Source organism: Quercus lobata, chromosome 3, assembly GCF_001633185.2.
Source record: "Quercus lobata isolate SW786 chromosome 3, ValleyOak3.0 Primary Assembly, whole genome shotgun sequence".
Taxonomy (NCBI): Eukaryota; Viridiplantae; Streptophyta; class Magnoliopsida; order Fagales; family Fagaceae; genus Quercus; species Quercus lobata.
In genome coordinates, this window is record NC_044906.1 from 22707317 (window position 1) to 22779405 (window position 72089).

General features: G+C 37.0%; 3 protein-coding genes across 4 annotated transcripts; all 3 read left to right on the top strand.

Annotated features, from left to right (window-relative positions):
• The first annotated feature begins 17385 nt into the window (after window positions 1-17385).
• LOC115979167 (protein PHLOEM PROTEIN 2-LIKE A1-like) lies at window positions 17386-33692 on the top strand. Of its 2 annotated transcripts, none has more exons than XM_031101137.1 (4): window positions 17386-17590; window positions 17715-17957; window positions 21580-21698; window positions 33162-33692. In XM_031101137.1, exons 2-4 carry the CDS (start codon window positions 17730-17732, stop codon window positions 33529-33531), a joined length of 717 nt encoding a protein of 238 aa, XP_030956997.1. In that variant the 5' UTR covers window positions 17386-17590; window positions 17715-17729; the 3' UTR covers window positions 33532-33692. The 2 variants fall into 2 exon arrangements, with proteins under 2 accessions (XP_030956997.1, XP_030956996.1); XM_031101136.1 differs by having other exon boundaries at window positions 17387-17590; window positions 17719-17957.
• Window positions 33693-45832: 12140 nt separating this feature from the next.
• Window positions 45833-47709, top strand: LOC115980576 (disease resistance protein RPP13-like). Its single transcript, XM_031102812.1, has 2 exons — window positions 45833-47616; window positions 47658-47709. The coding sequence occupies exons 1-2, from the start codon at window positions 45833-45835 to the stop codon at window positions 47707-47709; spliced, it is 1836 nt and encodes a 611-aa protein (XP_030958672.1).
• Window positions 47710-48136: 427 nt separating this feature from the next.
• LOC115979471 (putative disease resistance protein At1g50180) lies at window positions 48137-48792 on the top strand. Its single transcript, XM_031101523.1, has 2 exons — window positions 48137-48496; window positions 48765-48792. Exons 1-2 carry the CDS (start codon window positions 48146-48148, stop codon window positions 48768-48770), a joined length of 357 nt encoding a protein of 118 aa, XP_030957383.1. The 5' UTR covers window positions 48137-48145; the 3' UTR covers window positions 48771-48792.
• Window positions 48793-72089: the final 23297 nt, after the last annotated feature.

Here is a 72089-nt window from a genome sequence, read left to right on the forward strand (position 1 = left end):
TTAATAATTAGATAATTGGGGGTACTTGGGAATTTAAAATTTTAAACCTTAAACGTCTCTATTTGAAGCTTTAGAATGTGTTAATTGAGTTGCAAAACTCTTGGTAATTATAAAACCTTAGCATCATTTCATTGTATAAGAAATATGGAATAGCGTAAGAAACTATTAAGATATATTTGTCCATTGTTGTTCAAATAATTTGTAGAGAAAACCTCAATATAAATTAAAATTATGAAAGAATACTCCTAATTGGTCTATACCTCATATAATCCTCTAATGGAGAACACGGACAATTAAATAAAGTTAAACACTAGAGACCACTTCAACTAACGTTTGGTCTTTGTACATGTAACACTGCTTGAGTTTAATTGAGAAATACTTCAAAGTGATATAATGTTCAAATAGTGTGTAAAACACCTTGAATGTTTAGACTCCCAAATTACAAATTACCAATTCAAGCTTATTATCAAACAATGTATGTGCGGAATATGAACGTAAGCTTAAAACAGAATTGATAAAACAATCTAAACCAAATAAAATTACAACCACAGCAGAAATTAAATGGCAAAGATTAAGGGAAGAGAGATGCAAACACAAAGGCAACACAGCAACGTGTTATCGAAGAGGAAACTAAAGTCCTCGTCATAAAATCTCTCCACCGCCCTCCAGGGGGTCAATAATCCATTAGAGAATGAAGTTAGGATATATAAACAGCAAAAGACCCTCCAAGCCTAATCTACCCAATGTACCTAAGCTCTCCAAGCTTCTTGTTCCAACGAGGTTATGCCGAACCTTTGTCTTCTCTAGCTTACCCGATCCCATTATAGCCCATAGCATCAACCAATATCAATTGGTCTCTTCCTAACTGCTTCCCAAGCACCAAATAGGCTCCTCATAGATATGGGTATGGTGAGAAAATGTTTTGGCTAATGTACCTCTCAAGGATGTAACAATGGAGAGGGTGAGAGTTGAGAAATTTGGAGAATCAAAGGATGAAGATTGTGGATGAGTCAATCTTGTTTTTCTCTAGGTTTCTCTCTCAAAATTCTCTTTGGAAGCTCTCTACAATACGTGGGTATAAGGAGTATTTATACTGGTGTGTATTTGGAATGCGGAAGGTTAGTTTTTCCTAAACAGAGTGGATTGGTGACTTGACCTTGTGACTTGACTGAGTTGCAAGTCTGAGTCGCGAGCTAACTGCATGGCCAGACTGGAAGTCTTATCCTATAGTGCTCCAGCTGACGTGACTCTTCAGCTCTTCTGCATGCTTCACACGTGTGCCTCCTTTGGCGACTTGCCAACTGTGGGCCAGTCGTGAGATCTAGTCGCGAGGCCTTTCTTGAGTGCACACTCTTAAGCTTTTCTTCACACTCTCTCACACACTACCCTTACATGATTTCCACCAAAATACAGGGTTTCTAAATGCTGAATTACAAGCAAATTTGGTACAGAATAAAGCCAACAAAATGGTTGATTAAATTCAACCTTACAGTGTTTATTTACCAATTGAGAGTTACTTTAAAGTCTTAACTAATCAAATACGTCTATTTGCCAAAAGAGTTTATAGGTGATTTTCATAGATAGATTCCTAAAATATGAGTGTTTATCTATCACTCTTACTATTGTTATATAAAATAAATTTAAATATATAATATGGGCCATATATAAGTCTCCTAAGAAACTCATTCATCAAATAACTCGTGATTGTCTTCTAACCGTGTAGGTGGAGTCATTCATCTATGGAAATTGGTTAGCTCTAATGCTCCAGTACATGCACTGGAGTCAACAAGATACAGACGTGTTTGATTTTTATCAAGTGTCCACATTGTGTCAACTCCAGTATGCTGGATCACTAGAGCTAACCCCTTCGAGAAATTATTTGATCCTCCCAAGTGGATGAGTGACGTGATCCTCCTAAGTTATGTGTACCAATAGAAAGAAGCCACATGTTTAAAAAGAAAAAAAAAAAAGAAAAAGAAAAAAAGAAAAGAAAGATGATTCAGCCTTTGGGACCACACATGCTGCAATGTGTAAATGAGTTGGAGTCTTTTAAAAACAAATACACTTCACTTTTCATACTTATTTACTTAGCCGCTTCACCAAAATTTCTAAAATCCAAAATTTTCCTAACCATTTAGGTCTCTTCTCTCTCTCTTCCCGCATCATTGAAGGAATTTTTCTTTGCATGAACAAGCTCTATGAGATTTTAAACTAACTTGGTTTTTGGGCCTAACTTGTTTTGGCTTTTTTCCCTCTTTTCCCATGGATGAGTAGTGAGGACACAATTACAAAGATTATGGTTGTAAACTATGACTGAAGTGGTTGCGGAATCCAAATCTCACCATTGCAACTAACCATGACTAATCATGTATGTTTCAAAGACTCATTTCACTCTTCAAAGCATCATTTTCTTGCTCTGTTTTGTCTTTATGTAGTGTATAATATAGTGCCTTTTACTTGTTTGATGAAAAGCCCAAGAGAAGAAAGTATTAAAAGAATGAAATTCTTTATTTATTTTCTTCTTTCTATTTAGTTTTTCTGAGCATGAGCCCTTGTAAAAAATAATAACAAGAATGTTGTATCTTCGTTGTCATTGTTGCTAAAAAGAAACCCATACTTTACCTTTGTAAATTTGAACATATAAATTCTAGAAGTATTTATTGTCGAGCAGTTTTTAATAACCAAAGAAAGATCAAATGAGGGTGGGAAATTAAGACAACAAAATTCAATTCAATTGATTTAAAATTCTCATTTTATGTTCCTAAATCAATGCCAAATTGTTCCCATAAAACAAACCTATTCCATTTAGTTATTCAAGGAGCTCTCTGGCTTTGATAGTGGTTCTAATGGCCAACTTGAAGTATGGTAGTGGATCTAAACCAGAGCATGTGCCATGTTTTAGCCACTGTTCAGACCAGAAGTCAAAATCATCTTGAACGATAAAGCTTGGCCAGTACACCCGCAGATCCTTCATAATACCCTTCACCTACAAACCAAATTCAACAACAACAACAACAAAAACAACAAAAAATAAAAAAATCAAATAAAAAAATCAAATAAGAACACTTTCTCAGACATAGAAGTTAATTTTCAACTAATTAACTAACCTTGCTCTTTGTCAGTTCAACTTTAGGATAGTATGTTACTATAGAATTACATTACACCAAAATAAATATATTACATCAAATATTAATATAACAAAATTAGTATAGTGGAATTAGACATAATATCAGATTTACAAATTAAAATTCGTTGTAATAATAACTTAAAAGTGGTAAATTATTACATTAATAATAATTAGTTGCAATGACTTATAATTTTTTGTTGCAATAGAGGCTTTAATACAAAATTGTATTAAGAATATATATATATATATATATATATTTATATTTTTGCAATAAGTTAAATTAATAAAATCATTGTAATAACTTAATACTAATTATTTTGCAATCTTTTACAATGAAAATTTCAAAGTGACAACTTATTGCAACAAATATATATATATATATATATATATATATATATATATACATTGCAATAAGTAAATATCAATTATTTTACAATCTATTGCAATGACAAACATGAAATTGTAATGAAGATATTATTACAATAATCTAATATCAATTATCTTACAATTTATTGTAATGAAAAATATTAAACAATTATTCATTACAATGAAAAATATTGTTGCAATAACTTAACCCAAATTATTTTTGTTAATTATTTGCAATCTATTGCAATAAAATTCGTGAAATAATAGCCTATTGCTACAAGATATTCAAAGCAGTAAATTGTTTATTGCAAGAACAAATATATTATTACATCAAAATTGTCATTAAAAGTTTATTGCAACAAAATTTTTTGTAGTACAAACCTATTACCTCAAATTTGATTGCAACATTTTGGTTAAACTATTGCAATGACTCTGGTGTTATTGCAATGATTTTTTTCGAAGTAATAAACAATTTTTTTTTTTAGTGTTGGGAGCCAAAAATGGCCATAGGCCATGCATAGTGAATTCTAAAGAAGGTTGTAAATAGCTACGCCTCACATTGCAAACAGAAATTGGCCATTGAAGGACAAGCTTATAGTAGTTAAACTTCTCTTCACTGTTTGAATTAGGGAAGCAAACTATAAATAGGAAAAACACAAATATTTTTGCAATCATTTTTACCTCACCGATGTTTTCTGCTACAAAGTTTTAAATATTGAGGTCTATATAGATATATCGGTATGGATCATGGTTGTCAAAATCCCGATTTGGATTCTACGATCCTATAATTTTACGATTCCACCACCACAGTTGTCAAATCGTCTACCACCATAGTTGTCAAATCGTCCTTTGCAACTTATAAGAATTCAAACGGCATTGAAGCACATGTGAACCTCTAATAGTTGAGGTACACCTTGTTTAAAGTTACACCTCAACTGCACATTTTGTTGAGATACGGTATTGAATTTACGATATAATTCATCTCTTAGGTGTCCATTGCGTCCAATGCGATCTCCTATATAGGAGGAAACCAAAATTGCCATTAGTAATTTAGGAAAACCTAACCACAGCAAATCCAAACCCCAAACCTTCAAAAGATAAAACCAAAAAGAATGAACTTTTAGCCAAAGAGAAAATAAAATCAAAACCAAAGAGAAAGAGAAAGAACTTTCAGCCATAGAGAAAATAAAATCAAAACCAAAGAGAAAGATAGAGAAAGAACTTTCAGCCATAGAGAAAATAAAATCAAACAGAACAAAGAGAGAATTAAAAATGAAAATTACAAGTGAACCCAACATCTAGACCAAGGACACATGTCATGTTTTTATGGTGCTACCTAAATAAATAAATAAAAAACATTCTCTTTGCCATACATGATACAACCTATCAACAACCAAATAAAAGACAAAGCAATAACATGAACATTCAACAACCAAACAAAAGCAACAACATGAACATCCAACCATGATCAGTAGCTAACTTTTTAAAATAAAAATAAATTCATACTTAATGCTGACTAAGCCGCATCTCTTAGAAGTTGTTGGACCTGAGAAGCTAAATCCAGGGTAAATCGAAAATAATCCTCTACACATTTTCCGCTGCAACTGCCGTGCTTTTCCCATTGAGCAGTCCAAAACTCCATGTCTTTGGTTTGGTAAAAACCAGGCCATTTCGAATGTAGTTCATTCTTTATAACACTGACCTACAAAAAAACAACATTATAATTAGTGAACACACAAAATTTAGTTAATTAAAGTACTGAGTAACTATAAATATACCTTACTATTTGTTAATACTTTAGTTGTACGACAATATTCTATCATTTGTCTAGTTGCATTGAACGGCTAGGGGCCATGTATTGTGAATGAACTTTGAAGATCACGGTTGAACTTCTTGGAGCACAATTGTTCGACATTGCACAGAGAGATTGGCCAAAGTATGGCAAGAGAGAAATAGCTGGGGGAAACTTTGTCATCATCCTTACCCTCTTTGTTAGTTGAAACTGAGAATGAGAGTGAGAGGAAGAACACAACGACTAGAAGGTATTTTATTTTCAACTTAGTGTGAATTTTGGCTGAGTATTTTCTTTGCGATGTTTAAGTGTTGCAATAAAATTTGAGGTAATAGATTTGTGTTACAAAAAACTTCGTTGCAATAAAATTTAAATATTTTAATGACAATTTTGATGTAATAATATATTGTTGTTGCAATAAACAATTTATTATTTCACAAATTTTATTGTAATAAATTCCAAATAATTGACAAAAATAATTTAGGTCAAGTTATTGCAACAATATATTTATTGTAATAGATAATTGTTTCATATTTTTCATTACAATAGATTGTAAAATAATTGGTATTAGATTATTGTAATAATATATTCGTTGCATGTTTGTCATTTCAATAGATTGTAAAATAATTGATATTTAGTTATTGCAGTGATATTATTGTTGCAATAAGTTGTCACTTTGAATTTTCTATTGTAATAAATTGCAAAATAATTGGTATCAAGTTATTACAACGATTTCTTCAATTTAAGTTATAGCAAAAAATTTCTTATTGCAATTTAGTATTAATTCCTCTATTGCAACTAAAAGTTATAAGTTATTGCAACTAATTATTATTAAAGTAATAATTTATCACTTTTAAGTTATTATTTTAATGACTTTTAATTTGTAGATGTGATATTATATTTAATATTACTATACTAATTTTGTTGTATTAACACTTGATATAATAGACTTATTTTGGTGTAGTGACACTCCATCATTTCTTCTAATCGTGCTACTAATATCATTTTTCTACTAAAATTTCAAAATAATTGCCAACATCATTATTTTTTATAAATTGTGTATGTGTGTTACATTTTTTTGTGTTTTTTTATTTTTAAATGCAAATACTTTGTTACAAATAATTACAAATGCCATTATGAGGAAGTCAAATATTTTAGATGAAAATTTGAAAATTATGTATTAATAATAACTATTCATTTATTTATTGTTGCAAGCCATTACCATCTATTTTGATGCATTTCATAAATTTCCTCAAAAAAAAAAAGAAAAAGAAAAAAAGTTAACAACTAATAAAAAGACAAAAGCAATATATATATATATATATATATTTATTTATTTATTTATTTATATAAAAGAGAAGTTGTAGGAAGACATCTCCCCGTGTTTCTCCTATTCTGCATAGGGTCGGCCCAACAAAATTTGGGGCCTAAGGCGAAAATTTTATATGAGGCATTTTTATATGTAAACATTAATTAAATAAAACTATATAATAATAATTAAATTAAGACTAATTTGATGTAAATACAGAAATTGATGAATAATACTAACTAAACTAAGGTTAATTTCATATAGAAGATTAAATATCATTGTTGAACCATAAATTTAAACAAAAAAGAACTAAAAAAAATTATTTTAAAAAAAAAGAAACTTACTTTAACTTGAATATATGACTATGCATAGTTAAGTAAAGTTGTAATATAAATTTTAATTTTGTATATACTTTTTAAGAGAAAGAGATAAATATATATTATTTGGTGTGTGGCTTAGTAGGAGCTTAGTTTACAAAAATTAAGCTGCCAAACTATTAGAGGAGATTATCATCATTTATGATTTATCACATTTGTAGCATTTATTTTGATACATTTTTGGGTTTCAATTGGTTTAAATTTTTATTGGTCTCTTATTTTGGAAGCCTTGTTAGAAATGAAAAAGAAAAATACTAAAGATGCTACAAAATGTTCACAATATAATATGATAATGACTGTAATTGATAAATTTCAAAAACTTAATTTTTTGTAATTGAATTAATTTTTTATGTGATTGGTGACAAGTCAATTAAACTTATAGTAAAATTTGTGGTATTTTTTACATCACTCTTAAAAAAAAGTACCAATATTTTAAAAAATGTTATAATTTTAAAAAACTTTTGGGCTTTTTACAGAAAAAAATGGAGTCTTTTTTGGGTAGAGAAATTTTATTTTGGTTGTGGGGCCTTAGGCCTAGGCCTTGGGCCGGCCCTGATTCTGCAGACCAGAAAGTTAAATCATCGCCTTCAAGTTAAGTTAAACTTGACTGACCTGACTCTTTGTTAGTGCAAGCCCAGAATTAGGACATGGTTCGAGCATGGTATGATTAGCCCAAAATGGCCAAAGTCCATTTAGCCAAAAAATTCAGCAGAAAAAAAAAAAAGGGGCCAAAGTCCATGTGTGGTAAATGGGCCACTGAAAAGAAGGAAATTGGGAAACAAGTAATTTCGGCCTAAAAAGTTTACTACTCAGAGGAGAGACATAGCAAGACACTCACTTTTTCTGACCTCAATGTATGAGAGATATGTATGGGGGGCTCCGCCTTTTATAAGAGCACTATCAGGCGTTCTAAAATAATACCATTTTGAAATATCAAAAAGTTATTTTTTCTATTTTGACATACCGCATACCAGGTATTCTATTTTTTTTACTACTTTACTTTTATATTCTTTTTATATTATTTCTTTCTTCTTTTTTAATTCTTTTTTTCCTTTCTTTTTTTGGTTCCCAAGTCCCAATGCACTCATAAAAGAGAGAGAACATTTGAGGCATTTGGTTTATAAAAATATCTCATTTTACTATTTCAAAACTACTTTATTTATTATACCATACAATTTTACAATACACTTTTTTTTTTTTTTTTTTTGGTTAAAAGGAAATATTATTAAACAACTAAGCCAAAATGGCTAAGTTAGAGGCAGCAAGCCTACACACACTTTCCCCATTAGTATCAAAATACACAAAATTTGATATTACATCATATGGGGGAATATCCCAAACTACAAAATGATCTTGCATCACTCCTCCTAACTTAGCCATAGCATCAGCAACTCTATTCACTTCCCTGAATGCGTGCTGCACCCTGTAGTGCTGAAACTTGCCCAAAAGCGACCTACAATCAGCCAGCAAGGAAGAATAAAATGCATTAAAGGGAGAGTAAGATTGCACCAGCTCAACTACCACCTTGGCATCTAATTCAATCACAAGCTTCTGCACTCCCATCTGGGCAGCCAGCAATAAACCATCCTGTATAGCCCAAAATTCTGTTGTAATGCTAGTTGTGAAGCCAATAGACCGAGCAAAGCCTCTCAACCATCTACCGTCACTATCTCTAATCACGCCCCCTCCTCCTGCCCTTCCCGGATTGCCAAAGGAAGCCCCATCAGTATTTAATTTACACGATCCTAAGGGAGGTTTTTCCCACCTGACATTGCAAATCACCATATTCTTCTGACACCTAGCCTTACCCACACAGTAGTAATATTCCAAGGCTTGATTTTTACTAACACTATGTAAGCTTCCATTGACAATGCTATTATTAAACACCATACCATTTCTATGTTTCCACAAATTCCAAATAGCAAAAGAAAAAACATAAGACCACGGCACAAAAGAGTAATGTAACATCTTACTTTGGCAATTAACTTTTAGCCATTCAAGCAAGTCCAAATCAGCAAAAGAACTAACCATATCATGGGGGACTCTAAGTTTAAACCAGAAATCTTTTGCCACCACACACTCTTTCAATAAATGACTAATAGTTTCCGGAAAATTGTTACATAAAGGGCAGCAACTCTCCCTTGTTATTCCCCTCATAGCCAAAACCGATCTAATATGCAGACTTTCATGCATACACAGCCAAAGAAAATTAATAATCCTTGGCAACATATCTATCTTCCATATCCACTGCCCTTAGAAATTAGTCTTCTCTTGTTGTGATCCATTCAGCCAAGCATAGGCAGAATTAGTAGTAAACTCTCCATCCTTAGTATGCTTCCACATAATCACATCTTCTCCTCTTCCAACCAGTTGCCTTGGAATAGCTTTAATCCTTTCTTTAATACAAACCGGCAACTCAAAGGATATAGCATCCCACTTCCACCCCTGCTCCGAATCAAGAAATAACTCTGACAACTTCATATCCATCTCCTTTGGAGTCAAAGGGCCTTCAATCAGTTCTCTCAATGAGCATCCCCTTATCCAACTATCCGCCCAAATCTTAATTCTTTCTCCATTCCCCACCCCCCAACAAATACCCTCAGCGAAGGTCTGAAACCCAGCTTTTATGGCTCTCCAATTTGGAGAACATGGCAACTTATCCGGGTCTCTAGCTCTCCTTCTATCCGTTGAACAATACTTCTTCAAAATAACCTTCGCCCATAGACTTTCTTTTTCCTGATTCAACCTCCAATTTAGCTTTGCTAATAATGCCAAGTTCTTGAATTTCGTAGCTTGAATTCCAAGTCCTCCCTCTTCCTTTGGCCTAATAATCTTACTCCACCCTACCAAATGAAGTCTTCTCTTTTCACTAGTTGAACCCCACAAGAAGTCCATATTAATTTTATCCAATTTGTCACAAAGATGAGCAGGAAGGGCAACGACTTGCATAACATAATTCAGAATAGTAGACATGGCTGATTTCACTAAAACCGATCTGCCTGCAAATGAAAGGAATCTAGTCTTCCAACCAGCCAGCTTGCTCATAACTCTCTCAACTATAAAGTTCATTCTATTTCTTGGAACCCCTTTATGTTTGATTGGGAATCCAAGATAATTGGGTAAAACTCCTCTTCTTGAAGCAAAATAGAGGAGTACTCTTCAATAAGTTGGTCTTCTAGCCTCATAAGAGATTCAGTAGGATTATTAGCCAAAGCCTTTTGTGTACCATTCAACCTGGCTAGCACCCTTTTTTTCTTCGCAAAAATATTACCAAAAACCTCAAAATTCCATTTCTTAGCCTTCCTAATAAAATCAGTAGTGGCCACTTTTAAATTAGCACCTTCCGGCCAGGCTTCTCTAATGATCCTATAGAAATCCGGATGAAGTAACCACATAGTCTAGAAACGGAAGGCCGCTCCAAACCATTAGTATTAGGTTTCCATAATTCTATCAAGACAGGATGATGATCTGAGAAGGTTCTAGGACGATGGGTTACCACCGCCTTAGGGTACAAAATTCTCCAAATTGGATTGGCAAAGCATCTATCCAGTCTTTCCAAAATCAAGTCCGAAATTTGCCTTTTATTAGTCTAGGTAAATTTAGGTCCAGCAAACCCAAGGTCTATAATTACATGAATCCAGACATTCTTTAAATTCGAGGGCCCTGTTTAAATTAATTTGGTTCCCCCCAAATTTATCCTCCTTACTTAGAATTTCATTAAAATCCCCAATCATTAACCAAGGAAGATTATGCAATTGCCCAACCTTATCTATATTAGACCACAAGATTCTCCTCTCAGCTAAACGAGGACTAGCATATATTGCTGTAAATAACCAAGAAAGGTTTGATGCACATACCTTTACCGTTGCATGTATTTCCTGTTTTGTAGCAGATAACAGATTAACTTCTGCATCTTCTTTTCTCCACAAAATCCATAATCCACCCGCGTACCCAATAGTTTCCGTGGTGATAAAGCCATAAAATGGAAGCGCTTCAATTATCTTCTCAGCTCTGCTACCCCCCACTCTAGTCTCTGTTATAACCATTATCGACGGTCAATGGTTCACAGCCATTTCAAACACCCTCCTCTTAAAATCCGGATTCAATGCACCTCTGCAATTCCACATTAGAATGTTCATCTTCACAAACTGACCCATCGGAATCTCGACACGACTAGGATTCATAGTTGCAGCTTCCACCATACTCCATCCCAGCCTCCTCAACAATTCCTTCGAGTGCTTCCACTCCGGTTTCCATATCAACATGTGCTTCAATATTCCCATCACCTCTTCCTTGCAACTTATCAACACATCGCACTCCTCCACCAGGATGAGAATCTGAATTAATTTCAACATTGGATGATTCCCCATTAATGCCGTAGCCATACCCCTCTGGTCCACTAACTTCCTTTCCTGAATCAACCATTTGGATTCGTCGAAGTGTGGCACCACCGATGGCCTTCTCTGCTTGCTCAAGGCTTCAGACTCCTCCTATGAAATTAACGGCACATCCGTTATGAAGTTCCACCATGGGTTGGCCGTTAAACCCCAAGCCGGATGATCCAGTGCTAATGTCCCTGTTCTGCGGCTTTTCGGAGTGATTGGGAATATGTTCTTCCACGCCGGGCCCCACTCCCCTTCGCACCACTCCAAGTCCTTCGTCGGAGATGCCCTTATTTGGAGAATGACTTCGTCTGGAACCTTCACTAGCCTACTCCGATGCCAGATCGCCCAGCCGCTCCTTCTCGGACTGCATGTCGGACTGCTTCGGCCCACATGGAACCCCTCCATTCTTTCTTTTCTGCAAATTTTTGGAAGACCCAGCTCTCTGTGAAGACGTAGAAGAAGATGGGTATTGTCTCTTCAATGACTTAGTGCCCTTACCTCCATTACTTCTATTGATTCTTGTACTTGAGCCCGAGACGCCCAACTGAAAATTCCCATCAGTTCGTGTCACCCCATCTCCCTAATTCGGACTTGACGCACTGAACCTCATCTCCAGATTCCCCATATCTTCAGTCGGTGCCATCCCTTGGCCAGGAACGCTCCTCACAGCACGAACATGCTCAGACTAAGTGGACTGAGTGGACAACACATTTTCTTTAATGGGAATGGCTGAACTACCCTCTATTATTTCACCTCTTTGGACGCTCATGCCCCTTGAATTGACATCATCTTTAACCTCATTTCCAAAGGACGATCTGGACCATCCATTTCTAACCAAACTCCTTTTCCTTGAAACCAACATCCACGGACCAAAGTTAGGATCTGACTTAACCTCCTCACTAACTTGGTTCGTGCTTTTCTCTGCTACAATATCATCTGACTTATCTTCCTCCTGAGACTTATTCGGACTCTTCTCTTCAGCACGCCCATTTTTTTCTTTTTCCTTAACCTGATACCAGCAGTTCTCCTTCTTGTGCCCAAGCCTCCCACAGTAAAAACAAAGAGAAGAAATACCTTCGTATTTTACCGGTTGCACCAATCTACCTAACCTGATGGAATTGATTAAGGGCTTGTCTAGGTCAATTTGTATACAGAGCCTTGCATAGCTACCTCGTGATCTAGTGGCCGTGTATGAATCAATACGAAGCACTGGGCCAATAGCACTACCTATTTCCTTCAAAACTTCCATATCATAAAATTCAATAGGTAATTCAGGAAATCTCACTCACATAGCAACAGACTTTAGATAATCATTTGAGGCTCTGAAGTAAGGTTCCCAAGGCTTGATGGCCAAGAAGTGCTCCCCAATAAACCAAGGACCTCCATGAAGCACTTTATCATAATCATCTGGACAATAAAACTTTATCAAGAAGTAATCCTTTCCAAGATTAACACAGTCCATCCTAGTTGCAGGTTTCCATAATGCATTGAGCTTGAAAGTGAGATAACTGAATCCAACAGTTCTACCAAACACTTTCACTATTAAAGCCTTTGACCATGGGGCCCTTATACGCGCCTTAGTCTCCTTAGACAGCTACACTTCTACCATTCCTTCAATGAGGGGTTCCACCTCTGTATCTGACTCCTCTCCATCATCCCAGACATTATCCAACTTAAAAGCTTGCTCATAGGCTCCAGGAATGTCTCCCACAAGCCTATCCTTATAACTGGTAGTATTCCTGGGTGGATTAATCTACTTATCTCCACTGCTTTCTTTGAATTTCTTAACACTGCGTCCCAGCTCATCTTCTTCCTCACTTGATCTTGGTGGTTCATTGCAGTACTCAGCTTCCATTCTCTCTCTTTTCTCTCTCTCACTAGGAGAAAAGTTGTGTAAAAGTCAATTTTACAATACACCTAACATCTCAAATATTATTTTTATATACAACACATTAAAATAATATAAATTACACAATAAAATAATATAAAAAACCTATCCTTCTTCTCTCTTTATCTCTATTACAGGCTTGCAGGTTACAACGCATATGATTGAGGAAGATATATAAGTTACTTGGGTCTCAGAAAGGTTGATGAGAGAATTGTAGTCCATAATTTTAGGAGCCAAAAACATAATAGCTAACTCAAGTCAACTACATGATCATTATCAATTGCCATGTAAAATTGTAATCAGGTTTACCCCATAGGGGCATAAATAATGTATTATCTACGCTCCGTTTGTTTCGATGGAAAACTTTGTGTAAAGATAGTTTTCAGTATTTTTCAGTGTTTGATAGCATAAAAAAAGATAAGTCAAAGAAAAATTATCTTTGGTCAACATAAAAAATATGGTTTATTTTGAGAGATTGTTTTCCATTAAATTTTTTTGGAAAACAACTCTATCTCATAGCAAGCTAAATAAAAGAAGTTAGGAGGTTGTTTTTCAACTTATTTAAAGTTGCTGCCAAACATTGAAAAATGAAATAGTTTTATAGAAAATGTTTTTTGGTGCTATTATTTTATTAAGATAAAATGTTTGAAATCAACTAACAAAATTCAAGCCATCAACATTTAGAATTGGAGCTTCTTGATGGAAACTATAGACACTACGTGGGCATTCACATTAAAAATCCAAAATCAACGATTGTTATTGGATCAAGACCTGTGCTTAAAAAAATGTAAACACAAGTCCAAGAGTGGTACAATTGTGGCGCCTCCAGGGGTTGTGTACTATTCCAATTATTCCCCAGCAATGCAAGCTTTTGAAGGTTGCAGCGTAAGGAATATGATGGTTGGTGGATTCTACTTTATCAGCTGGAGTATTGGCTGCTGATAGTATCGTTGTTCATTATGGTAATTCTAATGGAGAATAATCTTATTTAATGCATTCTGAAAATACTAATTGGGTACAACAACAATTGCCTAGTTTGCCTGGATGGTTGGAGCTGTTGAGTGAGCCTTCGTTGCCCAGCTCTCAAGGTATGATGTTTCTTTTTATTTTTTATTTTTAACAGAAATATTTTAGATATTGAATTGAACCTGCATTCATACTCAATAATTTTAGAGTCACAATATTTTTCGCAACTGTTAAAATGGCTAATTGCAAATGATTGACAATAAAATGATGTTTAATAAGTGCGCATGAGAATTGATAATAACAACTTAACAGTTGTGAAATTTGTTCTAAAAAAATGTTGTGAGCCTATATTAGGCTAAACTAGTATAGTTATACAAGACAAACGCCTAGTTACAACTTACAATACAAATGTTGTGAGGGTAGATCAATAACAAATGCCTTAAACTGTTCATATAGATAAAAGTAGTAATAGTTCCAAAAAATTTTATATTGTATTTATAAGATAGTACTAGTTTAGTTGCGCAGCTTTACACAGTTTGTGCCTTCATTAAAAATACCTAGTTATCTAATAATATGTATATATACACACACTTTTAACCAAAAAAAAAAAAAAATGCATCAAATAAATATATAGTTAATTACTACTAAATAAATTTATAATCAAAATTAAGTTAAGAAAAATAAAATTTCCATATAATTTTGTAGTATTTGATTTCTTAATAGTGTTATTTGTTATTCCTTCTACTTGTATTGTCTTGTTTAACCCAATTTATTGAGTAAATTAGCCATATTATATATTGATAAAGAGATGTTAAGGAACTTAAATACAAAAATTTAATAATAAGTAATTTTTTATCTAAAAAAGAGAGAATAATAGATTTAAAGTTAAAAAATTATTTAAGTAATATTTAAAATATTTAAATATATAAAAAATCTCATTTCAATTTTTGCCTTAAACCCCAAAATGTATAGAGCCACAATTGGCGGATTTAAGTTATAAAACAGGTTCTTCTCAAAAAATGAGAAAAAAAAAATTTAGAGAAACTTGAATACAAAAATTTAGTAATAAGTAATTTTGCATTTAAAAAAGCGAGAATAATAGATTTTAAGTAAAAAAAATATTTAAGTATATTAAAGGTCTCATTTTAATTTTTGCATTAAGCCTCAAAATGCACTGAGCTACACATGGGAGATTTAAGTTATAAAACATGTTTTGTTTTTGTTTTTGTTTTTTTGTTTTTTGTTTTTGTTTTGTTTTTGCGCAGCTGCTAAATTGACAAGTTGTCAATATCAATGGTACACAATAAAATTATTTATATATTGGTAATTAATAAAATAATATTAGTGATACACCCATAACAATTTATCATTCTAAGAAGTGGTGAAAAATGTGTATTTGGGTCTTTGCGGTATTACTCAAATATAAACCAAAGGAGGTAATAGATGTACCTGATGATAAGGCACATTCCTCCTCCTCCTTCCATGCCGATTGGGAAATTAATTCCATTAGGCATTACCTAACATCGAAAATAGTCATCCGGGCTTCAATTCTTGACTATCTATCAAGGCTTCAATTGCGCAGCCCACAATCTTGCAAAACGGTCTTCCTTTGCCCAATTCCATGGGCTCTTTCCTCCTGAACTTCTGCCCAATTCCTAGTTTATCTCTATGTTTGTTCATGTAAAAATAAAGAAATAATGAATGGGTATGACTCTCCTCCATTGAAATTAGAGTCCAACTCGAAAATTTATTGAGGCATGTAAGAGCCCAGCCCATTAAATTCATTCAGGAAGACCCAATCCTCGAACCAACAAAAGATTACAGATATGGAAGGCCTGTACCAGGCCCAAAAGACATGCCTTTTTCCTAGACATGGCAAACGGTGGCAAACGATTGGGTAAGGTTGTATTTTCACATAAAAATTAAAAATAAAAATAAAAATAAATGTCACATTTTTATGGAGAACGAATCAAATCAATCAAGGAATGAAATTGCATTTAATATCCTTGTTTGTTTGTTTGTTTGTTTTTTTTTTTTTTTTGTTCATTGAAAAAAAACAAACAAACCAAAAAAACATAAAACTTTAATATTCTTTCAATTTCAATAGTTTTGAGCATAACTAAAATTCTTTACAGTTATGATAACAAAATTTTCCATATTAATAACGCACAACCAGAATGCTTTTAATTACAAATTTACAACTTGAGAGAGAGATAAACTATAAGGAGCACAAAAAAAAAAAAAAAAAAAAATTAAGTTTACACACTTCAGATTCAAAGTTCACTAATGATATGGATTTTTGGATTTTTTCCATTACTTTAGTTTTGTTTTGTGCTAGTTAGACTTAGTGTTAGTAACTTAGTCTTAGTATTTAACTCTACTACTTAGTGTTAGACGTTTAGTAATGTAGATATGTAGTTGTAGATGCTTTTTTCTTTTTGTATTTTTTTTTCTTTTAATTAACTCCTTAAAAATAAATAAATAAATAAATGGGGGCATGACCACTGCCGCTGATGGCTACTAAATGGTTAGATAGTGCTGGTGTAGTCACTGTAGTGCTTTGTGCCTTTATGTCTATGCACCTAGAACCTTGACATGTAGTCTAAATATTTTTTAGGAAAAAAAAAAAATGAAAAAAAGGGGTTGGGTTGGATTGTCCTGCAAAAACAGGTGGGTCGAGGGTTGGCTTATTTTTATTCGGGTAGGAAAAAAAAAAAATTCTGTTTCGGGTTCGGGTTTTACTATGTCTGCTTTTCCCTACTATTTGCAAAAGCTTCATTAATAAACCCTCTTTGAGTGCCTTCTTTACCATACCTCTTTACAGGATTCGAGATCGAGTTGAAAAATACATGTTATTTTATGAACTTAAAATCAATCAATTTTGTGTCCCTTGTTTTGATGAGCTCAAGGAGAAATCCTTGTAGTTACTTTGGGCTCGGTATTTCAAGGCTGTTTGGTAGAGAAGTTTAAGTAATGTTGTTTGTATTTTTTTAAAATTCGTATGGGTGAAAAAGTGTGTAAAAATATGTGTAATAATATTTAAAAACTGAAAATATGTGTTTAAGATGTTCTACCAAACGAGACATGAGTCTCTAGACTCTCTTTATTTCTTTTGATTTAAAAAAGAAGAAGAAAGACTCTTTATTTCAATTGGAAGTTGGAACCGACCCCACATAGATGAGGATAGCATTGGATTCCTCTTGAAGTGTTATCTCAAGAACAAAAATCCCGTACAATAATAATATAGATGAGAATATTTAAAGAACGAAAAAGAAAGTAGACTTCAATCCACCAACAAGGCGTACAAATCGGTTATACTTATAGAGAAAGGACTCAACTCTAGACTTGTTGTCTAACGATCATGCATCAGATGCAATTGTGTATGTCTTTGTTTGATTTTTTCTTCGTTTCTTTCCTTCAAACTATCAAATAGTACATATGATAATTTGATCATGTTCTTCGTCCGTAATTATTGTTAGTATTATCACTCTTTTTTTTGGAAAGCCAGGACTGCATCTGATGGAGCAGGCAGCAGAGATCCAAGAAGTTGAACAAACAGTAGTTGTGAGTGAGGCAAACTCAGAGAAGGAAAAGGAAATGGAAATTACAGAAAGAAAAGGGATAACCAGGCCCCCACTTAATTTCATAGCCATTTTGAAAGATTCAGAGACACCAATCGACAAGTCTTCCCCGGAAAAGCTGTGTGATCAGCTCTATGCTGGAATTTTCTTGAAACGCAACAAACTGGCAAGTTTCTTATCAATTTCCCCAGTATCAATTCTTGTTTGAAATTGATGAAATGTTATATATTGGTTAATGGTCACAAATCCGAAAAAGGAATCAATAATAAGTATTATATATATATATATATATATATATATAAAATATTTCATTAATAAGTATTAACAAATTAATTAATAAAATGATCAAATTAGATAATTTGTAGAAATGAAAGTACCTAATTAATTAGATTTATTTAGAGAATATGAACTTAATTTACTCAGAATCTATTTAGCATTGTGTTGTTTTATTCAAAGAGACAACCAATTATAATTAATTTAAACTAATATAATTTAAAGATTATTTGTAACTCTGAAATTCAAAAAAAAAAAAAAAAAAGTATACTGAAAGGTTTGAATAAAAGTAGTATTTTATCTTTGGAGGTGCCAAAATAAACATAAATAACATTTTTTTTGATCATTCGATAATAAGAAGTTTACTTAAATATAACACTTCAACATCCTTTGGGTAGAGCTAGATAGTAGATAGCAAGGCAATAACTAAATCTTGAAGTACTAAACTCTTAATTTTGGATCCTAATCAAGCAAACAATCAAAGTTTCATACTAAACACATATGTATAATAAATTAATAATACATAAACCATTTGTTTTTATTCCCTAATTTTTTTATATAATGGATTTTCTTTTGTTTTGTTAGTAAAGAAAAAAAAAATTGTTTTAGTTCTTGTTGTAGATAGTGGCCAGCAGCCACAATTCACAAAATGTGGGCTAGTTGGTCACTTTAGTTTTCGGGTTTTGACTTTTGGGGCCAGCTTTCAATTCTAGTTGGTTGATTTTCAAATTTCAATTTTGCAAGAGACATGTATCAAATTTAGTTGGTTGAAAAAACAACACCACTAGAACCACCTTAAAATTACACAACTTTTGCTACAATAGTGAGTTGTAAGAAGTGGAGAAAAAGTGATGGATTCATATAGGTCCATCTTTCCATCACTCATAATTTGCTATGTGACGAGTTGTGGTAACATTTGTGTAATTTATTATTGTCCTAGCATTTTTTGTTGGAGAAATCCAGCGAGTTGTCCATTATTCTTTTTAAGTCCTTTTAGGTTAGGGGTGACAAAATCTGACACAACTCGCGAACCTGACACAACTAACCTGTTTATAAACAGGTTATGGGTTGAGGCTAAACAGGTTCAGGTCATATCCAGGTTGGCATGACCAACTCATTTAATAAACGGGTAGTGTTCGTGTTCAACATGTGAACTCGTTTAACCCGTTTGACCCATTTAGCTTATAAAGTTATTAGTTATTTTGATATTATTGCTTAATTAGTGATTCATTTTTATATGTTTATTACTATATTTATAGTTGTAATTGTATTTTTATTAGATATATGAGAATTGATAAAAATTATATAGGTTAGGTATAACTTATTAATCATAAATAGATTATTAAATGGGTCATTTTTATTAACCTTTATATAACTTGTTAATTAAATGAGTTAAACCTGTCAGGTCGGGTCGACCTGTTTAATAAATAGGTCATGTTTGGGTTGAGGTTTCTTGACACGTTTACTAAATAGGTTTGGTTTGGGTCAACTCATATAGTCGAATACTCATGGCTCGACACGACATAAACCTGACTCACAAACACGAATTGCCACAACTCAATTTTTTAGAGGCAATTATAATTTTGAGTAGGGATGGAATCAGGATTCAAACTTGGGGGGCAAAGTTCTTTGTTCAAGAATTTTAAAAAGTTGGAATATTAATACTAGAGGTTGATAATGATGCATTATTAGCATTAATTTTTTGTTTTTGTATTTATTTTGTATTTATTTATTTTAAATCAATAATAGATATTTATAATCAAGAGTTTAGTAAGTTAATTGACACATCTTGATATTTTCAAGGTCTGATTGAGGTTAGACCAATTCTTTATTCTATCCACATTATAAATTTTTTTTAAAAAAATCTATTTATTCTTTTCACATAATTCTATACCTAATAACTTCATAATGCTGTATATAAAAGTTTCAAAAAAAAAAAAAATACAAAAACTATAGTTAAAAGTTAAAATCCATTTCTAGTATTACATTAATAAAACAACTAAAATAATGGTTAATCAACATCATGCACTAATATTTAGCGAAAAAAAAGGGTGAGACAATTATTGGTGTCTTGGTTAAGGATTTTATTTATTTATTATTACTTGGTTAAGGTTGAGGTAGCATAAAGATGTGAGATCTTTTCCTTTAAAAAATTGCCATTTTGAAAAAGTAGTAAAAAAATGAAAAGAAAAAGAGATCTGTTAAACAATCACATGATAATGAACGGTAAATTTGAGTCTTCAACTATGTAAATAATAAAGCTTTTCCCATCACTACATTGATTTAGCTAAGGTACAAAGTTTATTACCAATAGACTAATCACACAGACGTTCTGGTGGCAGTTTAGGTGAGACACAAAATAGTAGATTGTTGTTTCACACATGTATTACATTTATGCATGCATGCCAAGTGTGTCTCAAAGTTAATAAAACATTAAAAATTAATAAAATTCTATCATTAAAAGAAAAAAAAAAAATTTCCATGGGTTGTGTTAAAGAGTAGCAGCTCTTTAAAAAAATAATTTTTTTTTTTCCTGGGTTGAGTTAAAGACATCAACTGATCCAAGTTGCTGGTGACACTAATTGGTGTGTGGATGGAGTGATTAGTAGTATAGGAGTTGTCTTTATGACTATGAGGTAGAGTCATTTGAAAGGAACAAAGAGCTCTCAAATGAGAGGGACAAAGTGCTCTCAAATGAGAGGTAGAAATTGGGTAAAAATTATTGAGTTTTGTGATTTGTTTTGCTAGGATTTATAATTGATTTGTTATATATATATATATATATATATATATATATTTTTTTTTTTTTACTTAGACCGTGTCCAAAGATTTTTTTTTATTATCTGAAGATGTGAATTGTTTTGTAGATTTTCCTTGTTGTCTGGATTTGTAAATTATCCAAATGTTTAGCCAAATATTTTTCTTGATATTCTTGGGATAACTAGACAAGAAATGATTTGATAATTTTTTTCATTTTTGGTTTCATGGGTTAGCTTATAAATTTTTTGGGAGAGTTGGGCCAAGTTATTAATTTTAGAGCCAAAAGTAAAATTTTTATGCGAATATATATACTAGGGAGGGGCCAAGGTAGTTCCATCCCTGATCTTAAGCCCAGATTATAAACATTTTTAGAGGTACACATTATTTTAAAAATATTTAATTGTGGGAGGGGCCATGGCCTCATGGTGTAGGAGTAGGTCCATCCCTGTGAACAACTGTATGGAGGGCTTATTGATGTATTTTTGTTTTGATAATTATAAACTTTTCTTTTAATTTTGATAATTATATACTGAAAAAGAATTTAATAAGATAGTGAATTTGTATGAAATGCCTATTCTTTTATTTGAAAAGAAAACTAATGTGACCAGTTTTTATTAGATAATATATATAAAGAGTTTTTAAACCAAATTTTTGTAGAATTTAAATTGATTATTAATTATCATATGGTTGCTAATGTTATTGTGTCTTTACATTGTCCTCATTGCTATTCAAGTTTTTTATTACTTCCATTGCAGAAGTTTTTTGTTGACAAGGGGTCAAACAAGAATGGTTTCGTGCTTTTTGCAAGACAACTCTCTATCCGTTTGGATGACACCGGCAAATATTGGATATGGACCGAAGAGAAAAATGCAAGGTAAAGTTAAATACTAGATGAAGAGCTTCATGTTATGTTTTAGGCTATTCAACATTCAATCAGTAAGCCAATGGCATGAGAAGCAATTGGGTCTAATTATGAGTTGTTTCTTCAAGGAGCATTTGATTATGTAGGAATCCTAAATAGTGGAAATAATAGTAATTTTGAGTAAACCTCTCTTACTCTAAAGCTGCATTAAAATAGGGTTATATTAATTCGAAAGTTATATAGGGAATAAATAGGGTCATTATCAATCACCCAATTAACTCACACAATGAGGAAGCAGGAATCATTTCACTCATCTCCATTTTTGACCAGATAGGCACATGTTACATGCTGCGTTTTGGGCCACGCTCACTCGCAACCTAATTGCCTATATGGCATACGGCCCCACTCTAACAGCCAAATATAAAGAATTATTTAAATTTTTTTCAAATATTATGATTATGAGATTAGAGAGATTGAGTATTAGTATTTGTAGAGTGTCCGAGGACTGAAGAGGATTGAATATGAAGTATCATACACGATCCCACCCGTTAAAGTGTATCCGGCCCGAGGACTTCATCGACCTGAGAATGGAAGGAGATGTGAGATAGCATTCTATGAGAACCCGATTAGAAGAGAAAGGACCATGGGAAGGGACCAAGACAGTGGGAGGGAGCTTCCTATAAACGTATACCTTCCATCTCCGCATTGAATGCACTGCAACAACCTAATCACCTGCATTAATGAGGAAATGACACTTGAATAGTAGTTTCATAGCTAGCAGCCCCTTCTACCACCTTCAGCAAAACTTTGATGGGACAAGTGTCCTGAGAAAAGCCCTGAGGCATACAGATAGAGGATTAAGATGCAAGGAGGAAGGGTATATAAGGGAGGGAAACCTCCCAGTTAAAGGGATGGACATTATTCTCTAAGAATTAGAAAAACAAGAAAGTGAATAGTGCATTGCCTAGAATAGAACTTGTATCAATCATATATAAGAACTAAACCTTGGACCTGCCCGAGGAAAGCATTGTTCTCAATTACTACGTGAATTGTCTTTCTCTGTTACCTTGGGCTCTTTGGCCTTAGACTTGAACTTAGCTCAAAATTACACTAGAACTGTTTTCCCATTCCGTATAGAAATTATATTGTTTGGGCTTGGTTTGAAGGACAAGGCACTACTATTCTTAGTGGGCTTGGGCCATCAATTTTCGAGTACTTACAATTGGCGCTATCTGTGGAGAGTTTATTTGTAGTTTTCCTAAGTTATGGCTAACCTTGAGCAGAATAGGGAAGAGTATGTGGGTTCTCAGTATGAGGATCACTTTGTTAGTTTGGAACAAAGGAGGGATAAGGAGTACAATCCCACACCCAGTGTTAGGGTGAAAACGCAACATACAAAGCTCACTAAGAGGAGTCATTCAAGAATTGGAAGCCATGTTTCATACAAGCAAGAAATGTGGAATTTAAGGCTGGAGATTGATCATTTGCACAAAAATTTGCGTTGGAAGGAACGTGATAGGAGAAATTCTACACCCCCATCAAGTGAAGGATTCGAGGAGAGAAGGGACTGATCCTATCGACGAAGATCTAGGACACCTTCTAGCAAATCTTTCTCTGCATCCTTGCGTTTGGATAAGTTAGAAAAGCATAGGAGGAAGCAGGGAAAAAGCTCATCCCCTCGGAATATGGGGAATGATACAATGAGCAAGGCCCTTTGCCAAATTTCAAAGTCACCCTTCGTAAGGAGAATTGACAGAACCAAGCTGCCTCATCACTTTACACAGCCTATGTTTACCATTTATAATGGGAGAACCGACCCTGTGGAGCATGTGAGCTATTTCAATTAGAGGATGGCTGTTCACTCCAGGAATGAGGCTCTTATGTGCAAGGTATTCCTTTCTAGCCTTAGGCCTGTTACTATGAGATGGTTCGATGGGTTGGAGGAAGGTTCAATAAGATCTTTTGAAGAGTTGACCCGAGCGTTTGGAGCAAGGTTTGTAACGTGTAGTAGAGTTCCTAGGACCTTGGATTCTCTATTATCCATGGTAATGAGGGAGGGGGAAACTCTTAAGACCTACTTGGATAGATATTGGGAAATGTTTAATGAAATAGATGGGAGTTTTGAAGATGTGGCCATAAATACTTTTAAGGTAGGGCTTCCAACAGGGCATGATTTGAGGAAATCATTGACAATGAAATTTGCTCATAGTATGCGTCAACTTATGGACCGCATCGATGAGCATAAACAGGTCGAGGAAGATCAGACCCAAGGCAAGGGCAAGGGCAAGGGCAAGGGCAAGGGCAAGGTTTTCCCTAAAAAGAGGGATCCTCAAGTAGGAGGATATCGACCTAGGAGGGATTTTTCAAACCAATCATCGGGGGTTGGCGCGTAGATGGTTAGCTCATTGATCAAGGAACCAGTTTATCAAATCCTCGAGAAGATTAAGAATGAGTCATACTTCAAATGGCCTAATAAGATGGGGGGAGACCTGTCCAAGAGAAGCCAAAGTCTCTACTGCCACTACCATCAAGAGAGGGGACATACAACTAAGGATTGCAAAACTTTACATGACCACTTGGGTCAATTGGTGAAGGTAGGGAAGTTGAAGCAGTTTCTGTATCAGCCCGTAGGGCAGATAGGACAGGCCAGGGCTAGGTATCAAAGAGATGGGGCTCCTCAGCCAGCCCTAGGTACTATTAACTTGATTTTTTCCACGCCTAAGGGTGATGCTGGTTTGTACTCAAGAGTTATGTCTGTAGCTTCAAGCCCAGAACTGGGACATTAAGCCCAGGTGTCTAAGAAGGCTAAACTGGAGTCATTACCAACCTTGGGTTTCTTAGAGGAGGACAAAGTGGGGACATTCCAACCCCATGATGATGCCCTAGTGGTGACTCTTCAAATCGGGGGGTATGATCTGAAAAGGGTCCTTGTGGACCATGGAAGTGGAGCTGAGATTATGTACTTAGATTTGTATAAGGGGTTAAATCTCAAACCTGAGGATCTGGAGAAGTATGATTCAACCCTAGTTGGATTTGATGGAAGAACAGTAATCCCCAGCGGAATGATTAGACTACTTGTGTAAGCTGGGGACAAGGAGGTGCAAGTTAACTTTATTGTGGTAGAAGTCTATTCCCCTTATACAACTATTTTAGCGAGGCCTTGGTTTCATGCTATGGGGGTAATATCATCCACCCTGCACTTAAAGTTCAAGTATCCCACGCAGGGATGAGTTGGAGAGTTAGTTGGAAGTCAGACAGTGGCTAGACAATGTTTGGTGGCTGCTACACTCACTGGATAAAGCTCCATTGGGGAGGGAGCAGGCTCCATAACAACTAAATGGTCTTGAGGTTGAACTTGGGACTGAGTCATAGGGGTTACTCTTTGAAGAGTTGGAAAGGGTTATTATCGATTTGGATGAAGATAGGTACTTTCAAGTCAGGGCTCAGTTGCCACTTGCGAAGAAAGAAAAACTGGTGGAGTTTTTGAAGAATAATGTGGATGTCTTTGTGTGGAGTACTTATGATGCACCAGGGATTGACCCCAAGTTTATATGTCATCGATTGAATGTATTTTAGTGCTGTACCAAGAAGGCAACTCCGACGCTTTTCAAAAGAGCACGTCGAGGCAGTAAAGGAAGAGGTTCTTAAGCAGGCTAAGGCAATCAAGGAAGTCTTTTACCCTGAGTGGTTGGCTAATACTGTAGTAGTGAAAAAGAAAAATGAGAAGTGTCACTTGTGTGTTGATTTCACGAATCTGAATAAAGTATGCCTTAAGGATCCTTTCCCTGTTCCTTGGATTGACCAATTAGTGGATGCGACGGTTGAACATCCTCGGATGAGTTTCTTGGATGCTTTTCAGGGGTATCATCAGATACCTCTAGTGTTGTCTGACCAGGATAAGACTGCTTTCCGAACTCGCACATGCAATTATCACTATTAGGTGATGCCTTTTGGTCTAAAGAATGCAGGGTTAACATATCAAAGAATGGTGACATAGATGTTCAAAGTGCAGATCGGGAGGAATATTGAGGCGTACAATAATGTTATGGTGGTGAAAAGAAAGCAGGCCTCAGAGCACTTAAAGGACCTAAAAGATGTATTCTTGGTGCTTAGGAGACATAAATTGCATCTAAATGCATCTAAGTGCTCCTTCGATGTTAGCTCCGGAAAATTCTTGGGCTACATGATTATACACCAGGGAATAGAGGTTAATCCTGATCAGATCAAGGCTATTGAAGATTTGCATCCTCCTCAGAACCCCAAGGAAGTGCAAAAGCTGACGAAGAAGGAGGAAGTATTATATGCTTACATAGCAGTCACAGATCACGTAGTAAGTTTGGTTTTGGTTAGAACAGAGAATAGAGTGCAGAAGTCTGTCTATTATGTTAGCAAATCCTTGCCGGAAGTGCAGAGACTCGCTACTTGCCCTTGGAAAAAGCAGTGTTGGCCACTATACATGCTACGAGGAAGCTTCCTCATTATTTCCAGGTGTATACTGTTGTGGTACTCACACAGCTCCTTTTGCAGGCTTACGGAAGTCTGATTATACGAGTAGGATTACTAAATGGGGGACCATGCTTGGAGCCTTCGTGTTAAATACTTGCCTTGTACTGTTGTAAAGGGGCAAGTTTTGGCAGACTTTGTTGCAAAGTTTACTGAGGATGTTGCAAGAGACGAGAGGCTAGGACCAAGTGTTTTGGTCGTTTCAACCTTTTCTCTTGCAACCTGGGAGGTATATACAGATGGAGCGGCAAACCAAAAAGGCTCTGGAGTGGGGATTGTATTGGTGACCCCCGAGAAGCTCTTAGAGGAGAAGTCCCTATGGTTGGGCTTCCCGGCTACAAACAATGAAGCTGAGTATGAAGTTTTATTGGTTGGGATGGCAATGGTTGGCAGGCTTGGAGGGGAAATTATAGAAATATATTCAAATTCATGTTTAGTGGTTGGGCAAGTCAATGGAGAATTTGAGGCCAGAGATTAACAAATGCAAGGGTATCTTGTCAAAGTTAGGCGTGCCCAATCTTGTTTTAAAAGTTTTGCCCTAAGGCAAATATCGAAAGGGCAGAACTCCAATGCAAATTCGTTGGCTATGTTGGCTACCTCTTCGGGATCAGGCCTACCTTGGGTCATTATTGTAGAGAATTTGGTAGCTCCTAGCCATGATGACCAATTTTTTGTTAGATGCATAGTATACAGGTCGAGCCAAGTTGGATGGACCCTTTTGTTTCATTCTTAAAGGAAGGGTTATTGCCTGAAGATAAAAGTGAGGCTGAGAAGATATGTAGGAAGGCCCCACGATATTGGCTTTCCGAGGAGCAAAAGTTGTATAAATGCTTCCACTCGGGACCGTATCTACTATGCGTTCAGTTGCATTAGGGGATTTGTGAAAGTCATATTGGGAGAAGGTCTTTATCTCATAGAGGGGTATTGGTGGCCAAGTATACAAAAAGTTGCCCAAGAGTATGTTCAGAAGTGCGATCAGTGTTAAAGATACACTCCAAATATCCATCAACTGGGAGGGGTTTTGAATCCACTCACTAGTCCTTGGCCATTTGCCTAGTGGGGCTTGGACATAGTGGGGCCCTTCCTAAGGGCTGCAGGAAACTGAAGATGGCTCATCGTCGGAACTGATTACTTTACGAAGTGGGTGGAGGCTGTACCTCTTTTTAACATTAGGGATGTGGATGTGAAGAGGTTCATTTAGAGGAACATTGTTACCAAATTCGGGATTCCTCATAAACTGATCTCGGACAATGGACTCCAGTTTGACAATAAGGCCTTCATAAGGTATTGTGGGGAGTTAGGTATCAGGAACAAGTATTTTACTCCAACCTATCCACAGGGAAACGGGCAGGCAGAAGCGGTTAATAAGGCCATAGTGTTTGGGTAGAAGAAAAGGTTAAATGACGTGAAAGGAAGATGGGTGGATGAGTTACCCTATGTATTATGGACATATCGCACCACACCCTGAAGATCAATAGTAGTGACTCCATTCTCAATGACCTACGGATCCGAAGTGGTCATACCCCTTGATGTAGGTTTCTCGAACTTGAGAACTGATCAGTTTAATATGGAAGAGAATGATCATTTGCTTTTGGCGAGTCTAGAACTAATTGACGAAAGAAGAGAAGTAGCTATGGTCAAAATGGCACATTATTAGCAAAAAATCTGGCAAGGGTATGATAAAAGAGTTAAGGCAAAGCCATTGACACTTGGAGATTTAGTCTTAAGGAAAGTAAGGGGAACGATGAAGAACCCATCATGGGGGAAGCTAGGTCTTAATTAGGAAGGCTCGTACAGGATAACTTTAGTAGCGGGCATTGTGGCTTATTACTTAGAAGACTTGGATGAAAATGTGATTCCACGTCCATGGAATGTAAATAATCTACGTAGGTATTATTATTAATAATACAAATTCTATTCGGATTTCATCTATTTATTGATTGGTGTTTTACTTACAAGTTGATCTTCATTGAATTTAATCTAGATACTAAGTATTAAACAGAACCTTGGTCTTGTTCGACTCCACGGGTCACATGCCTTAGCTAAATTAACCCTTATGTGAAAATTGGTTAAGTGTTAAACAGAATCTCAGTCTTGTTCAACTCTTTGGGTCACAGGCCTTGGATAAATTAACCTTTATATAAAAATTGGTTAGATGTTAAATAGAACCTTGGTCTTGTTTGACTCCTCAGGTCACAAGCCTTGGGTAAATTAACTCTTACGTGAAAATTGGTTAATTGTTAAACAGAACCTTGTTCTTGTTCAACTCCTAGGGTCACAGGCCTTAAGTAAATTAACTCTTAGGTGAACAAAGGTTAAGAGCCAGGTGAATCTTAGTCTTATTGGAACCCTCGGTTTGGGAGTCCAAGATAGTTTCAACGGCTAAGCAAACTTCAAATGAAGTTAAATCCCAAGCATTTTAAGTAAAAGTCTATCCGAGCTTGGTGGATATGTTGAAAGAGTTAAAATTGAATTTGAAGAAACTTAATGTATTTAGAGTTACATACTTGTATCAGAAGAGTATGAGAAAATACTTAATAAAGTAAGAGAGTAAAGATTATGTAAATAGGAGGGAAACAAAAGTGAAATATATTCGTTTAAGGTACAAATTACAAAAAGAGGGTATCAGCTAAACCTAACCCTTGTCAAAACTAATCTATACTCTGTGTTTGAAGAAGTCAAGCCATGACCTCCTTCTCTTTGTCTTTCTTCTTCTTCTTCAATTGTTGAACTTCAACAACCTTCTTTGATTCTAACTTCACTACGGGCCTGGGAGTTGGTTGTTCTTTGTCTTTCCTGGAGCTAGGCATAGTGGTTGAAGTTGTGGTAGACTTGGGCATTGAAGAAGTAGAGCTCAGTTTAGGAGGAGGAAGGGCAGTGCTTGGAGTAAGGCAAAGTGCAGGAGGATAGTATACCTTGTCAACTCCCCTCAAGTTGAAATCTGCCATAACTCCTGCAACGTTAAGGAATTCGCTCCAAACTTCTGCACAAAAAGTTCGAGCAACATCCTTGAGCTAAGCAGTCAAACTCTAGGTAGTCTTTATCATCCCAGCATCGTATGCAGCCTGCTTAGCCTTTGCCCTCTTAGCATCTTTGTCCTCGAGCTGTTTTTTCTGCTGCTTAGTCTTTTCCATGGCCAAGGCTAGTTGCGTTTCACACTTTTTCAAGGAGACTCGTAACTCCTCAGCCTGTTTTTCAAACCTTGCGAGGGCAGCTTCGGCGTTTTTGCACCATTTTTCAACTTCGGCTAAGTGAAAAAGGGTCTCTTTGAGCTTTTTCTCGAAGTTGGCAAGGGCTTTCTAGGAGTGGGTAAGCTTGCCTTTTGCCTCGTGGGACTTAGATAGGGCATGGTCCACTAACTCCTCAGCAATGAAGGACGCTTGCACTGCCTGTAAAGAAAAAAAAATAGTGCCAATGATTAATCAAGTAGATAATGGAAGATGGTAATAAGGCCAGAATTAGAGTCTAAGTTAAGACAACGTATAAAGTGGTGGTAAGGAAAGATGATGGAATCTAACCTTTGAAAGGTCCTTTTTCAGTGAGAGGAACACCTCATGTTTCCTCAACCCCTGAAGCTCTTGCATATCCTCTAAGAGTAGAATAGCCTTTTCCAGGCATTTAGAAACTAGCCTTGACCTTCCCTTCTAGGGATCCCTAAGGGATGCTTTAGAGGTCATAGGGTCTCTTGAGCTGAGTACAAAGGTAGGATTTCATATGGTCCGTTTTGGACATTGTTCCCCTTCGATGCCTTTGCCGATCCCAGAAGCAGCACCTTTCTTTTGATGAGTCCTTGTAGTTTTAGGCTCTTTGGTGGGCAGTTGTTTCGTAGGATGGGGGATCTCTCCTTCTTCGAAGCCCTCAGTTGTTTTTCCCTTTTCTTTTCGGTAGCCTCTGCAATGGTGGCCTGAGCCGGGGCAGGAGTTGGTGGCTAGGTACTATGGGCACCGCGAGGGAGTCACCCCCAGCATGGGCGGTAAGTAGTATCAATAGATTAGGAGTTTTTTCTTCCAGAACCATCACTTCCGGTATGTTTGATGCTTCCTGACTGGTATTAATTTGAGCGGTAACAAGGTAACAGTGAGTAAGAGCTGGGGAGTCTTTGGGATCTTCTTGATAGAAGACTTTGAAATCTTTGTCCAAATCCTCCTGAATAGGTTCAGGTGCGTGTTCTTCCTGCTTATCGTCAGAGGGAATAGGTTACTCTTGGGAGTAGAGCAACTTGGCCATAAGCAGAGTTGGTAATTAGGCGTCTTGGGTACCAGATGGAGGAGGCTTAGTCAAGAATCCGGGGATAGCTACGTCGATTAGGGCTAGCATCAGATCCTTTGCTTTAATCACGTGTTTGGGACTTGGAAACAGTTGGAGATGGGCTTGAATTCGAGGATCACGTGTACAACTCAAAGTTGCCCGTCTCGGTGGAGAAAAATCTCTGACTTGAGGATTCGGTTGAGGTCTGCAAAATTCACCAAAATTTTGTTCGGAGCAGTGTGGAACTCATCTGTAGAGGAATAAAGAAGCTATTAGTTACACAATTATTTATTGTAAGCAAAAACAACAAATTGTGGGAAGAGGGATGCCCTAAATTAGTCTAAAGACCTTAGGAACCCCACCTGGTTCCCTATCTTGGGTAGGGCAGTGCAACACATCATGCCATTCACCCGAGATGATGAGGAAATCTTCGTCTATACCCTCAAGAATTTAGCCTAACAGAAGGAACTCTACACTTAAAGTAATAGCCTGTCTCTTTTCCCTTTTGGCTATTATATACCCTATGTACGTCGTGCCACTTAAGGTTAGTTCCCATTTTTCGGTTTATCATATCCACACTACTGAGGACCCTAAAAAGATTAGGAGAGCATTGGGTTGGGGATAACCTAGAATTTATAAGGAAATCCCTAGTGACCCTACCCATAGGTATTTCCATCCCACTTTCTATGAAAGCGATCATAGGAATAACTACTGCCCCGGGTGGTTTATTAATGACCAACCACTCTCCTAATTTGCAATGCTGAAGTTCAACATTGTCGGGAATCCTAGATTTAGCCCTAAAGGTAGCCATACCTTCGGGGGTGTCAACTAGTCTAGCGAATCTACCCATGTGTTCCTATATGGTCAAAATTAAACGGGACAGAAAAAAAGCTTTCTTTATAGTATGGGATGAAGAACCAAACGCACCTACGAGCACTGGAATGGGTTTTCCTCGGATTGCTGCTTCAACGAAAAATGGTAGAGAGCAAGTAAATGGGAGAAAGTTGTTCCCATCCCCTCCTTATATAGGAGTAAAAAATGAGTAAATTTCCCACTCATAAATTACTGAAAATAAGGATCGTAGGATCACCATCGCACCCTAGAACGTGGGGGGACAAGTAGCCGCCTAGTGTAATAACTGCAAGGTTGTGGATACCAAAGCGTCAAGGACATGCAAAAGACAGATGAAGCAATGTCTTCATGTGGGAACACACTTGGCACGTACCACCCTTCCCGTTGTTACTAAAACCTTACTCTTAGAGCGATTCTTAATAGCAAGGTTTTAGCGGGCTAATGTAGGTTGTCCGAGGACCCAAGAGGATTGAATATGAAGTATCACACATGATCCCACCCGTTAAAGTGTATCCGGTCTAAGGGCTTCATCGACCCGAGAATGGAAGGAGATGCGAGAGATCGTTTTATGAGAACTCGATTAGAAGAGAAAGGACCATAGGAAGGGACCAAGACAGTGGGAAGGAGCTTCGTGTAAAGGTATACCTTCCCCCTCTACATTGAATGTACTGCAACAACCTTATTAGCTGCATTAATGAGGAAATGACACCTGCATAGTAGTTTCAAAGCTAGCAGCCCTTTCTACCACCTTTAGTAGAATTTTGATGGGACAAGTATCCTGAGAAAAGCCCTGAGGCATACAGATGGAGGGCTAGGATGCAAGGAGGAAGGGTATGTAAGAGAGGGAAACCTCCCAGTTAAAGGGATGGACATTATTCTCTAAGAATTAGAAAAACAAGAAAGTGAACAGTGCATTGCCTAGTATAGAACTTGTATCAATCATATATAAGAACTAAACCTCGGACCTGCCCAAGGAAAGCATTGTTCTCAATTACTATGTGAATTGTCTTTCTCTGTTACTTTGGGCTCTTCGGCCTTAGACTTGAACTTAGCTCAAAATTACACTAGATATGTTTTCCCACTCTCTATAGAAATTCTATTATTTGGGCTTGGTTTGAAGGACAAGGCATTACTGTTTTTAGTGCGCTTGGACCATCAATTTTCGAGTACTTACAGTATTAATCAGTAGCCTTTAAAGGCGTAAAACCCAAATATTGCTCCTCCATGGTAGTTAGCTTTGCTTGTGATGAGGGTATAAAGGATGTGATTTTTGGAAGGAGATTCAAAAATTGTTTTTGCTGCTCTTTTGGGGTTGGACGATCCACCACTGGCTGTATCAAATATCTTAACTGGAGTATCTCAAAGGCTTCAAGGTTTTCTAGGTTCGTCCAAGTTTCTCATGTGAAGTGACAAAGTAATAGGTTAGCACATATTTAATAGTGGTAATTTTGTATTTTGGATAGAGGAAAATCTAACGTTGATTGGGTTGGCTTTAGCTCAAAATGTACTGAATTTATCTTCTACTTAATAAAATTACAATCTTGCCATAAAAAAATAAAAAAATTATTGCTCCTCCATGATAGAATACAACACCAATGTAGTGCGATGTAGAAAAGTCATTGCTTTTAGTCTTTAGACCATCGTAAATTATTAAGATATTGTGCACATTGACTACGAGCACACTATTCCAAGGTAGATCTGTCAATAGAGTGGCCAATCATGTTTTTAGATTTTATATGAACAAACATTTAAGTTGGCTATGGGGTTATTTCTGGTGCTAATTCTTTTTTTTTTTCTTTTCCTTTTTTATTCATTAATGTTATGGGACTTTCTTTTCCACAATGGCACTATAATCTTACCTGATTTTTGCAGTGGAGAAGACATTGAAGTGGCTGAGCTGAAAAAGGCATATTGTTCGTGGCTAGAAATTTCAGGGAAAATTGAGACAATTGATCTCTCACCACAAACCCTGTACGAAATTGTATTCGTCATAAAGATCGAAGATCCCAGTGTATGGGATTTCATGGTGAGGCTTGTCATCGTTACCCCAAGTAAAAAATGGTTATCACGCTATGAAAATTTAAAAGGAAAGCCTTCCAATGAATGGTTTGAGATTCTGGTGGGTGAGTATAGAACGTCACCTGGTGACGTTGGACTCGTGGAACTCCGTATGGAGGAATATACTTCTAAGTTATCCAAGCGTGGAATTTCTGTGCAATGTGCTATCATTCGACCAAAATAGACACTTGGATGGTACACATTATGAATTATCCACGCATTTGGAAGTGAGAAATGTGTGAGACTATACGTGCGAATGTAACTTACAAATCTGTTTGTGTTTAAGAATACACAATTAGATACACTAGTTGGAAATCTTTGCAATCAGGAAAAACTTTGCCCAAAAATATGCTGGTCTCAAGTTTTGCATAAAAGTATAATTAAATTATGTTGGTTTGAAGCTAAAACAATAAACTTGGTTTCTATAGGATTCCAATTTTCACTATTTAGTATTTACATCAATAAGAATTAAGTAAGCAGGAAAAGCTCGAAGAGGATTCATAGAAATGAACATCAAAATAAACATTGAGATTTGCTTTTGTTAAATAATAGCATTGATATACCTTGTTCAATGTGCTTATATAGATGCAGAAGCAAAAGTATAAAATAGAGAACACAAGAACACGAAGGTTACGTGGTTTAACCTAACAGCCTACATCCACTTTAAGGGTTACATCTTTAATATATGAAAGTGTAGTGCAAATCATGTGTTATAATGAATCCTAATGAATCCTAACATGCCTTGAAGAAACCATGAAGATGACGACAAAGATGCCTTGAAAATGCATTGAGGAAGTCACGAAGAAAGCCTGAAGATGACATTGGAAGAGAGTAGAAGGATCTGGCACTATGGAGAAAGAACCATGCACAATGAAGGAGACATCCGAAAAATGCCAAAGAAAGGCTACGTCAATTACCAAGAAAGGCTTCTAAAGCCAGAGAATGGCTACATTGAAGGACTGAAAAAGATTGGCAAAGATGACATCTTGAGGAAGCATGGTTTACAAATCTTTGTACGTAGAACAAGGTAGTTAATACTGTACCGGTATCGGCTGTACTGGCCAGTATGTACCGTACCGGTATGTATACCGGTATTGAAACATCAACGTTTCGTATTGGTTTAAATACCAGTCGTACCGGCCACTAGCCATTTCGGGTAATATCGGCCGGTACAAACTTTTTTTTTTTAGTTTTGTAATTTTTGAATTTTTTGTTAGGGCAGAATGGTAACTTATTCGCATTAACTTATTAGTATTATTTGTTTTCTTAGTATGCAATGGTAACTTTTAAGCTTTCTATTTTATATATTGTGTTTTTTTTTTTTTAATTGGTTCTAAATTGAGGAAATGTTTTATGGTAAACTTTTATATTTATTATAATACACACACACACACACACACACACACACACACACACACACACACACACATATATATATATTTATAAATATAAAAAAATAGCAGTAAACCCGAAACGGTACATCGGTATTGACCGGTATCCGAAATATATCGTATCGCTGACCAAACCAGTATAGGCTCTGGTACGGTAATGACTCCCTTGACGTAGAAGGGTCCCAAAATAAAGGAGAAATGGACAATTTGAGTGATTTAAAAGTTTTAAATGAAGAAACAAAGTCCAAAATCGAAATCTATGTGAAAAGATGAATAAAATAGGCCTTACTAAAAATTTTCACTTTTGGTCAAAGTCAAAGTCAAAGTCAACGGTCAAACTAGTAAGGTCCACAAGTGAGATTTGGGTAATCCAGGCCGGGTCGGTTCAGGTTGGTATAGTTTGAAGATGTGGCATTGAATTAGCATTAGTGCTAGCATGGTGCTTAATGATGTGGACAGACCGAGAGGAGACACGTGTGAAAACTGATTGGGCTGACGTTTCGATGATGTACACTATGGCTAACATGGCAAGCATGGATGATGACGTGGAAAGGATGACGTTGTTAGGGGACATCATGATGACCTCAGCAAGGCAGCTAGGTACATAAGTGAATGGAGGTGCGTGAAGCACATGGATGAATGGGATTTTTGTAGATCGGTGAACGATCTACCTCCTGGAGGCAGTGGTGAGCATAAATGAAAGCCCATGGGCAACAGATTAGGCATAGTAGTGGTCTTGCGTTACGTTGCAAGCTTCTCATAGTTGCGACGACATGGAATTTTTCTTGTAGCAATGGCGTGATACTAGGGGAGTCGGATGTCGCCAAAGAAAAAGGTTGAGACTGCAGATGAAGGCCAAGGAAGACAATGTTGTAAGAAGGGCACGACTTGCACTGATCTGAGATTGGAAAGGCACCATTGATTTGGGAGCGAGCTTAATAGATAGATTTTTCTAGAGGCCAATAACAAAGTTTGGCTCTTATACCTTGTCAAATATTAGAGAGGTGCTATTTCTACAACATTTTTATAATAAATCATAGGTAGAAAGTTGTTATTGATTTTAATTTAAATTCAGAACTTAAATTACTTTTTTACCCATTTGTAACAACCAATAACAACCTGTCACTTAAGATTTGTTATGAAAATATTGTGGAAACAACATTTCTTGAAATATTAGCATTGATATACCATGTTGAACATACTAGTATAGATGTGAAAGTAGAAGCATAAAATATAGAACCCAAGAGCACGAGGGTTATGTGATTCAACCTAATGGCCTATGTTCATAGAGGAAATCCTTGAGGATTACATCTTTAATATATAAGAGTGTAGTACAAATCCTGTATTATAGTGAACCCTAACATGAGTATATATAGTAGACTAAACCCTAGATTAATAGACTTCTAGTACAAATAGGAGATGTGACTTGCACACATAGAAGTATTGGGCTTGGTCTTATGTTATTGGGCTAATATATCTCTAATAGTTTTGATAAGTAAAATAAACACATATTATTAACTGCAATATTTAAAAAAAATAAATAAATCAGGAAATAACAATAAAAAAGTAGTACTCATATAATAAAGTAACGAAATAAAATAAGATTTACAGTAAAAGGGTCACATATGGCATAACCTTGTTACTCATGAATTTAATTGAATGAACATATCACTGACTTTGCCAATGAAATTATGCTTTAAGCCAGATCATGTTAATACTACATGAAGACTTTAAAAAAAAAAATTGGTGTGCATCTAACTAAAAGTTTATTTAGTCCTCTCTAGTTTCTACCATACAGATACCAAAATTATTTTTACATCATAGATTATATGCCAAATATTTGTGGCTATATTCCTATAAATTATTTAGATTATTAGAAGGGACAAATGCTATCAGAATCTATGATTGCAATATCTCAATTGTTTGTAAATATTTGAACTTATGATCATCTTTATGCTCATGATGGTCCTACCACTTTCATGCATTTATGTAAAAAAAAAAAAAAACAATTGCGATTTGAAGGCATCACAAATAGTTTGGTCCTACTTGCTATAGCAAATATTGAAGTATTTATTTAATATTCAAGTAGACAATAGAACTATATAAAGAATAAAAAGGAGAGAAGAAAATAAAAGGTAGAAAATACCTTGAGTTTTGTCAAGAGCAAATGAAATGTAGATCCAATTTGGAGTTGAGAAATGAGGAATATATAAAACAATGGATGTTGATACTAGACTGTACATGTCTTAGTTTACAAGTTTACACAAGAGGGTTGAATTAAGACTTGAAAAATGAATAGAAATGTTCGTTTGATCAGTTGAGATTACGAAGAGACACAAGGGAGTGAAGAGAAGTGTTAAATGCTAAATGATAAGTTAGAAGTTGATTTAATTTTCTTTTAAAAAAATATTGGAAGTTATGAAAGAAGATGTCATATGGCAGAACCTCATACTTTCTCACATGAGGTCTGTACTTTTATATAACATGACCATTTCAACATGTTATAGAATTGGGCATGAAATTGGGTGTTCCACCTATTGGAAAAATAGTATGTGGTGAATAAGAAATTGATATTTAATTTGTTTACTTGAAGATGTTATTAAAAGTGGTGGAAATTCTGAGTCCCACATAGGAAAGGAAAGGGATAGTATATGAGTTTATATGCTTATGGGCCGGACATTGGGTTGGGCTTTGGCATATGTGGATTGGGCCCTCTTGTCCAATAATAATTTTTTAATATTTTATTTTTTGAGTTAGTCAGTCTGTCCACAGCAATTTTCCTTTGAACTGTGTCCGTTCACTAATGTATATAAATTCATAGTCCCTCATTCATGAAAACTAACTTTTGAAAAAACTCTCCCAGAGAGAAAATATTTTGTGCATTCATTTTGAGTCAAAGAGAGAGAAAGAGACATAGAGTAGTTCGCAGAGCACGAATCTTGTGTGCTTTTTCTCTGTGCTGTAGATCATTTTATCCTAGGAGGCAAACATCCGTGAGTCTCAAAGCACCAAAGATTGTGTGAGGGACGAAATCTATTTTAAGGAGATTGTGTCAAACACAATACTTGATTTGAATCATTCATCCTTCACGCATTTAGTTTGTGAGTTGTTAATTATTTGCAGATTTCTTCTTATATATATACAATATTTATTTATTGCTTTTGCTTATCACATCTATTGGTGTTATTGCTTATATTTAGATTTGTATGTTGTTCTTTTTGGTTAATCACAAAAATAAATGGTTGATATTTATCCAACACCACCTAAATTTATTCTCTTACATAAATTTTTTGATTAAAATGTTAGTCTACCATAAAACCACCTCACCTATTGTTGGATTAGGTCGTATTTGGAATTCATCTGCTAAGCCAAAATATGCCATAAAAAGCCAAATATGCGTGACAAATTCCCTTCCTCGTCTCAGCTGTTGAGTCGAGACAGAGGAAGATATAGACTTGAGAAAGAGGGGGGGGGGGGGGGCGCAATGGCCACCAACAAATTTTAGCAATTTTGTTCTATAAAATTATACTTTACCTCCTTTAACAATATCATTGATTTTTTTTAAGAGTAATGTTATAACCACAAACTTTCTACAATAGTTTTATAAACTGTTGAGATAACAAATTCTTATTAGTTTGCATTTGGCCCCACTACTTGCATCACATTTTACTTACCAATAACTATTCATTGCACAACAACTTGTAAAAAAAGTTTGTAGCACTAGTATTTTCCTCTTTTTAAAATCCACAAAAAAATTTATAGATCTAAAATCTAAAACTAAATATATAAGTCCAAAAAAATTAGCCAATAACAAAATTATCAATAGAAAAGCTAAAAAGAATCATGCCCAATCAACTTATTTTACCCAAAACAAACAACCTATCCCTTAAAATTTTTTTAAACAAAAATAATTTTGTCGTTATTCAGACACATAAAACAAAAGATTGCAAAAAAAAAAAAAAAAAAAAAAAGGCCCTCCCAGTAACCAAGCAAAAGAGTCAAAAGCTAGAGCCACTATCTGAGCCACTGCCAACAGATAGCAGAGCCACTTCTTCTAACTCTAAGTTTACTCACCTAACTTTAAGACCTGACTATGTCCCTGCTGCTACAGTGCATAGTATTTTCTGCTACAATAGCTAGCAACATGGCACATCATTTCCAGCCTTTATTTTTTATTTTTTCCTGCTGAATCCAGCCAAACTTAATTTCTTAATTATTTCCCATGTCTCATCTTTAATTGTACTTAAAGCAGATTTAAGCTTACACGAATAGAATATCACCAAAATACTTTTGTCCCCATCTTTGGCAGTAAGCAAGTCCTTGGCTGTCATCTTTTTTAACATATCCAAAGTTTACTCTTGCGTAACTGGTTTGGACAGCTGTTCTTCCATGAATTCCCTCAGCCCCACATATATGTCCCAAAACTTGATGTGTGCTGACCCAATTGGCAACATATAAGGATGCTTGACTAGAAGATAAAGCATATATCTTGACAGGGACGTGCACATTTTTATGATACTCCGGCCTTGTGTGTTTATCTTCATGACAACAAATATCAGTAGCAAACACACTTAAAGGTGCTGATGCCTAAATTCTTTGCTTGGTGCTAATTCTTAGGGTTTTATTATTTACCATTTTGTTCAATTTCCCCCTTTTATCCTAATTTGATATTGTCCGGCATCATTGGCTTTAATTCAAGCACAGCATATTGCTTTCTATCCTGCTAGAGAAAGCAATATTCCAAATCACTTTAAGCTACTTTAATTTACTTCATTACTTTCTTTGTCCACGCAACATGGACGGAAGCAATATTCCAGAAAACTTTATTTTAATATTCAGTTATCTTGTTTGTTCAGTACCCCTCAAGCTAGAACTTTCTTACCAAAGCAATATTTCAGATCACTTTATGCTACTCCAGTAATGTACTCCATTACTTCTTGGTCCAGCAACACTCATTGATTCCCGATAACTGCCAAAAGAAAAAGTAAATTATGTAAACAACTTTATTGTTGTAACAAGGGAAGGAGCCATTTTGAGAAACCGCTCTCCGTAGAAATTTAGCAACAACCTACCTCAAGTTCCTCAGCATCAGGACAGCTTATGAGCTCTTTGGCAAGCAGGTATCTGTTTGGCCTGTCGTTATCATCATAGGACACCTTCCATATTATTGTAAATGTTCGAAACACAAATTTAGATGTGGAGTTATTAATGGACAAACCCAACAACATGAGAAATAGAACTGTTGGTGCAAACACAATAATAATGAAAATAACACACAAAGAGAAACTAAATAATACTTTTGAATATTATTGATGTAAAGAAACGAAATACACAACACTATTTGGACTGAAGTGCGGCACTCGCTCTCTTTAAGGAGATTCAAGCCCTTGGTTGGCTAATTCTTGTAACCGGTGCAGACCTTCTCTGACTTGTCTCTCCCAGGATACAATAGCCTAACAAGTGTCGTATGGCTAGAACAACCTCTGCACAAAGTGTTCAAGCCCAAAGCTCCACCAGAAAGAACACCCTTCCTTGCCAATAATCTCTCTATTTTTTTTAGTGTGTATTGTAAATTGTAGTAATATGGATTGGTTCTGAATGAGTCTATTTATAGGCTCAATGGGCCTTACGAAATTACTACCCAATTTATTCTGATTAATTAGGTCCAATTATTCCGATGTAGTGGGTGTTACAAGATTAATTGTTGAATATTAATCTGATGGGCTGGAGTTACACAATTAATGGTGAGATAAAGAGTTTCTGAAGAATGAATAAGCCCAAACAGATAGTCCATTAAGTGGGTTAATGGCTCTTCATTGTCCATAATAAAAATGGAGTATTAATTCGGGCTATTTACTCACCAACGGATATGATAATTATTTTGAATGGGCTGTCAAGTAGGAGGATCCAAGAGGCTGATTCATTTCCATTTTTGAGACAATATCTGAGACAATTTATGTTAGCCCATTAATCACCACAATTAAAAAGAATAAAATAGTCTCTCTCCTTTTCAATGTGGGATTAAACATTTTCACAACTCTTCATCTTCCATATTCACTCCCACATCTTTACATTTATGTAATAACATTTACTCATTTTAATTGTTTAATATTAAAATGTTCCAACAAGAACCAAAACTGAAAATCTAGAAAAGCCAACATTGTTGGATTTGGCCCAAGTTGAAGGTGGACTGGCAAAATCAAGAATAGGGTTGCTGTTAGCCTAGATCACCTACGCCATTGAACTTGTTGGAAAGGACGGAGCTATTCATTGACACTGGGGACAACATTTAAAAAAAATACTACCAACAGTATCATTAATCATTTTAAAGGCCATTAAAAATTTATAAATCCAACATTTAAAACAAAATTAACAAACCTAAAAATATTAGCACAATAACAAAAATAGCCAATAACAAACCTTTAAAAAAAAAAAAAAATCTTAATCAACTAATTTTACCCAAAATAAACAATCTTCCTCTTAAAAAAAATTTAAACAAAAAAATTTTGCCTTTATCCAATAGTAGATGCATACATCAAAAAAAAAAAAAAAAAAACCTATGTGGCTATGTAGCCTAATCAAGAAAAGAGAAAATGAAAAATTATAGAGATAGCATTTTCAGTTATAAATGTCATCAAAATTGACATTTTCAACAAAACAAAAAATGAGTTTTTTTTTTATTTTTATTTTTATTTTTTTATGGATTTTATGATGTTATTCATTGAAAGGGATATTACTGCAAAAATTAATATGGATTCAGTCATAAATTATTGTGAAGATTTAAAAAAAAAAAAGGCCAAGTTCCATTTTTCAAAAATAATTGCATTGTAATGTATTAAAAAACAATGATTTGAGTCTTTGTTGACAGTTTGTTAATCCTAAATAAATGCTTGTTTGGGGGTTTTATAATGATTTTTTTTTTGTTTATAATTTTTCCCCATAACTCCAAGTTTTGGCTCCGTCTTTGCTTGTTGGGTTAATATGATATTTGATTCTTTATATAATTTCAATCTTGGTTTGATTAGTATTAAGTCATCAAGTTATGTGTTGATCTGTTTTTGTTTGGGTAAAATGAGCTTTTTGCGTGATTTTATATTAAGTTAAGTTGCATGATTTATTAAGAGATCCTATTTGAGATCTAATTAATTTTTATATTCTTCTTTCATTTTTTTCCCTTTAGGTTTTTCCTATACGATTTGATATTCTCTAGTAGAAATTATGATTAAAAAAATTACAAAGAAAAAAAAAATTATCTTTATAAACAAAATTTTAATATGAAAAAAATAAACTAAATTATAAAGCATATAATATCATTGATATATAACATTTGTTACAATTTTTTTTAAAAAAAAATCCAAAATTAAAAAAATCCAAAATTAAAATTGATAAAATCCTATTTAAAATGATTATGTCACTAGAAGATTAAGGAGAATAATCATATTATCAATTGAAAAATAGATGCTAATAATATAAATTCAAAAACTAAATTAGTAATTTTGCATACTTTAAATTTTAAAAATTAATATAAATGATATTTAAATATAATTAGCTACTAGACTGGCAACTCAATTTGCTCATGAGATTAGCAACCATCACTCAATCTTTGAAGGTGATAGTGAGATTGTTGTCGACGCTCTTTATAATGGAGACATTCTCAGTTTGTTCTTTGGCTACTTAGTAAAAGATACTGTGTTACGGTTGTTCTTTCCAAAGCTACTCATTTTGTTATACTTAAAAGCAAGATAATGCAGTTGCACATACGTAAGTCAGGTTAACAATTTTTTTTTTCCTCCTATTAGTTTGGATTTAGTCTATTCTTCCTTACATCAATTGTATTCTTGTTTTTGATTATTTTAGCTATGAAATAAAACCAAAGCGGTCATTTTCCTCAACCAATATATATATTACATCATTCTCAATATATATATATATATATATATATATTACATAAATGAATTAAGTTCAAGTTACATCTGGTGTAATTCTAAGCAATGTTACACCACCCAATAACTTGTTATTGAATTAATCTTTTGAAAATCTAATCGTTGAATTACATGTTCTTAACATGCATGCCAATTTTCATATCAATCAGATGTTATTTATCATTTGATTCATACATTCATCTTTTATGCATTATTTTAAATTACAAAAACTTGAATTTTAACAATTGATTGATGACTTGGCTATTAATCTTTGATCACCTTGAAATTTTGTAAGCATGGAGAATATATGAAAATAATGTAATCTAATGGTGGATTTGTCAATATTTGCATCCAATTAAAAAATATTGAGTGGCATAACATTGCTTAAAGTTATACCAGGTGTAACTTTAATCCAACTCTACATAAATATACAAAATTGATATTTATGTATACATTCAAGGTTTTGAAACCCGGACCAGACCGTACAATTCGACTGGAAAAACCTCGAATCATTCAACTTTACGGTCTGTTTAGGGTGAAGAATTGTTCCATGCCAAAAAAGCAGGGACTCACACGGACTGCAGTCCGATTGTCTGGTTTTGTGAACCGTGACTGGTTTTTGAGGTTCAAACAGTTTCTTTTTGTTTCAGCTTTTCTAGTGAATTTTGGCCAATACACCGGTATGAAGTTATGATAAGATCTAGAAGAAATGAAAGAGCACGAAGAAGAACAGAGATCGGAAGGAGATCTGATAATTTCAGATCTTGAACAAAGGGATTTGTAAGGAAAAAAAAAAAAGAACCAGAGAAGAAGAAGACAAGTTCCTCAAAAAAAAAAAAAAAAAAAAAAGAACACAACGAAACAGGGTCTGCGCCCAGTTGAAGCAGCAGCCAGCAGATTGCCAACACATTCACCGATCACGCCTTCGTCGTCTGCTGCTGCTTCTTTTTTTTTTTTTTTCGTTGATGGAGATCACTTTGTAATTCATCTTTTTCGCTGAATACTACTGCTATCAGTGCTATGTGTTCTCTTTCTTTCTTGTGTTCCTTTGTTACTCCTTTTGAGTTTTGAATTTCTAGGTCCCTCACGTGACATGCATTGGAATGATGAAAGGTTTTAAATTTTTAATAAAAGCAAAAAAATTTCAACCACTACATTGAGATTTTCTTTTTTCAGCTGCCACCATGATGTGAGTGTTACAAGCATTCCCCCATGTGGCTAACATTGGAATGATGAAAGGTTTTAATTTTTTAATAAAAGGAAAAAAATTTCAGCCATTAAATTTAGATTTTTTTCGGCTTCCCAGCATGATGTGACATGCATTGTTAGGTGTATTAAATATTTTAAGTATTTTTAAGAGGAGTAATGCTTTGGCACAAATTATTTTACAATATTTTTACAAAATGTTGATGTGGTCAATTTCTTATTAGTTTTTATCTAGACCCACCATTAATATCACATTTTTATTTACCAATAATCACTCATCACATCAGTAGTTTGTAAAATTTTTTGTAAAATAATTTGTATCTCTAGCATTATTCTTTTAAGAGTAATGTAATATCACAATATTTTATGCAATTTTTTGCTATAATTTGACACATGGCAAAGTGTGAGTAATAAAAAAAAAAAAAATTATGGGTCTACATCTCTACCACTTACATCTCGTCACGTGGCAAATTATGGAAAAATTTGTATAAAATGTTATGGTACTTGTGGGGCCCAAACGATTTACGGGCCGGGCCCATCTACCTGGGGAAAATCCGAAGGCCCAAGCCGAGGAGGGCTATGGCCCAAACTCGACCAAATAGCCTATGGACATCGCCGAGGACGGCTCAGTCCTCGGCAGACCCAAAGTTCCCCCCCTGAAAGGAGGGCAGAAACGGTATAGGACCGAAACCAGGACAAAAGATCTAAAATATCCAGGGAAAGCTGCTCTTACTGCCATTCAATGCTCTGAACCTGACAGAGCCGCAGTTTTTGGCTTTTACAACCACCCCCAACGACTTTGAATATGGGCTGATGGGACAAGTATCAATTTTGGAAAGATTGACCCTATACGTGGACGAAGGACAATGAACGCAGGCGAATATAAAAGGAAAAAGAAGTAACCTAAAAGGGGGGTTGGGGAAAAATGGCCAAAAACCAGAGCCTCCCAGCCCACCTCCAGGAGAAAGACTCCAGGGGTGAAGGAAAACTTAAACTCGTACGAACACCGCGAAAAACCCACCGCCTATCGATCAAGGCCTAGCCTTTCAAACCCACGCTCTACAAATGATATTGTTAGGGGCCTTTTTACGTACGAACCCGACACTGTTACGGTCCGTCACGAATCGCGTCCTTACAGTACTATTATTGCTCTAATTTTAATTAATATTTACAATTAAATATATAATAATTATTAAATGATTATTTCAATTTAAAATTATTAAATAATTTATTTTATTTTATTTGAGTGTCTTTCTAATTCTTATATAATAATAATAATAATAATAATAATAATAATAATTATTATTATTATTATTATTACAAGTTTAACTAATCAATATATAAAAAAATAAAAAAATAGATATTATATTTAAATTTGCTTAGGATTTGATATTTCTTATTTGTCTTGTAAAAGTTATGATATGAAAATATATATTTGAAATATAGATATTTATATTTAATTGGATTATTTTAGTTAAATTTTCTATTTATACTAATTTAATATATTTATTTATATTAAAATAATTATTAAATTAATTATGACATCATTACGGTTCGACTCTGGTTCAATCTTGGTTCGACCTTAAAACTTTGAACCTCTCCCTTTTACGGTTCAATGAATGGTCCGGGTCTAAAAACCTTGTAAACATTAAGATAAAAAAGAAGATAATGTTTGATTTTTATTCCTTTTTTAAATAAATAATGTGCACATTTGAAACATAAAAGTGGAAGTGTAAAAATGGGTTTAAGAAAATAAAAGCGCATTGTATTATAAATTTATGATAACATACTTGCCAATCGCCTATCCAAAAAAAAAGAAAAAAAAAACCTGCCAATCGAAGAGAAAATAATATGAGATTTATAAAGTCCGTTATTTCATATCAAAAGAGCAGTCCCTTGATCCAGAGACCACAGTTGCCAATTGTTACCTTGTGAGAAATTAATGGAGAAGAGACATAGAGAAATCATGGCGGCTGAGGTCCCTACAACAATTTTATTAGATAAATTACAGAAGATGCTGCTAGTGCTTGCTGAGGAAAGATTTATCTTTCCAGGACTCAAAAGTCGAGTCGGTATTGCCGTCAACGAACTAAAACAGATTTTAAGTTTCCTTGAATTAGAGATTCCCAGTAGCACTGCGTTGAAGGCTCCGTTTCTGCCCACTGTTCACTGTGCAGACTACATCACTGAAAGCTTCCTCCTAACGACACTACAAAGGAGACGAAAGGGTGTCACTAAATTTATTAAAACGCCATTAATGGCGTTTCCACCATGGACCCAGCTACTGTTCAGCTTGGAGATGAAGAAAGTCGTGAAAAGCTTCAGAGCTATATCTTGTGAATTTGCAAAGACCCTTGAACTGGCAAACAAGACCCATGATCTATCTATTCAAGTTTCAGCACTTGAAGAGGAATTGATTCATCTAGAGCCGGACGTACTTGTTGGACGTGAAGATCTCGAAAAGGAGCTGGTAGCTCGACTGATCCACGACAATAAGCAAAGCCTCCGTGTGATTTCACTGGTTAGCAAAGAACCACTTGGCAAGACAGCTCTGGCAAGGAAAGTTTATGACAGACTAGACATTCGGCAGCATTTCCAGTGCCGTGTGTGGCTTCGTGTTCCCAGGGATTTAGAAGATCATGACCGTTTGCTTATCATAATCAAACAGATTCTACCACGCGATTTGAAGAACGTAGAGCTTATGGATGATACTCAACTAACTTATATGCTCTACAACATTCTAATGGAGCTCAAGTTTCTCATAGTCTTGGATGATGTCTGCTCAGTCGATGATTGGACCATGCTTGTACGTTCCTTTCCAGATACCGTGAATGGAAGCAGGGTCATTCTCACTACTCGTGACATTAATATAGCATCTGAAGTGGATCCATGGAGTTGTCCGCTGGAACTGAGTCCGTTAACTAATGAGCAGAGTTGGGAATTGTTCTTGAAGAAGGTGCGCAGACAAGAAAATAGCTCAGACTTGAACAGCTTCAAGGATGAAATTTTGAGAATATGTCATGGTTTGCCTCCATCAATCGTGCTGCTGGGAGGATTGTTGATAACCTTGGAATCAAGTGAGTGGTCAAAAGTAACAAGAAGTGATCCAGCTCACTTTGGTGAAGATCTATCACCTCTCTTACATATTGTAGGTTTGAGCTATCATAGACTACCGTCTGTGTTAAAACCCTGTTTCCTTTATTTAGCTCTCTTTCCTAAAGGGTATGAAATCCCAACACGGAGGTTGTTGCTGCTGTGGCTTGCAGAGGGATTTGTTCAAATGTCACCTAAGGCAGGCAATGTCCCCGAAGATGTGGCCAAGAAATATTTAGAAGAACTCATCCGTAGAAACGTGATTGAAATAGCAAGATGGAAGTCAGATGGAAGCCCCAAAACGTGTCGTTTGCCATTTTTTCTCTATGACGTCTTCTTGCCAAAAGCTGAGGAGATAGGATTCGTTCACATCCACCATTGCGGGTCAGATTGTACATATGCAGATTCATCCGAGTCCTCTATTTGGAGGTTTGCAGATCAATTTGGCGTCAAGTCTATTTCGAAATCTCATATTCAACATTTGTGTTCGTATGTTTCTTTCGAAGGCCAGAAACGAGATATATCCAACAGAGAAATTGGTATGGTTCTTAACAGAATAATCAGTAAGGGAGGGTTTATTCTGCTGAAGGTGCTTGATCTAGAGGGTGTCTACAAACCTTTGCTGCCTGAGAATCTTGGCAAGCTGCAGAACCTAAGGTACTTAGGCTTACGATGGACTTGTTTACACTCATGTCCAGTGTCTATCGGGGATCTACCCTGCTTGGAGACTTTAGATATGAAGTATACTAATATAACCACTTTGCCGAGTTCCATTTGGATGGCAAAGAACCTTCGGCATCTCTATATGAACGGGGTGTCGATTAAGAACCCATCAAAAGGGTCTTCCACCAGCCTTCAAACCTTAATGGGGCTTCATATTGGTTCTAACGAGTCCACAATACATTTCTTGGACAGGTTCACAAGCCTTAGGAAATTGGGACTGACATTCCAATCAAAGTCAATGAAGTGCATCTCAGTGATCTCACGACTTGGCAACCTTCAAAGCTTAAGGTTGAGATCAAGAGATCCATTTGGTCAACCTTCGGACCTTGAATTGAAACCTCTAAAGGAACATTCAACTCTCTCAAACTTATATTTGTTGGGAGTGATAAAGGATGACATACATCTACTTCCTCAAAAGCTAGAAATCCTTACATTGTCTTTGTCGGGACTCAAAGAAGATCCAATGTCAGTGCTAGGGAAGCTTCCTCGGTTAAACACCCTAAGGCTTTTTGCTGGCTCTTATGTTGGGTCCAAAATGACTTGTCCTGCTCTTCAGCACTTTCCTGTACTTCGTGTCTTGAAATTGTGGAGTCTAGAGGAACTAAAGGAGTGTACAGTGGAACAAGGTGCCATGCCCCAACTTGTAGAATTAGAAATTAGAGGTTGCAAAAAACTGGAAAAGACCGACGGATTAGAGCATCTGCCTGCCCTGAAGGAATTGATTTTAACAAACATGACGGAGGATTTTGTGGCAGATGTTAGAAGAAGGTTGGGCAGAGACAAATTAATCAGTAGGACTCTTTCTACCTCGCATGTAAGTTTTCTTCTGTATCAATATTCTGCAACTGCTATAATTCCATCTTCAACAATACGTTTATTTGCCATTTCTTTTTCTTTTCTTCTCTCTTTTGGGCTCATTTCTATTTAAAACATGTGAAAAACCAGGCGCGGGATCAAAATCATTTGATATTTGCTTCTATCCTTTCTTTCTGTCAAAAAAAAAAAAAAAAAAAAAAAAAAATCTTTGAAATAATATTGAAGATACTTAGCGGCTTCTAAGTAAATTGACGTTTTTAATGTAGAATTAGAGCTTGTGGAGGCGGGATTCTGGGACAGAATAAAGCCTTTGGAGTGCTTGACTGACAGGAGTTATTCTGCTGCAAAATTTTGCAGTATGCCGTATTACCATGTAATTACGTATGTTTAGCTTTTTTTAGATAATGTTTAGATATATGTCTGGTCCATTTTTAAAGTTTTGAATGAGGTGCTTTCTGAGTGTTTTTGGCTCAATATTGTAAAAATTAGAGTTTATTGGATTTATGTATAAGAGAGAGAAACTGACATCAATTTCGTCAATTGGATTGCCGAAATTCAATTGTCATTTTGCTTCTGTTAGATTCTTTTTTTCGTGCAACCCAGGGAGATTGAACCCTTGAGCAAGGGTTATTCCACATAAGAAAGCAACCAGTAGACAACCGCAGAAGATGATAAATCTGGGTGGGAACTAAATTAATTTATTCTAAAACTAGTAGGTATTTCAAGTTTTCAAAAACACAACAAAACACAATTTTTTTTTTTTAATTTTATTTTATATACTTTCCAAAAATTGATAGTTATGATAACAAGAATGGTAAATTTAAATTATAGTTCATCCACGATGATGTCAAAATTAATTAATATTAACTACATTTACATCCATTATAATATTAATAATTTACATCAATTATAATTTACATCAATTATAACAAGAATGGTAAATATTAATAATTTACATCCATTATAATTTAGAATTACTACATTTTTTAATTACAAAAATACCTAGGACTGTGATAAAAACATTATTTCAACCACAAACGTATAACACTCATCATACCCCTAGGTATTTTTTGTGATTGGAAAATGTAGTAATCCCAAATTATAATGGATGTAAATTAATACATATTAAAAAATATGTATTTTTAAAAAAATTTTTACTCTTGAAATAAAATATTATTTTCCAAAAATTTAAACTATATTACCAATTTTAATCTATTTATAACGAGCCATATGAATTTTCAAAAGAAAAAAAAAGTCATGGAAAAATTATGCTATACAACTCAAGACACATCATGCAAGTATGACTTGTATTGCCAACTTTGATTACTAAAAAAATTCTTATGATATACTATTAAAATAATATAAAATAAATAACAAAATTTATCTTAAATTGAAAAATATTAACAATATCATCTTCTTTTTTAATTCATGTAATAAGTTTGTAAAATATTCAAATTTTTTTTGATAACTTTTTAATTGGATAAAGTTTAGTTATAAAATTGGTTATAGCCTTACTCAATAAAATAAATATTACTACAAGTTTTGATAATTTAACCGTTAAATTGTATGTATTTTATTAATACATATGTCAAATTTTGTGTTAATCGAATATTATTTACTATATGATCTATAAGCTTATATTTTATGCATAATTTTAAACTACAAAAATTTTCAATTTAAACAATTTATTGATGATATAGCTATTGATCTTTAATTTTCTAAATTTTTTGCAAGCATGGAGAATATAAGAAGAAGATGTAATCCATTGATGAATTTATCAAAATTCACCTCCAATAAAAATTTATTGAGTAAGGTTATAACCTTAGGTTACAACCAATTTTGTAAGTAAACTTTGTCATTTTTAATTAAGGTTACTAGTTTTTACAAAATTGTTATTTTTATTTAGTTAATATTAATTAATTTTGACATCATTGTGAATGAACTATAATTTCAATTTACCATTCTTGCTATCATAACTATCAATTTTTGGAAAGTATATAAAAAATATGTGTGTGTTTTTCTGTGTTTTTGAAAACTTGAAATATCTATCAGTTTTAGAATAAGTTAATTTAGTTTCCATATAGATGAAACATGTTGTGCGGTAGTCTACTGGCTGCTTCTTATGTGGAATACCCCTTGCTTAAGGGTTATCCCCCTGGGTTGCTTATCTTTATTTTTTAAACAAAAATAAACTATGAAGAAACTAACCAAATGGAAAACTAACGAAAAAAAAAAGAATCTTTGCACTGTACACATAAATCCAATAAACTCTAATTTTTACAATATTGAGCCAAACGTGCTTTCTTGTAAAAAAAAGAAAGAAAAGAAATTTATTGAAAAAGAGATATTGAGATATTGTACTGCCATACCAGAATAATGGTCAAGGCTTCTGTATTTATAATTTTATGTTCACCTTGATTACATTTAAAGATAAGGGACTTAGAATGTAAATTACAAAATAAATGGAGATAAACAAGATATGGATAACCAGATTGTTAGGGTCATTTTAGCGTTGGCTAATTCTGTGTCAAAATTATTGATGTAATCACAATAATTTTTGTAAATTCATTTTATTTGCAGGGTAATTAGGTTGGGTGTAAAATTAAAAGATGTTAGAAGTTGATGTTTAGGGTGCGTTTAGATATCATTTATTTTGCTGAAAACTGAAAACAATAAAAAAAATAATTTCTGGTTACTGTTCACACTCACAAAACACTGTTCATTTGCCTTAATGTACTATTCATGTTCCATGAACAATGCAAGAGGCGCTGGTTAAAAAAAAAAGAAGAAGAAGAAGAAGAAACGCAAAATGTGGATTCTGGACGTGGGATCCAAATGTTCACTTAGTATGCTATATGAAGATGATAAAATATAGAGCCTGATGGGCCTACCTTAATGGGCCTGACGGATTGGAACTGTTGGGCCTGTGTAAAGATGGTCCCACACGCTTTGAAGGCCCATCGCTGACAGACATAGTATGGGCCCATGATCCGAAATCTCTATCGCCTAGAAAAGCCCTAAGATCCAAATAGGGAAATCCTTGCTCACCACGCTTTGGAGAATTTGTATTAGAGTCCCACATTGGAAAGATCTGGAGGTCAAGAAGAAAAGCCAACTCTCCACCACTATAAAAGGACTAACATTCTCGCAAATCGAGGTAAGATGAATTGACCCTCTCTAGTGCTCTAGAAGTGAAGAGACGAATTCTGACTTGACCTTCGGAGAGTGTTTGGCCGGCACCACACCGGTGCTCTCTAAAGGTTTTCTTTCGATTGTTCTTGTTGTGCAGGTTCGCTTTGAGTCGCGAGTACGGTGTGACCTATTGGTGACAATTTTCAACGTCATCAGTTGGCGCCGTCTGTGGGAAACGTGTAGTACTTCATCGCTTCCTAGACAAAAGAGTTACATGGTACTCACTCGCTCAATGGCAACCACGAATGACGTTCAAGAAGAAGCCCCTACGACTGCCCTTGAGAAACAGGTCAGGACGCTCGCCACAGCCGTGGAGCGCCTTACCAAACAAAACCACGACCTGGAAGAGCAGCTGAACCAAAAGAATGCGGCGGTCAATAACCAAGGAGCGGATCAAGAAGGGACCAGCGCTGAAAGGAGAGATCAGGACGGACAACAGGAGAGTAACGCCCCGAGCAGACCAGTGCGACGGGACATTAACATCCCTTCCCCGACGGATACGGCTCCACAATCCATCATCGTGGAGATGTAGGCGATTAAGGAACAGATGGATGTAATGATGAACGCTCTCAAGGGTCGAGTGTCAAGTGATCTTGACGACCTTGTCAACCGGATTGACTCGCCATTCACGACAACCGTCAACTCCTTCCCCCTGCCGAATAAGTTCCGCATGCCAAATATGGATAGTTATGACGGAGTCAGGTACCCTCTAGATCACCTAGAGACCTTCAAGACCCTGATGCACCTTCAGGGAGTGGCAGACGCGATTATGTGCAGGGCTTTTCCTACAACCCTAAAGGGCGCAGCAAGGATTTGGTTCAGCCGACTAGCACCCAACTCCATCAGCACCTTCAAGGAACTAAGTGCTCAATTTACTACGCACTTCATCGGAGGACATCGGTATAGAAAATCCACGGCTTGTTTAATGAACATCAAGCAGCGAGAGGAGGAGACGTTGCGGGCCTACATATCACGCTTCAATAAGGAAGCGCTCTCGATCGACGAAGCCGACGACAAGATATTGGTAGCAGCATTCACGAATGGGCTGAAAGGGGGTAAGTTTTTGTTCTCCCTATACAAAAACGACCCCAAGACCATGTCGGAGGTGCTTTACAGGGCCACCAAATATATGAACGCTGAGGACGCGCTAGTAGCGAGAGAAGATAGACCCAAGAAAAGAGACAGACAAGAGGATCCCCGACAGGACCAGGGGCGGAAGAAAGGAAGGATGGGAGACCGAAGGGAGGACAGACGTCCAAAACCCACGGGCGGAAGGTTCACAAGTTTCACCCCGTTAACCGCGCCGATTGACCAAGTCCTAATGCAGATTAAGGACGAAGGGTCCCTGACGTTCCCAGGAAAGCTGAAGAGTGATCCCAGCAAAAGGTCCAGAGACAAATATTGCCGCTTCCATCGTGACCATGGCCACGACACGGCTGATTGCTACGACTTAAAGCAGCAAATCGAAGCCCTTATCCGACAAGGGAAGCTGCAGAAGTTCGTCAACAAGGGGAGAACGGATCAACCCCCACAAGAACAACACCCTCGCCGAGAAGACGAGCGACCAAGACCCCCATTAGGAGACATAAGAATGATAATCGGAGGAACTGCTACGGCCGGATCGTCAAAAAAGGCTCGCAAAACATACCTTCGGATGGTACAGAATGTCCAGTTGACGGGCAGAGTGCCAAGGATAGCAAACAGAGAAAGCCCCGTTGTTGGGTTCTCGGAAGAGGATGCACGGCGCCTACACCATCCACACGACGATGCCCTCGTCGTCAGCATGCGGACAGGGGACTACAACATGCACCGAGTGTTGATCGACAACGGCGCTCGGCCGATATCTTGTATTATCCGGCATTCCAACAAATGAGGATTGACAGGGAGCAGCTAATACCGACAAACGCCCCGTTCGTTGGTTTCGGAGGGAGTAGGGTATTCCCTTTGGGCGCGGTAACGTTACCGGTGACAGTAGGAGATTACCCCCAACAAGTCACCAGGAACGTGACATTCTTGGTGGTCGATTGCTCGTCCGCCTACAATGCTACTCTTGGACGACCTACGCTCAACTCGTGGAAGGCGGTAACATCAACTTACCACCTAATGATCAAGTTCCCAACGGAGTATGGGGTAGGAGAGCTACGCGGAAGTCAAGTTGCCGCACGAGAATGCTACGTAGCCATGATGGACATGCAAGACCAAATCCAGGCCTTGAACATAGAAGAGCACCGAACGATGGCAGAACCCACAGAGAAGCTGGAGGAGATAACTCTTGATAGTTCCAATCCGGACAGAACAACCAAGATCGGAACGCTTGCCAAACCCGCAATCCGTCAAGAGCTCGTAGCTTTCTTGAGGAGCAATAAGGATGTGTTCGCCTGGAGCCATGACGACATGCCGGGAATCGATCCCTCGATCATGGTACACAAATTGAATGTATTGCCCTCATTTCCACCCGTCCGACAAAAGAAGAGAGCGTTCGCGCCGGAACGAGACCAAGCAATAGCGGAAGAGGTCCGCAAACTCCAAAAGGCAAGCTTCATCAGGGAAGTCTACTATCCCGATTGGCTGGCGAATGTGGTAATGGTGAAGAAAGCAAGCGGCAAGTGGCGGATGTGCGTGGATTTCACCGATCTTAACAAAGCGTGCCCTAAAGATAGCTATCCCCTCCCAAGGATCGACGTCCTAGTAGACTCGACAGCTCAACACCAATTACTAAGCTTCATGGACGCTTTCTCGGGTTATAACCAGATCCGCATGCACGAGGCCGATCAGGAGAAGACTTCGTTCGTAACCAGCCAGGGACTATTCTGTTACAAAGTAATGCCATTCGGCCTGAAGAATGCGGGGGCAACATACCAGAGGCTAATGAACAAGATGTTCGCGCAGCAAATCGGGAGGAATGTCCAAGTCTATGTCGACGACATGCTGGTGAAGAGCCGGAAGGAGGAAGACCACCTGGAAGATCTTAAGGAAACATTCGGTACGTTTCGATCCTACAACATGAAACTCAATCCGCGAAAGTGCGCATTCGGCGTAACGGCAGGCAAATTCCTAGGGTTCATGGTTTCCCAGAGGGGGATTGAGGCTAATCCGGATAAAATCCGAGCCATAGTAGAGATGGCCCCCCCGCGAAATGTGAAGGAAATACAAAGCCTTAACGGCAGGATAGCGGCATTAAATAGATTTGTGTCGAGAGCCACGGACAAGTGCTTGCCCTTCTTTCGCACATTAAAGAAATCCTTCGAGTGGACGGACGAGTGTCAGCGAGCGTTCGAGGAATTAAAGGCATACCTATCTTCACCACCCCTATTGAGTCCCTCGCAACCTGGTGAAGAACTTTTCCTCTACTTGGCTGTCTCCTCTGTCGCCGTCAGCGCGGCCTTAATTAGAGAAGAGGATAATGCACAGAAGCTTGTATACTACGCCAGCCGGGCGCTCCGCGGTGCCGAAGAAAGATACCAACCTATGGAGAAACTCGCTTTTGCATTGGTCACGGCGGCTCGCAAGCTCAAACCCTACTTTCAAGCCCATACCGTGAACGTAATGACCGACAAGCCCTTGCGAAGGGCACTGAGTAATCCTGAAGCCGCAGGTCGACTGACGCTGTGGGCAATAGAATTGAGTGAATTTGATATCAAGTACCGTCCACGTGTGGCCATTAAAGGACAAGCTGTAGCCGACTTCATAGCAGAGTTTACATGTGACGAGGACAAGGGGGCAGAGGAACCCCCCCAGTGGAGTATCTACACCGACGGATCATCCAATCGGCGAATTGGAGGGGCCGGCATAGTATTGCTGTCACCTGAAGGAGACAAGATCGAATGTATGGTCCGTCTCGACTTCCCCATTACCAACAATGAAGCAGAATACGAAGCGGTGGCGGCAGGACTCGACCTAGCCAAAGCCGCCGGAGCTGAAAGTGTGGTCGTTTATTACGACTCAAGTCGTGACCAATCAAGTAAACGGAGATTATGAATGCAAGGGGGAAAGGTTGAAGAGATATCTTGATCAAGTAAGGGCGAGAGTCAACGGGCTAAAAGCGATGGTCGTCCAAATCCCCAGAGGAGAAAATGAGCTCGCCGATCGGCTAGCCAAAACCGCTTCAGCAGAACATATGATGACACTGGGTAATGTACTTTCCTTTGTTCAACTCTTTCCACTAATAGACCCCGACAACATGCAGGAGATACGCTCCGAAAGAAACTGGACTACACAGATAACTTCATACTTGAAGGACGGGTTACTGCCAGAAGAGAAGGAGGCAGCGAGAAAGCTAAAAGTCCAAGCGGCAAGGTTCGTCTTGATAAAAGACATTCTTTACAAGAGAGGTTTCTCCCGCCCTTATCTAAGATGCCTCGGGGTTGAAGAGGCAGACTACGTAATGAGGGAAGTACACGAAGGGATATGCGGGAACCATTCTGGATCGCGGTCGTTGGTGCACAAACTGGTACGAGCTGGGTATTACTGGCCAACTATGCAGAAGGATGCCGAGTCTTACGTTAAAAGCTGCGACAAATGCCAGAGGTTCAGCAATTTTATCGGACAGCCAGCTGAGGAGCTGACCCCTATAACGGCTCCATGGCCGTTCGCTCAGTGGGGACTAGATATCATGGGACCTTTCCCAACGGCGGTAAGGCAGCTAAAGTTCTTGGTAGTGGGCATTGACTACTTCACAAAATGGGTAGAAGCGGAGGCCTTGGCCACCATTACAGAAAAGAACATTAGAAGTTTTGTCTGGCGGTGCATCGTATGCAGGTTTGGTATTCCTAGAGTCCTTGTCTCAGATAACGGGAGGCAGTTCGACAACGGCCACTTCCGGGATTTCTGCACACAGCTAGGAATAAAAAACCACTACTTATCACCCGCCCATCCTCAGGCTAATGGCCAGGTTGAAGTCACGAACCGATCCCTGTTAAAGATAATCAAGACTCGGCTCGAGGGGGCAAAGAGCATATGGCCCGAAGAATTGCCGAGCATACTGTGGGCATACAGGACAACGGCGAGGACTCCAACAGGAGAGACGCCATTCCGACTGACATACGGGAGTGAGGCGGTCATCCCAGCAGAAGTTGGGCTCACAAGTTACAGGGTTCACAACCATGACGAAGGTAGGAACGACGAATCTATGAGGCTACAGCTGGACCTGATAGATGAGGTAAGGTCGGCGGCGGAGCAAAGGATCGCTAGATACCAGGATCGCATGGCCAGACATTACAACTCCCGGGTCCGACACAGAAACTTCCAAGTAGGAGACCTTGTACTTAGGAGGGTCATAGGTGCAGCTAGAGACCCTAAACATGGAAAACTCGGCCCCAACTGGGAAGGACCTTATAGAGTCACGGCATGGAAAAGGAAAGGAACATACCACCTGGAGACAACAGACGGAGAGAAGCTACCGCATCCATGGAATGCCGAGCATTTGAGAAAATACTACCAGTGATAGTAACACGGCGAACGGCAACCAATTTTCTTTTTGGCTTTTTAAGCTTTCTACAAGTTTTTCTTTTAACTGTTTTTCTTATGCTACAATCTTGTCGTGCCTTTTTTAAGCCCAAGGGGGCAGGCACTTTTCCTTTACTCATCTCTATAATTAGATACAGTTATGATCTTCTACTTGGATGTCATTACAATTGTCCACAAAGTTAACGAAAGCTAGTTAAAAGTCCACGAGACGGACGAATACAAAATAAAGTCCACAAGATGGACGGAGCATCCCACAGGGATGATAACATCCTTCGGGGATGATAACTTAAAGTCCGCAAGATGAACGGATATAAAATAAAGTCCACAAGATGGACGGACCATCTCACAGGGACGATATCATCCTACAAGGATGATTACTTGAAATCCACAAAGTGGACGGATCACCCAAAACGGTGAATAATTTTACAAGTCCATAAAGTGGACGGTATAGCCGCCACAAAGTGGACGGATCGCCCAAAACGGTGAATAATTTTACAAGTCCATAAAGTGGACGGTATAGCCGCCACAAAGTGGACGGATCACCCAATAAGGTGAATAATTTTACAAGTCCATAAAGTGGACGGTATAGCCGCCACAAAGTGGACGGATCACCCAATACGGTGAATAATTTTACAAGTCCATAAAGTGGATGGTATAGCCGCCACAAAGTGGACGGATCACCCAAAACGGTTAATAATTTTACAAGCCCATAAAGTGGACGGTATAGCCGCCACAAAGTGGACGGATCACCCAAAACGGTGAATAATTTTATAAGTCAATAAATTGGACGGTATAACCACCACAAGGTGAACGGATCATCGACTCGATAAAAAGCTGCCCACAAAAGTGGACGGACCGTAAAAACGGCTGAAATAATTATGCTCCCAAAACGGACGGTTCTAAAACGCCCACGAAGTGGACGAACAACAAGACGATAAAGGTCAGCCACCACAAAGTGGACGGATAGTATATCCTATCCATAATAGACGGGTCCGATTAGAGGTGAGAAAAGCTTTTTAAAGTGGACGGATCAACAGACCGGTTTGTCCAAATTAACACTTAACATACAAGAAGACGGAGAGAAAAATCCTTAACGGATACAAATACTTAACCAGCAACAAAAATATGCGTAAACATATAAGGAAAGAAAAACATTGTTCGGTACAAAAGCTAACTTAAAACAAACCGTCTTCAAAGTACTAAAAACATATAAAAAAGGGGACGGATCCTCCTCAACATTTACAAGAGATTAATCTTTCTTGGGGTCGGCAACAGGAACCTCCTTCGGCATAGCAGATTCTCCGTCACCCTGAACTGCTTCTTCTCCGAAGAGGTCCTCCGTATTTTCTGAAGCGACGGGTAGAGCAGATGTCTGATCTTGATCACTAACGGTTATCATGGACACGTCCAAATCTGGGTAGGCCTTTTTTATCTGACGGAGTGCATCGTCAAAGCCTTGAAGGAACGATCCCCCCAGCTCCTTCAACAAAGCCTCGGAATCGCGATACTCATTGACGGCATCCTCCCTGGCCTGACGGAGTTTCTTCTTCAAATCCTTTACCTCATCTTCTTTATCCTTCAAGGCCTTCCCAGCTTCCTCCGTCCTCTGTTCAAGCTCTTCCCTCGTCTTCTCAGACAGCTCGAACTTCTTCTCCATTACGGACTTCCATTTATTCAGTTGACCAAGCTCCTCCTCCGTCTGGTCAGCTTTTGCTCGTACACGTTCCAGAGTTGCTTCACGGTTGAGGCAGCGGTCCATCAAACCCTTCATCATAACCAAGGACTGAAATAAACAAAGTTAAAAAGGGTGTTAAGTAGAAAACCAAGAAGAGCGGATGGACATACAATGACGGTTAAGAAAGGCTACCTGTGCAACGGCGAATAAACCCGTCTCCCCCATTGCCTCCGTCGAATGATTCCCCAGATCCTCGTAATCCTCTGCGGAAATTATCGACGAAAGCTTCTCCAAAGCAAACTTCGAGTCGTCACGGAGAAGGGGAGGAGGCTTCTCCTCACTGACGGGTAGGGCCTGCATTAAGCCCTTACCGGATCCATGTTTAGCCGGGGTGACGGTCTTGGCACCCTCAGCCATCAAGCCCACAACGGGTTCCAATGGAACCCTCTGTTGTTTGAGTGGACGGTCAGACTTCGGCGGCTGCTTCCTCTTAGCCGACGACCCCGGCACCTTAGGAACCACTATCTCACCCGTCTTCTTTTGCTCGACGGCTAGTGATTTTATCATTGCCCTTCTCTTTGCGTCATCCATTTCTGCAATACAGGACGGACGAAGATATTTACTCAAAATTGAAGGCTAAATTCAGGAGTAAAAGTTGACGGACTTACGTCTGTGTACTCTTTCGTCGTATACGATGGCCTCACGGGTAGGTTCTGGACCGTCACAATACCAATGTATTGTCTTTGGGTTCACTAACTTGGCCCAGGTTCTTTCCTCCGGCTTTGTCTTCTGGAAAATCCTTTCAAGGAAACCAAATTCCTCGACACTAACCTGTGGACGCCGTCTACCTGAAAAAAAAATAGATGGTTATGGAACTTGTAATAAAAGGATAGGAAAGAGGTAGAGCATTTAGACGGGTACATACGTGAAGGGTTTATAACTCCCCAAGTTGTGTCAACAGGCAGGTACTCCGTCTCCCCCGGACGGTTCATCCACGTGTTACCTTCTAGAAAAAAGTAACGACTCTTCCAGTCTCTATTTGAGTCTGGGGTCTCAAAGATCACCTTCAAAAAGGGGCTCCGACTAGCAAAACTATACATCCCCCTTGACCCAGAAATCTCGTCTGGACGGTAACAGTGAAGAAATTCACGGATCGTCAGTCTCCTTTCTCCATTCGACATTGCACCATAAAGAATCTCCATGGCTATGAAGAACCTCCAAGCGTTAGGAGTGTTGACACCCTATTTTGCAACCCGTATTTAACCTCACATGAAGGGTAATTTCACATTGGAAATATGCATCTTGATTCGGGTCATTAGATCTTTAATCTCATTTCACCAAAATAATCTTGATGTTGTAACGATCAAATCGACTGGTCATGAGCCCTAATCGGACCATTAGATTGAAAGTTATCATCAAATCAAGTTTTAATGGTTGAGATACACTATCACAAATTGAGTCCGACTATATGGGATTATGAACAATTGATTTCAATTGGTTATAATTATAATCAATTTGAGATCGATGATGTGTCATAATTTGGTTGGTTAGGACTACATTTTATGGTAAGGTTGCACACACCTAATTAACTAGATAGTTAAACATTAATTATTCAATGAGTAATTTGTTCAATTATCTTTTAATTAGAGTAAATTTAGAGCCAATTAAGTCTGAAATGGGAGTGATTGGAGCCATTTAATGTTAATTGGGAGCTAATTTGGAGACCTATTAATGTTAATTGTGCTGAAACCATTTTCTAACAAATGACCTCTGCTTACCATTTCATTGATATCTCTCATAATATTTTGAATCTGTGAATGAGGTTATTTTTCCCAGAAACTAGACATCCGGGGCTTCAATTTGAGCACAAGAATGAGACAATTCCGATCAGAATTGAGGCAGATATGATTTTTCAAAGTTGGCTCTATAGGCTGTGATAGCAGCTACGGGAAAACCGAATTTTGGCTTGCTCCTCACTCCCACCAATCTTTCCATTTAATGCACCAGATTTCCCCAAAGGCTAAAATGAGGTCTAGGTTCATGATTTCTTGTCAACTCTCATTAAATGGCCTTCCATTCATATTTCCTCCACCACTACTATATAAACCCCCCTCTCCTTCATTCCAGGACAACAAAAAAAAAAATCCCCCTCTCTTCTCTTCTCTTGAGTTCTAGTGAAGTTGAGTAGTCTTGTCATATCTTGGTCTTCCTGAGACTCAAGGTATTGAGTGAAGCTCACTCTCCCTCTCCTAGTTCTTCTTTTCCTCCACCCTTAGGACCTCCATCAAGAATCTCTCCTCCATTACATGGATCTTGCATGAAGGTATAATCCCCTTCCCTAACTGTTTGCTTATATTGTCATGATGAGAATTTAAGATTAAAGTATGATAATTCTCTTGAATATGTTTGAATGTTCTTAATTGTTCTTATGTGTTCTTCACATGTTCTTAGTTGTTCATCACATGTTCATGCATATCACTAGATTTAATCTTAAATCCACATCAAAAATATGAAAAACATGTTTGTTTAGTAATTCTTTCCAATTCTTGAATCTAGGTTTATCACTATTCACACACATTCACTAGAGTTCATTTTTTCAATCCAAATGTCATGCTTAATAAATTGAATTAGGGTTTATCACATGCACACACATTAAATTCAACATACAAATTGATTGACATATTGGATGATGTGATATGAATGTTGGCCACCATAGTCTAGAAGACCGGTTTCACCGGGCAAGATGGGTGCCTAACACCTTCCCATCTTGTAACATAGCCTCCGAGCTTAGATCAAGGGTTAGTAGATCAAATACTTATCCATGTAATTTTTGATTTTTAGATTGTAATTAGGAAATAAAGCCATGTACTTTATCTTAGATTGTATCTAGGACCAAAGCCATGTAATTTTCCTATGATCAATGTAAATTCAATTTCAAATTAATAAAATGAGGAATTTTTCATTCATGGTTTTCTTATTTTTCCAATAATTAAATAAGTGGCGACTCCATTGTAAAACCCTTAATCTAAAGGGGAAAATATAACTAGTCGAACCTCCATTTTGAGAGGCAATAACACGACTCCACCCATTCACGTGGGTTTGGCCCAACATCCTATAAAAACGGGCCGGGGGCGCGGTCTCTCACAGTGGCGACTCCACTGGGGACATTGAGGGCTAAGCTTCAATTAGGTTATGGTGGCCAACCATGTCATTGTTTGTTTATTGCTTTTTGTATATAATATGTCTAATATGTCATTATATTGCATGTCATGCATCATTTGCTTGAATGAAATTTATTTTATTTGTGTGCAAGCCCGGAAGCCCGGTAGTATTAGCCGTGGATTGTGGTCTTCTTGAGACTCACATACCCAGCGGTGAACCTACCACCCACCGCGACAAGGATCATCATGGTTATGCCATGGTGGTTCATAGGGACAAACTGTACCGTTCGGACCAACGCGGCGCTCCTGGCGTCACAAGTTGGGAGGTACGACGTCCTAGCTTGTGGGGACCTTTAACCTACCTTCTACCCATGTTGTAATGACCCATAGAACCTACCTTTAGGTCGGTCCATGTAAATTGCATTTCATTACGCATTTGTTTGGCCGTTGTTTGAACCATGATGACTCAAGTCCAACGCTTGAGCCCATCATGATTGTTTGAACATTGCATGTTGTGAATGAACTCAAACCCAAAAGCCTAAGATTGAACTCTACTTGAAATGGAAGCCCAATTTGTTTCTTGAATGAGTCTAAGCCCAACACTTGAGCCCATCAAAGGTGTATACTCATGATCAACATCAAAGGCCAAAAGCTCACAAGATGCATGCCTTCCAAGTGTAAGCCCAAGCCATTTCAAGCAGATACCAAGAGATCATAATCAATGTTCAAGCCTTCCAAGTGAAAGCCCAAGCCATTTCATCATAATCAAGGTTCAAGCACACCAAGCCTCAAGCATCCTAAATGGACCAAGAGGAAGCAAGTGGCCCAACTTTGCCTCACTCTACATTTGGTTTGCAACATCATGGTTAAGCTTAAAGTTTGATTGTTTATTCCATGTTTCTATGTTTCTTTGAATTCAAATTCTTCATGTAGCATTTAATGAGCTTTGTTTGTGTATATATATAATAAAAAAAAAAAAACAATTCAAGATTTCCAAATTTCCCAAAAAAAGAGAAAAATTTTCAAATGAAAAAAGCCTTTGGACAAGGGGCATTGAGCCCTTAAGTCATTTTAAAAAAAAATTCCTTGAACTAGGGGCATTGAACTTCCTAGTGACTTTTTTAAAAAAGACCCAATTTTTTTTCTTTCTTTCAAGATTGAAAAAAAAAAAGAAAAAAAAGAAAAAAAAAGTTTCCTTTTCAAAATGGTACATGAGAATCCCTTGGACAAAACGTTTCCTAAATCTTGATGTTTAAAGGCTTGAGCAATCAACTTGTACCAAGGAATGATTAATTTCATTTGATCCATGTAAAGACTTTTGCTACTCAACTTAGAATATAAGAAGAAATGGTCTTAAAAGGCAATCAAAAAATCCATCCATCGAAAAATCTCGAGAATCCATGCACTTGATCCAATTTTCAAAAGTCTTTTGTTTCACATCATTAGAGCATTCATACTTTTTCTTTTAAGATGAATTTACTAAAAGAGCTTAAATCACTATGCCTACAAGCAAGCATTACTAGGGATAGGAGGCCATCTTTGGTTAAACCAAATTATTTCCTATGACCTAGAATGTTCATCATCCATTGCTAGCCCATTTGAGCCTTCAAACATTTAGCCTTTTTTTGCATAAACCCACTAAAATCTAAACCTAGGGTGGGAAAGTTCAAAGTATGCATGCTTAAATCTCATGTTAAGGAGGAGTTGACCTTGTAGTTTTGAAGCTAATTGATGAAGCTCTCCTAGAAGACATGAAAGGCAAGTAGAGAATTCATTAAGCTATAAGAGATCATCAAAGTAAAAGGAGTTTTCACTCAATCAAGGAAAGAGAAATGAAATTCCATCAATGTGAGAGAAAACAAAATGTGCATCAAGTTTGAAGAACCTAAAATTCATCATGCCAAGAAGAGTAGAAGGTTCATCCAAAAGAAAGCTCATCAAAAAGGAAAAGATTCATCAAGCACAAAAAGGTGCAAGTCCATTGAGGCAAGAAAGAAGTCTAGAGAGTGCATCAAAATGACCAAAAATCATTAAGCTGAGAAATACAAGGAGGGCAAAAGGTCCCCAAAAGTTCATTCAATCAAGAGATGAAAGACCAAAAAAAAAAACCCTGCTAGGTTGAAAACCAAAAGGGCGGTCTAGGCAAAAGTTAGGGCCAAAGAAAAGAAGAAGAAGAAAAGAAAAAATTGGAAACTTGAAGATGCAACCTAAAAAGAGAATATTTTTACAAGATAAAAGTCTAGAGGTATGGTTCAAGAGGAATGAGCATAAAAACAATTGTTGATACAAGTGACCAATGAAGACTAGTGCAAAGATGACAAAGAAGAAATGGGAAAACTCCTCCAATACTTGATTTTTGAGTAATGCATACTTGGGGAAAACATCATAGGGAATTTTGAGCCTTTTTATATCCTTCATTTCATAGCCTAAACCCGGCCTACATTACAACCCATGAATAAGACCTCCTTGAAGTCTTGCTAATTGTAGGCGCATCTTAAACTCTAATAATATTTTCTCTTGAATTAAAAAGGAAAAAATGCTTAAAATTGTCAAACCCCACAGGATGACATGTCTGAGAAAAATTTCTTAAATTCTCAAATCCTTAAAATGACTCAAAAGAACTTCCAAATCTGGAGCACTCTCCTTGTTTGCACCCAACAATGTGATTCATAAATATTATCACATTTCATTTTTTGATTGCCTTTGGAGACTTAATCTGACGATGTTCAAAAGGATGAAGCAAATTTGATTACATGAGTTTAATGATCTTGATCCTTCCTAATCAAAGAGATTTGTTCGATTCTTAAACACTTTGATTTGCCAAAATGGTTGTTCAAAGGATCACCTCTTGTTCATGAATTTAAAAAAAAAAAAAAAAAAAAAAAAAATAAAAAGAAAAAAAAAAAGAGAGGGAAGAGAAGAAGAAGAAAGAAAGCAAAATCTCATTTCAAAAAAAAAAAAAAAAATCATTCTTCTTCAAAAACCAGTTCTCTTGAACTACGTCTTGACCTGATCCTCTATGACAGAGGTACGTAGGCAGCCTTGCAAAGGCCCGGTCCCATTCACTCAAACAACCTTGGAGAACAAAGTCAAAATAATGTGACAAAATTGTTTGGGTGCATGTTAGGCTAAACTCATTTGTTTTGCATTAAGCATGTTTAAACTTAGAGCATTGGCCTATTTATATTGTATGCAATTTTTCATGATAATTGGTTTCTAACAAGCTAGAGAAAGGAAGTCCTTTTGCAGGAACCAATGATAACGGACCGTGATCTTCTTTCATGTTCCCCAATGGTCACAACATCAAATGAACTTAGCTTCAATCTAAGCATGGAATATGCCTCAAACTAGGGGCATTGGCTAAGTACTTCCAATTCATTTCAATAAATAAATCCATTGCTAAATTGAAATTATCTTTTTGCAGGAATTAAGCAAGGACTTAGCAATCCACATCAAGATATTCTCATTTGAAGGATAGGTTTTTCAACAAAAAAAAAAAAAAAAAAATCATGAATAAATCTTCATCACTTTTACTCCATCTTCATCTTCATCTTCATCTTCTTCACTTTTTGATAATGAACAAATCTTCTATTTCAAAAAAAAAAAAAAAAAAAATCAATTCTTTCTAAATTCTTTCAAAAAAAAAAAAAGAGAGGAAATTTTCAACAAGGCCTTGGGGACTAGGCGGGCCCATTGGCTCGTACTTCTTAGGTTGCTTTTCAAAAAAAAAAACATCAAAATCAAAATTTTTCAACTCCCTTGAAAAAATTCAAGTTTCAAATTTTTCAAAAAAAAAAAAAAAAAATTCAATTCTTTCTAATTCTTTCAAAAAAAAAAAAAAATCATCAATCAAATTTTCAATTCGTTGAAAAAATTCAAAATTTCCAAATTTTCCCAAAAAAAAAAATCTTCATTAAATTCTTCTTCAGGAACAGAAAGCTATGATCCTCTTCCATATTTTCTAATGATGCAACATCAAGTCAACTGTCCACCCTCAACATTCATCAAAGCATGGAATATGTCCCAAACTAGGGGCATTTGCCAGGTATGCCAAATTCTTTTCAATGAATAACTCTGTTACTAATTGAAAACGTTTATTTTGCAGGTACTAGTGTAAAAGGCCACACACATCGGCATGAGCTAAGATCCAAAAATCCTAGGTCTCTGAAAACATGAGCCAGGATCCAGAACCTTTGGTCCTCTGAAAACATGAGCCAAAGTCCAAAAACCCTTGGTCCTCTGAAAACATGAGCCAAGATCCAAAAATCCTAGGTCTCTGAAAACATGAGCCAGGATCCGGAACCTTTGGTCCTCTGAAAACATGAGCCAAAGCCCGAAAAACCCTTGGTCCTCTGAAAACATGAGCCAAGATCCAAAAATCCTAGGTCTCTGAAAACATGAGCCAGGATCCAGAACCTTTGGTCCTCTGAAAGCATGAGCCAAAGCCCAAAAAACCCTTGGTCCTCTGAAAACATGAGCCAAGATCCAAAAATCCTAGGCCTCTGAAAACATGAGCCAGGATCCAGAACCTTTGGTCCTCTGAAAACATGAGCCAAAGCCCAAAAACCCTTGGTCCTCTGAAAACATGAGCCAAGATCCAAAAATCCTAGGTCTCTGAAAACATGAACCAGGATCTGGAACCTTTGGTCCTCTAAAAACATGAGCCAAAGCAAAAACCTTTGGTCCTCTGAAAACATGAGCCAAAGCCCCAAAAAACCCTTGGTCCTCTGAAAACATGAGCCAAGATCCAAAAATCCTAGGCCTCTGAAAACATGAGCCAGGATCCGAAACCTTTGGTCCTCTGAAAACATGAGCCAAAGCCCAAAAAACCCTTGGTCCTCTGAAAACATGAGCCAAGATCCAAAAATCCTAGGTCTCTGAAAACATGAGCCAGGATCCGGAACCTTTGGTCCTCTGAAAACATGAGCCAAAGCCCAAAAACCCTTGGTCCTCTGAAAACATGAGCCAAGATCCAAAAATCCTAGGTCTCTGAAAACATGAGCCAGGATCTGGAACCTTTGGTCCTCTGAAAGCATGAGCCAAAGCCCAAAAAACCCTTGGTCCTCTGAAAACATGAGCCAAGATCCAAAAATCCTAGGCCTCTGAAAACATGAGCCAGGATCCAGAACCTTTGGTCCTCTGAAAGCATGAGCCAAAGCCCAAATCCGTCGTCCTCCAGGTAAGCATATCTTGTACTCATAAAAAAAAAAAAAAAAATTTCTGCATGCATGAACTACGTTTAGACCTGATCCTCCCACTAAGAGGTACGTAGGCAATCTCCCTCGAGATTCGGTCCACATTTTGATCCAGAACATAACCATCTGCATTTTTATTTACATGCATCATACATTCACCACGGTTAAATACTGATTGCAAAGTTAGGTGTCTCTTTCATACATTGGCATTCGCTTTTCAAGCTCTTCCAATGAGGGGCATTCTGTTGACACCCTATTTTGCAACCCGTATTTAACCTCACATGAAGGGTAATTTCACATTGGAAATATGCATCTTGATTCGGGTCATTAGATCTTTAATCTCATTTCACCAAAATAATCTTGATGTTGTAACGATCAAATCGACTGGTCATGAGCCCTAATCGGACCATTAGATTGAAAGTTATCATCAAATCAAGTTTTAATGGTTGAGATACACTATCACAAATTGAGTCCGACTATATGGGATTATGAACAATTGATTTCAATTGGTTATAATTATAATCAATTTGAGATCGATGATGTGTCATAATTTGGTTGGTTAGGACTACATTTTATGGTAAGGTTGCACACACCTAATTAACTAGATAGTTAAACATTAATTATTCAATGAGTAATTTGTTCAATTATCTTTTAATTAGAGTAAATTTAGAGCCAATTAAGTCTGAAATGGGAGTGATTGGAGCCATTTAATGTTAATTGGGAGCTAATTTGGAGACCTATTAATGTTAATTGTGCTGAAACCATTTTCTAACAAATGACCTCTGCTTACCATTTCATTGATATCTCTCATAATATTTTGAATCTGTGAATGAGGTTATTTTTCCCAGAAACTAGACATCCGGGGCTTCAATTTGAGCACAAGAATGAGACAATTCCGATCAGAATTGAGGCAGATATGATTTTTCAAAGTTGGCTCTATAGGCTGTGATAGCAGCTACGGGAAAACCGAATTTTGGCTTGCTCCTCACTCCCACCAATCTTTCCATTTAATGCACCAGATTTCCCCAAAGGCTAAAATGAGGTCTAGGTTCATGATTTCTTGTCAACTCTCATTAAATGGCCTTCCATTCATATTTCCTCCACCACTACTATATAAACCCCCCTCTCCTTCATTCCAGGACAACAAAAAAAAAAATCCCCCTCTCTTCTCTTCTCTTGAGTTCTAGTGAAGTTGAGTAGTCTTGTCATATCTTGGTCTTCCTGAGACTCAAGGTATTGAGTGAAGCTCACTCTCCCTCTCCTAGTTCTTCTTTTCCTCCACCCTTAGGACCTCCATCAAGAATCTCCTCCTCCATTACATGGATCTTGCATGAAGGTATAATCCCCTTCCCTAACTGTTTGCTTATATTGTCATGATGAGAATTTAAGATTAAAGTATGATAATTCTCTTGAATATGTTTGAATGTTCTTAATTGTTCTTATGTGTTCTTCACATGTTCTTAGTCGTTCATCACATGTTCATGCATATCACTAGATTTAATCTTAAATCCACATCAAAAATATGAAAAACATGTTTGTTTAGTAATTCTTTCCAATTCTTGAATCTAGGTTTATCACTATTCACACACATTCACTAGAGTTCATTTTTTCAATCCAAATGCCATGCTTAATAAATTGAATTAGGGTTTATCACATGCACACACATTAAATTCAACATACAAATTGATTGACATATTGGATGACGTGATATGAATGTTGGCCACCATAGTCTAGAAGACCGGTTTCACCGGGCAAGATGGGTGCCTAACACCTTCCCATCTTGTAACATAGCCTCCGAGCTTAGATCAAGGGTTAGTAGATCAAATACTTATCCATGTAATTTTTGATTTTTAGATTGTAATTAGGAAATAAAGCCATGTACTTTATCTTAGATTGTATCTAGGACCAAAGCCATGTAATTTTCCTATGATCAATGTAAATTCAATTTCAAATTAATAAAATGAGGAATTTTTCATTCATGGTTTTCTTATTTTTCCAATAATTAAATAAGTGGCGACTCCATTATAAAACCCTTAATCTAAAGGGGAAAATATAACTAGTCGAACCTCCATTTTGAGAGGCAATAACACGACTCCACCCATTCACGTGGGTTTGGCCCAAAACATTCTATAAAAACGGGCCGGGGGTGCGGTCTCTCACAAGGAGATATCTGTGTGACGGACAACCCTAGATAGTGCAAAAGTTCCCGATGGAGTGTAGAGAGCGGGAGCCAAAGTCCTGCCTTCAACGCCTGCTCGTACACTCCGACACCTTCTACCCCTTCATAGTAACACTTCTCCGACGCATAGGGTAGACGAATGGAAACGTAGTCCGGGATTTGGAAGTTGGTTCTAAGAGTGCTGAAGTGTCTCTCCCTGATGACGGATGTGAACCTATGCACTGTCCACTCTGGCAACATGATGAACTGCCTTAGTCCATCAGCACCTACAACGGACTCCAATGCTTGATTCCCGTCGTCATCAGAACCCTCTATTTCAACTATCTCCACATCCTCATTTGTTAAGGACGAAGAGGAGGCAGACGGACTCCTATCTTCGCCGGGGCTCTCTTGGTCTTTATGACCGGACGGGTATACATTCTCGTATTCCGTCCCGTCACGAACCACCGACTGGTTACTTGACGCACTAGACATTTCCTACAATTGACGATGAAACCTAAGACTGACGGGTTTGAAAGCATTGACGGGTATAGTAAGCCTAACAACAATGCAAGGACGGAAATGTAACTTGATTATGGTATTAAAGTAAATACTTACCACACTTGGCGGAGGATGGATGACGGTTGTCGTAATAGTAGATACTCGTCCACGACGGAGTGCTCTGACAAGGTTGACGGCTTCGCTCTGACAGACGATTTCTGGTTGAAAATTGTGAGAATGGGAGTAAGGCGCCTTATATATATATAGGAGATGCACGGAAGACGAAGCGACGCTTCGATCCTATACAACGGCCATTCAGAGATTGACACGTGACATGCTCAATAAATGTTGACAACCTGTCAGTACACATCAACAGATTGTACCCTTCATGTAACCGTCAACTTGATGAATCTTCTTCTGACGGGTTGATCCATTTGGAACCGTCATCCTATCTCGCGTGAATCCGTCAATCAGTTTCAACCTTCTTTGTGTCTCACGGATCTCATTCCGTCATAAAAATACTCGTCATACCTCTACGTTAGGATCGTCACCCCATTGATCCTTTGACCTAAAAGCGGACGGACCATTGGGGTGAAGGGGGCAACTGAAGATGATAAAATATAGAGCCTGATGGGCCTACCTTAATGGGCCTGATGGATTGGAACTGTTGGGCCTGTGTAAAGATGGTCCCACACGCTTTGAAGGCCCATCGCTGACAGACATAGTATGGGCCCATGATCCGAAATCTCTATCGCCTAGAAAAGCCCTAAGATCCAAATAGGGAAATCCTTGCTCACCACGCTTTGGAGAATTTGTATTAGAGTCCCACATTGGAAAGATCTGGAGGTCAAGAAGAAAAGCCAACTCTCCACCACTATAAAAGGACTAACATTCTCGCAAATCGAGGTAAGATGAATTGACCCTCTCTAGTGCTCTAGAAGTGAAGAGACGAATTCTGACTTGACCTTCGGAGAGTGTTTGGCCGGCACCACACCGGTGCTCTCTAAAGGTTTTCTTTCGATCGTTCTTGTTGTGCAGGTTCGCTTTGAGTCGCGAGTACGGTGTGACCTATTGGTGACAATTTTCAACGTCATCACTATATAAAGTTCGTCTAATGCTTGACAAATAGTTTGGTCAACCAAAATCATCAATGTAGACTTCTAGAGGAGTTTGCTTGACCTTCATCTAACAATTGGGTTGACTGTACTTTCACAGAAAGCCACCGCCTTAGGATTTTTCAAGTTCTTTTTGTAGCTACTTAGAGCATTCACATTAGTCTGACCAAATTTTGCTGTCTATTTTATACTAAAAACCTATTTTTTTTATTTTACTCTACTACATTTCTAAAACACTCACATCAGTTTATCTATTTTATAAATCTATTCTACTTAAATAATATTATTTATTCTTTTTTTATCATTATTTATTAATACCTATCTATTATTATTATTATTATTTTCACTTCCCACTCTTTTTTTCAGCTTTCTCACCTGATTCTCTCTTTCCCTCACTCTCTCACTCACAACCGCCTCACCCAACCCGCCATCACCACCAATCCAGCTCGCTGCCGCTGCCCTCAACCCTCCATTGATTCGGCCTCCCTCTTGCTTTCACCCTCCCTCTCTCCTCCGCTACCGACCCTTCTCCTTCCACTCCCAACCAACGACAGCAATGGAAGATCCAGTAGTGTTTGGTTGATTTTGGGTTAATTTTCTGTGCTAGATTGCGGTGTTTGGTGGTAGTGTTGGGTTTGGTGGTTGGGTGGTCATTTTCTTCTTCCTTCTTCTTATTCTGCCGCGTTGGGTTGTTGTAGACATTGGGGAAGCTGCTGGTTGTTGTAGATGTAGTGGAAGAAAAGTAGTTTGATAGAGGAGAGAAAAAAAGAATTAAAAAATCATTTGCACATGAACAGTAACCGTGTATATATGCATGGTTATTATTCATTTGCATAGCAGTTGTGTATATTTGCACATTTTTACAAGTACCGATGTGGGTATTTTTTGGGTTAAAATGTGCAAAATTGAGCACTTTTTGTATTTTGCACATTTTTGCAACCACAGATGTGGTTGCTCTTAAATCCCAAACCCTACGCATATTTAACATGGTTTTATAACCCTAATTTAATGAAGAGAAAGATAGTCACAAAGAAAAAAAAAAAAAAAAACTAGATTTAAACATTCCTGTAATCTTCCTACCCTCTTTCATTAATAAACCTTTGAAAGGAGAATACCTTTCATGTCTTA

What these genes read in the sequence shown, in the direction of transcription:
- LOC115979167 (XM_031101137.1), top strand. Translation starts at nt 17,730, where the DNA reads ATGGAGCAGGCAGCAGAGATCCAAGAAGTTGAACAAACAGTAGTTGTG. An exon ending in TCTTGAAACGCAACAAACTG is followed by an intron (nt 17,958 to 21,579) that starts GCAAGTTTCTTA and finishes CTTCCATTGCAG; the next exon opens with AAGTTTTTTGTTGACAAGGG. An exon ending in ACCGAAGAGAAAAATGCAAG is followed by an intron (nt 21,699 to 33,161) that starts GTAAAGTTAAAT and finishes TGATTTTTGCAG; the next exon opens with TGGAGAAGACATTGAAGTGG.
- LOC115980576 (XM_031102812.1), top strand. Translation starts at nt 45,833, where the DNA reads ATGGCGGCTGAGGTCCCTACAACAATTTTATTAGATAAATTACAGAAG. An exon ending in GGCAAGCTGCAGAACCTAAG is followed by an intron (nt 47,617 to 47,657) that starts GTACTTAGGCTT and finishes ACTCATGTCCAG; the next exon opens with TGTCTATCGGGGATCTACCC.
- LOC115979471 (XM_031101523.1), top strand. Translation starts at nt 48,146, where the DNA reads ATGTCAGTGCTAGGGAAGCTTCCTCGGTTAAACACCCTAAGGCTTTTT.